The sequence below is a fragment of the Porites lutea genome, chromosome 4 (assembly GCF_958299795.1).
Source record: "Porites lutea chromosome 4, jaPorLute2.1, whole genome shotgun sequence".
In the NCBI taxonomy this organism is placed as follows: Eukaryota; Metazoa; Cnidaria; class Anthozoa; order Scleractinia; family Poritidae; genus Porites; species Porites lutea.
In genome coordinates this window covers 26,911,791-26,982,751 of record NC_133204.1, presented here as the reverse complement: position 1 = coordinate 26,982,751, position 70,961 = coordinate 26,911,791, and the positions used below count along the sequence as shown (strand labels likewise).

The window sequence follows — 70,961 nt, the reverse complement described above, 5'->3', positions numbered from 1 at the left end:
ATACAAAAGGATCAGATTGGATCATTTGTTTACTCCAATTTTCATTGCTCGATGTTCGACTGTGTAGAAGTTTGAATTGAAATTGAAATAGGCCTCGCGCCATTTAATGCACTTGTCGCCTTCGCCATATCGCATTCCTCTATGCATTCCCGCTAAGTCTGTGTAGAGAGTATACCGTAAAAGTCCGAAAATAAGCCCCTTCATGTATAACCCCTCCAAATATAAGCCCCCCAAACTGGTAACGCGAAAAACCCTCCGTTAAATCGCCCCTCCAAATATAAGCCCCCCGGGGGATTTTACGTGGAAAATTGCTCTCAAATACAAAGTAAAATAAAGCAAAAACGGTAAATTTACTTCCAACTATAAGCCTAGCCCAATCGATTTTGAAACGCAAATTTCCCTCCGTAGATAAGCCCCTCCGAATATAAGCCCCTCAAAAAAGACGCCCCTCAAAAAGGGCCTTTGAAAAATATAAGCTCCGGGGCTTATTTTCGGAATTTTACGATATTTTTTCCTGAAATAAGTTTAGCGTACACAATTTGACTTGCTTTTTGTCCGTTTTAATCCAAAAATAATCGAGTTGCTTTTCATTTCTATAATTTTTTATCCGTTTTTAATTTCAAGTTTTTAACTTGAAGGGTGCCTAAACTCCTCCAGGACTCGCTGGCTCCGTCATCTCTACTCATTCAGCTAATTAAATCAAGTCACCTGTCCTGACAGACCGCTTGCGCTAACTTATGTTTAAAGATGAGGACACTATACCTGATTAGCATAGTCAATAGTGTGCATGAAAACATACACAACCCTCGAACGAGAAGGCGCTGTGTAGAAAAAAATCATGGAGGCTAACCTTGAGGTCGCCTTGTTTTGAAAGCTAGTTTACAGTGGAAAACATGAGCTCGAAACTGCATCGGTGTTGGTTCAGTTTCTGGTGAAGTTTCCTTTTTAAGCGAACCTTATAAAAGTGCAACGCTGAGCTCGGAAACAACAATACGAATCCCCCAGGTGAGCGCGGTTGAATGCTAAGAACTACTACAAATTACAGTAGCTTAGCGATATATCTTTTTGCGGGTTTTTGAGTGAGACTTGGATATTTTTTCTTTAATCATTCTTTAAGCAACAAAGGTTTATGTATAAAGGAACCAGTGGGTAAATGTTTTTACTGATTCGCGCTAAAAAGACATTCTTAACATAGTATAAATTCAGGGGTAATTCCTATATTTGACTTCAAGGAAATACGTCATGAACTAGGTAATAGTTTAAAGCTGCAATTTTTTCTTAACACAGCAAATTTGTTTTCACGCGTGCGTTTCTTTGCACGTAATTGAGGAAAGAAAAAAAGAAATCGACATTGTAGGTTGCCATCGTTGCTTTCGAGGTTCTTAATGAAAGCGTCATTTGGTACTAATTTTCAACTATTTTGTGATCTTCAGCTTCCCTGGAACAAGTTTCCATAACATAAAACCTTACTAGAATATTTCTGGAGTTTAAAAGACCAAGCCTCAAGCCTCCCTTAGAACAGCCAGGGGCAAGATTCGATGACTTGACAGACGCCATTATCTGACTGCAGTAACGGACAATGCATCGACAAGCGAGTGTAGAAGATGCATACGATTACTTATTTAAAATCGTTTTGATCGGAGACTCTGGTGTCGGGAAATCCAACCTGTTATCAAGGTACACCAAAAATGAATTTCACCTCGGATCTAAGGCAACGATTGGAGTAGAGCTGGCCCAGAAGAATATTGAAGTAGACGGCAAAAATATTCGCGCACAAATCTGGGATACTGCAGGCAAGTCTATTAATTACTGCTCTTTCTTTGTAAATGTACAAAAATTAAAAATATAAATAGATTGCTTTCAATTGTCCCACCGACAGATCTGCTGTTCTAGAAATATAGGTAGCACTTTTCTAAAACTGAAAGGGGTTTCACCCCGTCATATCCTTAAGGCCCTACACTTTCTAGATCTGATTGTCAACTCAAGAATATTTGGTTTAATTTATTAAACTCTTCCGACACATGAAAAGCGAATAATAGAGATGTAACAAGTAGAAAATTAATGTGATTTTATTGCACTTAAATCGAACTCCCACACAACGTTTCTTAATAAAAATTAGTTTGATGTCTTCAATAAATTGTAAATTAGGTCTCGATACTAAACAGAAATTTCTCGATAATTATCGCTTCCTAGCCATCCGCTTAAACATTATTAGCTTTGAAAATGCGTAAACATGTTTCTTGTATTGGTTTATAATATAGGTGTACCTTTCTTAATCTCTTAACTTTCAGTTGATCCAATATTTCAGTAATAAAACTTCAAATAATTACCCGTACCTGATAGAACAAATAGAATTATTGGTTCATATGTACAACGCAAAATTAAGTTTAGAGTATTATGCGAGTTCGGCATTGAAGTGTATAAAAATCAAGGTCTTCAGAAACCCGTTCTTTTGCTAATCTTTTAAAAATCGCAATATTATATAGATAAAAGTAACGCATGTAGGCTGACATTATTAATGACGTATGTATGTGTGCCGAAACTATGATTTTTGACGCGAAATGTTTTGTTTTCAAAAGGAACCCTTTTCTAAATTTACATAACTATGACAACTATTTCAACTGTAGTCAAAAGACCTGAACAAAACAACTTACTGTAGCTTAACACTTGTCAAACGTGATATTTGCTTGGCTCCTTGTGTGTCCTCGACTTAGTGAGGTCTCTTTTTTGGTGTGCAAGATTGAAATGTAACGATAAATGGTATGCACAATCTATAAGTTCACTGTTTTCCTTGGAATATACTTATCAGTTTGGACATTCATTTAACATTCATTTGACATTCATTTTCTTGTGGTGGAAATTAAAAGTTCAAAAAATAAAAAACAGTGCATAACAGGATTGAGAACTATAAATAACCTTTTATGTAACAGCAAGAGTTTATTTAAGTGACTGTCTAACGCATACAAACTAGTCACGATCCTGGCGGGTATGGTCTTGGAGCCATTTTTTCACCAACACATGGCGGTGTTTTTACGGTCGCCACGGTGTATGGAATCGGAGTTACGTCATCAGACGAAAGTTCCCGATCGTACCACAGACCTTCACAGATTATCTGGAAATCACTGCTTTAGAGAATTTTTGTTTAGGACAGAACTAAACAACAAAAGCGCAATCTTTTATGCGTGTACGTAATCAATAAACTAGCTCGTAGAAAGTTTAGGGTCCGGGAACAAAAAAATTGCTTACGGTTCAAAAAATACAGAGCAAACCACGGCCTACATACTTACAGCTTCAACTTGAAATGATGACTATCCAACTTGCGCATGTTTCCTAAAGAACTAATAGAAAATTTTGGCTAGAGCTGAAAAATGTCCTACAAGAAAAATGATAAATAAATTTTGCATTTCTTTAGAAGAGGAGGACAAAGGAAAGATGAGTGTGCCCTGATACTATTAATACTTTCTCTGATAATCATGTGAAAACGATTGCTATATATATATTGCTATACCAAGTAGATACTTGACATACTTGTCCTTGATAACTTTTCCTGAAAATCTTGTTTTGGACTCTCTCTCTCTGTAGGCCAAGAACGATACCGGGCTATCACAAGCGCTTACTACCGTGGAGCCCTGGGAGCCATTTTGGTATACGATATTGCTAAGGTGACGTCATTTCAGAACCTCGACAAGTGGATTGCTGAACTTAAACAGCATACTGATGCTAACTTGTGTATCATTATAGTTGGCAATAAATCGGACCTCAAGCATCTTAGAATAGTAGAAACAAAGAGAGGCCAGAAATTTGCTACCGATCACGGCGTGTTATTCATGGAGACCTCTGCGCTGGATTCCACGAACGTTAGGGAGGCATTTGAAGACCTCGTCATGGAAATTTACGAAGGAGTTAAGGAACGAGAAAAGGCAAAACCACGAAAAAATACACTGCCACCTCCGCCCGAACAATTAAAGGATGCAATTCAAAATGGAATGAATGGGTCTGTTAATCTAACGAGTGAAGAGGGCGAGAAGGGAAAACATCGGAAAAATAAACTGCCTTGTTGCTCTACTTAACATGTTAATAAGAGCAGTCATCAGTGGTGTCCACGTTTCAGTGAAGTATTGGCCAAAGCGGAAAATGCCATAATATTCTCTAAATTCCTGTCCGGTTATTGCTTCATTGCAATGTCTTTTGTTCTTTTCCATGATTTGCTTGTGCAATGCATCAGCTTCTTATAAATTTGCACACACTGCACCGACGTGTAGATCATGATATGAACAAAAACTAACGCAAAAGTCAGGTTTACACGAAGCACCACCAAATAGACAATGATATTTTCCGCTTTGGCCTTTGGCCTTTGGCCTGATTCTCAGATTAAGGTGATTCGAGTGATAAGCCTTTCCTCCGCTAAGATTTTCTGCCCCCGAAATATCCGAAAAGATAACTTCAGCTGTATTTTCTTGGAAAAAAGTATCCTTTAAAGGAACTGAGATGACACGAAAACTGAACGTATCTACAATGGACCCCAATGTTGACTGCCATTTCTTGAAATTGAAGGAGAACTTTTGTTTTGATTTATATAGACAGATGGAAATTTCGCACGTACACTTTATTCAAGTGACTGATAAATATTGCCCATCAGGTGCCAGTAATATAATTGTGCCTGTATATCTTAGTTAAACGCCCCCCCCCCCCCCCCACCCCCAAATTAAGAAGATAAAGTTGTGTTTCTCTGGAAGAGAAGTAATTAAAAATAAAATGGCTGCTTACATTATATTTCAGCTAAAGAATTGACCATTTTATCTTCGATTGAACTAAGAAGTTTGGAAACTTGCATGAGCAACACAGACCTCAACAAACAGAAAAAAGACTTCACACGTTAATTCATTTGGCAAACGGGGTGGGGGTGGGGAATGAAGGTGGGTAGATTGATTTTTAGAGGGTACTGACTTCAAAACAGTCTAGCGCCAATGAAAACTTGTATTTTATAGTTAAAAAGTATTTTGAAGCGAGAAAATAAACGTTATTAAAATTAAGACGTTCGGGCCACTGAGCATTGGTGAGATTAAACTAAAGCACGCGTAATGTAATTCAAATGTCGTTTGGAGCACGCTCTTAAGCTTAAAATGTAATTCCTAAAGGAGTTGATATACGAGACGATTTGCAAAGACACTATTTTGGGCGACAATGTTGAAACAATTTTGTAACAATTGTAAACAATATCGCAACAATGTTGCAACAATGTGCTGCACTGAAAGTCGTCTTTGCGAATCGTTCCGGAGGGAAAAGTCGCCTCAAGTTCAAGCCGTGCGGCTGAAAAGTTTGGTTTTGAAGAATAAGATGACTTCCCGAACAGCGCTTGCAGAATCCGCCAGCCTGTAGCCTGTTCCAGGCTCTTAGATAGTAGGGATGAAGCGTAAGGTGAAAGGCAAGCGAAAAAAGGTGCGTGTGATCTTGATATCAATATCGTGTTCCCGGTTTTCTCTTCTTTTGATTAATTTTCGTGTTCGAGCATTCTAAAGCGGGCCCGACTATCTCAGAGCCTGGAAAGAGCTACACAATGAGGGACAAAAGTGTTGACACACTTCCGTAAAATGGCCCCTTTTCGCATAGTGGATATACTTATCCCATTTCCCTGTCTACCCTACCCCTTCCCCCCAATTCAATGTTGAATTTTGGACCCTCAAGTCTTTTTTTTTTTTTACTTCAGACAACATTGATTCGGGGGGTAAGAGGATTTACGGCGTTTAAAAGGAATGAATAATAAATGAATTAAATGTTTGTTAAAAGCACACGTTTTAAACAAGTGTGTCAACTACTTTTGTCCCTAATTATAGCCTGCCTCAAGAGAGAATCCTGCCTGAAGACGGGCATGATCATGTCGCCTAACTTACAATCTTCCTAGCAAGATCATAATGCTTAGAATCACTGGCACAACAGAGAAATATTTTTATCTTTTTTCATCCCTTAGTTGTGTAACATCCCTTGTAAAGTATATTTTAAACTTCTCAGGAAGTTTTAGTGGGACTCTCGTTTCAACTCACTGCGAATTCATGCCAGGGGGGAATTAAAATCGTGCTAAGCAAAATCCTCGTGGTTTTCTTAGAACATGCTTTTGCTGCCTATTAAGAGAGGATGCTCGCAAGCTACATGCTTTTGCTATCAAAACTAGGCCTTCTAAAATTGCATGCAGAGGAAACTGAAATTGAATGAAAGATGAGAAACCGTTTCGTGGTTGTCCGTGAATTGATTTTAATACTGAGCAATTTAAAAACCCGACAAGAGAAGTTTATTTCCTCTTTCAAACTAAGACAGCTTATCGGAATGACAAAATGCGTTGTCATCAGTCAACTATACTCACTCTGACATCACTTTATTTCGCAACGAAAGGAACGCCTGTTTTGGTAAATTTTTGCTTTAGTCTTCTTGCAGAAGTTTCGAGCCTCTTTTTACTTTCGTCGAAGGAAAGACAAAGGGGGCTTGTTGAACGCTGAAGATAAAATACGCAAGTACTTATCTAGTGGTTTATAAAAAAAAAATTCAGTCGTCTTTCCCAGTTTTGTTTCTGTCTTAAATTCCCATCTTTCGTACTTCTCTTTACAGTTTCGCCCCAGCAAAGATTAGGGAGCTTGTAAAAGCAATGCTCGCTGTGTTTTTATCAAAAGAGATAAGTTTTTATTAAATGGTTTATTAAGCAATTTCGTGCTGACGTTTTCGAAAGAACTTGCACGTAGCATTTGAACTGATTCGCTGTGAAATTGAAAGCTGACACAGCACTCACGTCAATTCGCTCAGATTGCTTCCGTCCAAAAACGTCAAATGATATCAAACCTTTCAAAGTATACCGTATCATTATTTGGTTTCCCCACACCTGCCTTGTCATGTTCGAAATAACAGTCTAATTTGCCACAGATACTTCCGTGCGCTCGGTGAATAGAAAGAAGTAAGCTTAAGCGCAAGATTAAGACAAGCAGCACAAGACGCGTAGAAATCAGGTAAGGGGCTTTCGTCGTCCTCTTTTTTTTTTCAACTTAAAATATGTGTTAAATTAGAGTTACTGAATTTTCGTGACAAGGAGTTTGTCGTTCGCGTGTATAAATGAATACCGATGAATAATGGGGGTAGTTTGAATTCAGTTCGAATCTTTTCATCTTAAATTTTATAAATGTTTAACTATCATACCTTGATGGAACTAGACTTCTTTCTTTTAAATTCTTTGCTGTCTTTCTTCAGGGTTCTAAAACTGTTAAATATACAAAATAAGCAAAGTAAATTGAATTGACATTGAATTTTTGACTGGTAAGTCAAGATTATTTTACTGATTGAACTGTTTGATTGATAGGTGCAGTAGTGTTCCTCAGTTAGTCTCTCAGCTTCATCTCCTGATAATCCAATATCTAGTGGAAATAGAATTTTTATTACTACTTTGCATTTTCATTAGCTTAAGAGGAAAAGAAAACAAATTCAGTCAAACCCCGTTCATAATACGGACGCTGAGCGGGCCATAGAACCCTTCCGTATTGAAGGACTGTCCGTATTCAGTACTGTTTAAAAAATGAGCAGGATTAAACACTCGAGGCGAAGCCGAGTTATTACACCTGATAGTACACTCCAGCGAGGTTTTTGCGCAACTCATTCTTGCACTAATATTTATATCGAGTATCCAGAAAAGTAAACCGCTCGCAAAGGAAGAGCTCCTCCAGGTTCCTTGACAAGAAAAAGACCAAAATACGATTGCTTTTAGTTTAGAAAGCTTGTAAAGCTCCCAAATCCATAATAATAGCATCAAAGAACTTTGATTGCAGTTTGTGAGATTCAAAAAAGGGCTCGTAACAATTTAGATGTATACCAATGAAGATTTAAGATACAACGGTCAACGCAATGTTGCAGTACGTGATTTAAGAAAGGCCTCCAGGGCTGGTCAAATCTTTCCCATTATCATCCTTATCGTCACGATTGGCGATACAGCGACACTTGTAAAGTTAGCACGTACGAAACAAAGTTTGGAATTCACCTCCTCCAGCTTAGCCTATGTGTAGGCCTCACCCTCCCCCCGACAAAGGAAAAACTGGGGGGGGGGGGGTGCGACTACACGTAGGCTACCTCTAGCTACCTAAGCAAAATTATCGAACTAGCTCGAACTGATCTATTGTTTCACAGATTGACTCCAAGGCACAAGGGCGCAATAAAGGAGGGGGGCTTTACGTAGGACTGTTAACTAACTGTAAGAGGAATAGTTGAAGCCGCAAGTGTATATAAACAGGAGACAAGCCATATACGATAAAAACAAACCTGCTAACAACAATTACAAACAAATCCCCAGCGGGAATAGGGTGTGAAAGCAAAGTATCTTTACTTTATTTCGGCAGTATTTTTCAAACCCAAAATTGTTTCCCTTTTAATCAATGAACTTTAAAATTACCAGTCATGTAAAATCTCAACTCAACACAAGGTCAGCCAGTTGGGACAAAAGGGTAGAATGTGTCTTCCACTAACGTTGATAGTCTATCGTCATTGTATTGATTTTCTTTTCTTTTGTATCATTGTTTTTTTTTTCAAAAATCGGTTTTTCGAAGTGCGTAGTTTGCCAGTCATTAGTCACTCTCCGTTTTTATCCTTGTTCCCGCAGGCTTCCGTTTTACATGTCCGCGTCTTTATGACAACCTACGAAAAAAACGGCTGTTTTAATTGAATGAGGCGGTTTCTTTCACCTTTTTTAAAAAAGAAAAACTCAAGAAACAATTTGAAAATAAATAATAATTATCATTATTATTTCTATGAAAATTGAAAAAAAAGGCAAATCTGAGGGCAATGATGTTAATCGCAAGTGGCTCAACAGCTTGCAAAGATGAAATGGTGTCACGGTGTTGCAGTGGAAAAGTCGATCTCCAACTCATTTTGTTAGAAATTTCATTTTGGAATAAGAGAAAAAACAAAAGACGAAAAGAAAAGAGCAAAGGAAAGCTCACCGAAAGAAATATTCATTGAAGCTCTCGGAACCGGCCTATAACTAACTGTCGATTTATTGCCCAGATCACGGACGGATCCATCATCTTAGGCTTTTTTCTTTCTATCTCAGATTATATCATGTAAGCCAGCTGCTCTGTCTCCACAAACAAACCTATTTCCTTTTATTATTGTTATTATTTTTTTTGGTGAAATGGCACCTTTTTGGGTAGATGGAATGTTCATAGCTGCGTGCGCACTTGTCAATGACTTAAGACCTGCCTCGTACCCAAATGTATCTCTCTCGCTGTAAACTTGCGCCCACAGGAAGGCGGTGAGGAGAAAACGGACGAGACGGCACTCACGTTTCACGCTCGCCTGTAAAAGCTAAGCGCCTGGCAGGAGGCAGGACGCACGAAGACACAAGAATGATCGCTTGTCGCTAGAAAACCTCCGTACTGAAAATGGGAACTAAACTGACATTGGACTTCAGTTTTTCCTCCTTATCACCAACTCTCATTTTACTTACTTTCTGTGTATTTTTCCCCCAACTTTGATCAAAATCAATTCAGTTAGCTTTGTAAATAACCGAAGACGGGAAGTAGATAGCTCTTAGGAAGACAAATTAAAATCCGTCTGAAGTGCTGATGAGCTACAGTAGACTCCCGGTAACTCGAACCCTCTATAACTCGAACTTCCCGCTAACTCGAAGCAATTTTCATTTCCCCTCAGATCATTTTTTATATAATTTTACACTCGATAACTCGAACTTTTTTTATTCCCTTGAAGGTTCGAATTATCGGGAGTCGACTGTACAAAAAAATTAAAAAGTTCACCTAGGTTAATAAATGCTATTTACTAGACTCCTCGGTAAGCGATGGTATTTTTTTTTAAAATTCTGACTTGTCGCGCATTTATCGAAGACTGGTTGCGTTCGTTGTGAAAAACTAAACAAGAAGTTTCAAATAGAAAAAGAAAAGTGGCCATTGATAAATGTCTTTGAACGTCAAGTTGTGTTTCCTGTTGAAAGCAAACAACACCTTTTCTGTATGTTAATGTACTTATGACACACTTAGATCAAAACCAAAACATTTATAAACATGTTTTTAGGCATAATAACCGATATGCTTTGACGAAAATATGTTGAAATATATTGCTGACCAAAACTCAAGGCGCACTTTTGAGCTTTCATAGCTATTATCAGGTAAGCCGCTAATTTCACTCAATTGAGACACCAAAAACAATTTTTAGTTCATCAACAAATATATTAACGCAACAAAAACAGCGGGCGGAAAATCGCGAGGCCTGTGATATCTCTAAACTGGGCGAAGTTTTAAGGAACTCACTTTTTCAGCCAGAAGCATTTTTCCCGATGAACCAGGAAGCTAGAAATGAATACTTTGTTAATCTTCCGTTTAATTCATCAGACGCACTTTATAATACCGACAGACAGACGCGTCTGTCCCCAGACAGACTTTCGCTCGTTAAACCAGGCTAAAAAGAGCACCGAAGGGCCAAAAAACAAATATAGTCGTATTTACGAGCCTTTAATAATGATAGTGATAATTACAACGTGTATTTTCGGTTTACACCGAAGAGTGTGGTCGAGAGAGTTGCCTCGAAACTCGCGCGAGACGAGGTAAATGACTGCATGAAAAAAGGGTTGCGCGATGCTAGGCAACATGGAAGGAGGAAAATGGCGGACAATTCTTTCCCCGTCCAGGCGTCCTTTGTTTATTGTAACACATTCTCACTACCTACAGTACACATGAATATACAATGAGATATGCAGGGGTCAAAATGGTCGTTGTCCACAGGTGTGGACAGCGGTACATTCACATGCATTGAAGGCAGGGCACGGCGTCATACCGTGGGAATCGGCTCCTGTTGGGGCTGGGAGGGTGGGGCGCTGATGCCCCTCTGAGATGTTATTGGACAAATGCACACAATAGGAAGAATGGTGGTAATATATACAACGCCAGGAATTGTGGGATATCTATTGTTATGAAATTATTCTTGCTTTATTTCAGGTACTGAGAATAATTCAAATTTAAGTTACAAACAAAGGAAAAAAATCATACGCTCAACAATTTTCAAACACTTTAATAATAATAATAATAACGCGAATATTTATTCAGGATAAACCTATCAATCAGTTCTAATAAAAAGAACTGTTATCAAAGGGGTCCTGTAATTATCTCATAAATAGCTAAAAAAAATAATAAAATAAAATCGAAAGAGGAAAATAACACTAAGAAATCTAAGATTCAAAAGTCAAAATCTGTAAAAATTATTGACTTATAAGACTAAAAAGAGTTTAACAGGCCATTTCCGAGTTCCCTCACACCTCTGTATCAAAACGAGGTTAAGTGCTCAGCCTTTGATATGGAAATGACTTTTCATTCTCATGCAAATAAAACTCATTTTCACAAGAAAGGTTGTGCACTTGGCCTTATTTTGACAGTGAGGGTTTTTGGAACTCGAAAGTGGGCTATTGCAGTCTGTTTTAATTTCCCTCTCTGTTGTTTAATTCTCCCATGTCCTGCTGTGTTATTTCAACGTTTCTTCTCTGTTTTAAGCAATGTATATTTTTATTTTTCACCCACTGAAAATTTGCGTGGACAATTCTTATTGACTAATTGTTGATTTCTCTTTCGCTCTACAGTATTCAAAGCGACAAACAAACACTACTGATACATGGAAAATTTCACGTTTAATGACACGACTTCAGTCAAGGCATCACGAGTCTCTGGAGAAGTTGGTGTATGGTACTGGGTTTTAAGAGGATTAATTGGCCTGCTAATTTTGGCGGGAAACGGTCCGGTAATTTACCTCATAGTCACGTGTCACAGACTCCACACAATTTCTAACTGGTTCGTTCTCTCCCTTTCTTTGGCTGATCTTTTCGTCGGGGTTTTTCTGATCCCAGTTTCCACTTCTTGCGCCCTGTGGACGAATTGCAACATTTCGGTTATGAAGTTGAACTTTGACCTTTTACTTTTCGTTTCCATAGCCAACATGTGCGCCATAACCGCTGACCGGTACCTCTCTGTGGTACGACCGTTGACCTATTTGCAGAACATGACCAACTCGCGCGTTCGCCTTTGGATAATTGCAGCTTGGTTAATACCAATCGTCTTCACACTCATTCCCTTCACGTGGATGTTTTCATCGTCGCAAAATAAAAAGGAAAATACAAACAGAATCTATGGAACTGTCCAAATAATCACCTTCAACGTTCTTCCTTGCCTCACAATACTCCTTGTCTACGGACACATTTTTCACATTTCTCATAAGCACGCGAGACAGATTCGTGCGTTTACCGTCAAACTCAACAGTGAGGATTCTGACATGTTGACTAGGCGACAAATAAAACAGGAAAAGTCTGCAACAAGAGTTTTTGGAATGGTTGTAATATTTTTTTTGTTCTGTTGGATGTTATCTGCGTATAGACATTTCTGTGATTACTTAAAACTTCCATGTCATATTTCCTCTGGAACAGTGTCGGCATCAAGACTCTTGATGTTGTTAAATTCGGCTATCAATCCATTTATTTACGCTTTTCTAAAGGAGGACATAAAAAAGGAAGTAAAGAGGAGGCTCTTTAGACGCAATTCCTGCGTCAATGATGCCTCTTTCTGTGGCCGCAGACCTGTCATTGCAGACTCCTATACTTGAAAATTAACCTCGACCGGAAGATTCTGAACACATATAATGCGTATTAGAATTTCAGGGGCACCCAACGAGAACATAGTTCAAAACCACTTAAACATAGCATTGTTAAACGTATTTTAGTATTTTAACGGTAGATATAGGCATATTTTTATCTCCTAAAAAGTTTTCATCTGTTCGGATTTCCCAGCTGAAAGACAAGTGATCCGAACTGAATCACAGGGATCAAAACTTACCTTTTTGAAAATTTCAGCCGCAAAAAAAGCTCCCGAAAATTCTAGGTGACCTTTTTGGGGTAAAAATCCGTTAAAAATCGGCAATCATACCATTTTTAGATGTTCGAAAATCTTAGGAGAGGCAGGCAAGCAAGAAATTTTACAACAAATGTTCCGAAAAAATTCTAGATCTCAAATCGTCTTCCGGACAGATATTTTCCGAAAATTGACGTTGGGTAACCCTGGAATTTCTCCACAAAAACTTAAATAGAGAAAAGCATAGAATTTGTACTTATATTTCCTCGGTGGAAGATCTGCTTTGTTAATTCCCAGCCAACAGATTGAACTTGCCTAGGGCATCGGTATCAAACGGCGGGGTTGCAATCGTATGCAGTATGTCAGATCCGCTCGCTTTGGTATTGCCATGAAAGCTGACCGTCCAGATTGTGGGGTTCGCCCAGTATGTGCTTCAGGCTGCATTTTTGGTACAAAAGGACTCTTGGCTAAGGAACTCCAGCAATTTAAGATCGAGAACAAAGAGACAACAAAGCGCTGAGATTAAATAGAGGCTATTACATGTCCTCTCGGAGATACGAAATTTTTGTTGAGTGTTGTAAAATATTTCATAATTGCAGAGCACAGCACGACCGAGAAGGTAATTTTTGGTGTCAATAAGCGGCCATGTAATGATCTACCGTAAAATTCCGAAAATAAGCCCCGGGGCTTATATTTTTCAAAGGCCGTTTTTGAGGGGCTTATTTTTGGAAGATTACGTTTCAAAATCGGCTTGGCTTATACTTGGAGGGAAATTTGGGTCTTAAAAACGATTGGGCTAGCTTACATAGTTGGAGGGAAATTTATGTCAGTAATTTGCAAAAAGTTTTGACTGAAACTTGCCTTGAGGATGTAGCCCTCTAAAACGCAGCCATGCACGTACATTGTCTATATGGACCAAGAAAATCCGTGACAAGAGTGAAGGGGAACTACGGCCTCTAACAGCAATAAACTGTGACACTTTCTAACTGCAATCATTTGGCACGCGTTATAGTTCTTTGGCAAATCAAACATTTATATGTTTTTGCTTTGTTTTATTTAGTATTTGAGGGCAATTTCCAAGTACAAGTACAAGCCTCCCACAGTCGGGTTTAAATATCGGTTTAGCGTAGCGTAAGAACAGCGTAAGAATCTCACGCGCGCGAAGCGCGCGAGCCTACTTTGCCTGTTCGCACGTACTTGAATACGCATTCCATATATGAATAAAAATTGTTTCTCGTTTTCGTGTATCAAATATACTGGAAATGAATTTGTTAAATCCAAATTGGAGCGGAAAGCCAACCCAACAAGATCTTTCTATCCTGGATCTTAACATGGGTACATTTTATCAGTAATGTTTCCGTTAACAGTGTAGTTTTCATTTCGCCGTTAAAATAAGACTCACAAGAAATCTTGTCACCCTTAATTGTTCGCTGGGGGCTATAAACAAGGGAAGCCGTAGAAATTGCATAAAAGAGGCTGAACGTCAAATTTTAATTATGTTGTGAGTTTTAACATTTCTAAATGTCAGTTTTATAAGGATATACCCAGAGCAGAGGATGTAGGCGACGGAAAATTAATGAAAGGCACATGAACATCAACAGGCTACAAGTTTAAAAATTACTAAAATCGAAGCAGCATTGGTTTGGTCTTGATTAAATGTCTATAGAAAGTAATTTCTTATTTGCTACATAAAGTCAGCTGTTTTTAACGCTGTCATAGACCGACTTCCAACATAAATTGAGGAGAACGCAAACACGGGAAATGAGTTCTCATATTTATAAAAAAAAACTACACGAGGATATCAACTAGCGTTCTTTCTGTTCTTAGAAAACAAGCTTTTACGACCTGACTCATCACGTTATCGGTAAGTCCATGCATTTTGATAAAAACTGGAATGTTGAATATAGTAGTTCTGTGAGTAAACAAAACTCTATGGGAGACGTGTTTGATTGACCCTATTCCAAAATAAGAATAAAATAAATAAACCCTAAAAATCACTCGTTTTGACTCTCTTTGCTTTGCAATAGCTAGAGATCTGCTTGAAATAAAATAACCCGGTATATGTAACGTACAAGCGGCCCAATAATCACGGTACAAGAGATTTGCAACAAAATTTTCGCACATTCTTATTCCTGAACACGGTCAATGAAGTACTTGATGAAGCTCAGCCTTATCCTCAATCTGGTATGGAACTGAAACTACCTTACTCGCACTTCATGGTTAAACACGCATAAAAATCCTCCAAATAAAATGCACACTCCAAACAAACACTAGTACTATATGGTAAGAAATTCGAAGAAAAAGAAACTTGAAAAATATGATGAAAGATAACATATTTATGTAAAGCTTATGCATCGACATCACTGACACAGTATTTTTCATTTCCCCCTATCGCAGTCGCGAAAACAAAGCCTCGCGTAATACTCTCCTTCCAAAATCAATAAGTCAGTAACTACTACTATACGAATATGGTATTTCTCCTTTGCCCAATTTTTTGATTGGTATGTTCTTTATACCATTTTGGTGAGTACCTTTTAAGTAACGAGTTGAGAAATGGATAGATCAGTGTTTTTTGATTCCTGTATAACGGTGTTGTACATTTGTTTTCTCAGCCAAATTTGTATGAGGCCCGCTGATTAAAGTTCATTCAGGTTGCTAAAATTTGGTAAAGGAAAGTATTCGTTTAAGTTATCGTGTTCTTGTGCTGCTGCCACAAAATGAAGTACAACTGCTGTCGAGTTTCTTTTTCTTGAATTGCTTATTTGGTTTTTTGACTTAGAAAACCAGAAAAAACTGGAAAAGAAAAGAACAGATTTTGATTTTTCAAGACTGTGTGAAGACTGATTTCTTGCTGAAAGAGTTTGTTGCTGATTTTATGCGAAAGTGGTAGTGTTCAGCAGTACCATGACTATCCAAACTTGTGCCTCGTGGATGGGGAAAGCACGTTAAATAAGACAAAAATTGCTAATGTTAGCTCAATCTATTAAATCCTCAAGCATATAACAAAAGCAACATTTTTGTTAATTCCCAAGGAAACATCTACACATTCACATTGCCTGCACTACAAAATTCATTCGAGAAAGGCAGTGCATAATTTCGTTCAAAGACTAAACAGTTATTTTTTCTTATTTCTCTTTGGGGAAGCAAATTAACCCTTTTATTTTTTAACAGCAAAAACACAAATTCCGCCTTCTCATGACTATCTTTCTAATCTACGCTTTTTGTCTCGTTACTGAAATTGGCAGCTGGTCAAACAGAACGCCGGTTTTCTAATATCTTCGAATTGAATAAAAAACAAATAGTCGTTCAACTACAATCGAAAAATCTCAACGATCGAATTCAGACGGATTTCCTGCTGTCGCTTGAAGGCTTAAAAAGCCGAAGCTCAGGGATTTGACAAGAAGAACATCTAGATGTTTTTAGGTTTGTCTCTTACGTAAAAAAGCATATGAACCCCACTGGATCAACTAAAGATTTTAACGTAAGTTAGTTTGCGTAACTGAAAAAAGGAAACTGATTATTCTTGCTTAATTAAATGAGGAAAGATATCAATCTGAGAAATTAGAAACGTGTCGGTTTTACTTATCCTCTTAAAAGGCACCAGACACGAGACGTAGTAGGTGTTATTCGATCACACCTTTTTTTTCAATCACGGAAAATCTACCTATCGCTACAATCACAACTAATTGATTTTCTTTGCAGATCCTATACCACACAGGGAAGACAGAGTGAATTAAGACCTGAGCAAAAAGTGATGACACTGTTTAATTTAATTTTTTTTTTCTATGTAGTAGCAGGATGAAGTTCCTATGACAGACGTAAATGGAAAACGTTAATATTTCCAATAAAACGGCGCTAACGCCAAAATTCGACGATGGAGTCGGAATATGGTATTGGTTTCTACGAGGGATAATTGGGTTGGTGATTTTGGCGGGAAATGGTCCTGTAATCTACCTCATTGCCACGCGCCACCGGCTTCAAACGACGTCTAACTGGTTTATTCTGTCCCTTTCTGTCGCTGATCTTTTGGTCGGAGTATTTGTGATTCCCGTTTCTACATCTTGCTCTCTTTTAACGAAATGCAACGACGCGGTTATGATCCTCTTCTTTGACCTTTTGCTGTTCGTTTCTATTGGCAATATGTGTGCAATGACCGCTGACCGTTACCTCTCTGTTGTAAAACCGCTGACCTATTTCCAGAACATGACCGACTCGCGTGTTCTTCAGTGGATAGTCGCGGCTTGGATGATTCCAATTTCCTTTTCAGTCATTCCCTTCGCTTGGATTATCTCAAAATCAGCGGAGCGGAAAAAGAGAGCAGAGATGATCTATGGAACAATCCAAATCGTCAGCTTTAACATCCTTCCGTGTGTCGTAATGCTGCTCATCTATGGACACATTTTCGTAGTTTCTCGAAAACATTCTCGGCAAATCCGCGCCCTGTGTGTGGAACAGAACGCAGGGAGATCGAGAGCTTTAAATTCACAACGAATGAAGCAAGAAAGATCGGCAACAAGGGTCTTTAGTCTGGTTTTGCTGATATTTGTGTTGTGTTGGTTGATATCCGCATATCGACATTTCTGCAGTTATTTTAAACTGTCGTGTCCCATTTCTTCTGGAACAGTACTTTCATCCCGTTTGTTAATGGTAGCGAACTCGGCTATTAATCCGTTTATTTATGCATTATTAAAGGAGGACATCAAGAGAGAAGTGAAAAGAAAGCTTTGTAGAAGACGAGGGGAGGTTGAAGCATTTACTTCATCTTTACAAAGTGGAAGTCGCTAAAAATTTGTTTTCAATGCCAGCAGCTAGTAGTACAGCTTCTGGCTAGTAACGGAAGTGGTCACCGTCTGAACGCTCCGGGGAAATGAGCGGGGCGAGGAGATGGCTGATATGTTAGGCTACACACTGCATGTACATAGTCCTAGTTATGCTAAAAAATTAAACTAACGAGTGAGGCTCCTTTAGAAATAGGGTGTCAAGGATGAACCAATCAGTCAGTCAATCAATCAATCAATCAACTTTATTTAAAAAAGAAGGTAAACACATAACAGCAGAAGCTGATAAACCAGTGGCCCTCCAACTAAACTAACCTAAAAATTACAGATATATAGATACAATATTAGTGCTTAAAAATTATTAATATCAATATGAGAATCAGTAAAATAAGTTATCACATAAGGGAAGAAGCTGATAAGACAGTGGCCTTCGACTAAATTAACTAACCTAACAATACAAGATTTATTTACAATAAGGTCTCAAAATTATCGATGTCAATAAAAGAATCTCTAAAATAAGTTAACAAAGTATTCTTAAAAGATGAAAGACTGTTTTTCCATTTAATATCCGAGGCAGACTGTTCCCGCACAACTTTACGCTACTGACGCTAAAAGACCTTCCCGCTTTGGTGATGTGTCAAAACTTTGGGCACACGAAGTTATGTTGGCCTTGTCTCGTCTCTCTACCGTGTAGTGATTTGTTCGTAATTAAAAGATCCTTGATATACATGATCAGGTGATTCGCCTTGCAATGCCTTTTAAAGTAGAACACACTTATTTATCTTAGCGTCATCATAGAACGGTAACCACTTAAGCTTCTTAAAATTATACTACCCTCGTCCTTGAATCTACACCAAGAATTTATCGCGCAGTCCTTTTCTGTAGTCGTAAATTCTCTTGAGGTCATTGTCAGAGCAAGAAGTCCACACCCGCCATGCATTACATTATTGTCGGTTTAATTAGGGCATTGTAGAACAATTCTCCTTCTCTAATTGGTTGGTAGGTACGCATCTTGTTTAAAAGGCCAATCTTGGGGCTAATTTTCTCACAAAGTTGATCAAAATGTTCTTTGAAGGTAAGTTCTATGTCAACTGTAACCCCAAGCAGGTTCTGGTGCATGACTTGTTCAATGGCTACACCACCGGCCTGCAGATCCAGACCAGACCTATTTATTTGTGATTTTAGTCGTTTTCCAGTTACCAGCATTGATTTGGTCTTATTAGTATTAAGAGCCATACGATTTCGTGAAGACCAATCACACAAACTGTCAATGAGCAGTGTGCACAAAACGAAAAGGTCATGAAAAGGTGGTATCATCAGCGTAGATGTCTACTATAAAATTTGGTATCTCTGAGGGCAGTTCATTTATGAAAAGAAAGCCAAGAATGCTTTTCTGAGCAACCCCATTTGTAATATTAAGCAAGGAGCACCTGTAGCCGTTTTTAATAACCTATCGCTTTCATAACTCTGGAATAATCGTAGATTACTATCATCAATATCATATGCTTTCAGTTTAGCTATGAGAAGTTCGTGATTTATCAAGTCAAGGCTTTACTATAATCAAAGCACACGAGACCAGACACGTAATTTTTGTCGAATTAACGCTGTTTCAGTTGAATGCTTTTTTTCAAAAACCAGCCGTAATCCGTTATTCCTGGAAAGGTGCGTGTCAAGTGAATCATAGATATGCCTCTCAAAGGTCTTGTGCGAATCTTTCGCCCCATCCCTCGTTATTTGTGGCGCTCTCTCCAGTTTATCTGTTATGGACGGATTCGACTTTGTCCATCAGAAATCTGAGTAGGAGATTAATTGTGATATGAAGAATCAAGGATACAATACGAAGCGCACTGGTCAAGAGTCGTGCGCTTTAGAATCAAGCAGTAATTAAGCAGTCTCTTTTCAGTTTTTTGCGAAACGCGCGAGACATGCAAATGACAACGCGCGTGACTGAAGGGGCGAGAAGGAAAGAAACCCTCTTTTTTCTTTTACGGCTGCCGCCCTTGTTTCCTGCGTCTCTCGCCCGTGTGCATTCCCCTCACTACATTTGAAGAAAAAGAGGGACTGCTCGCAGTTTAGGCAGGGTCGCCTAACTGTTACAAAAAACCTTTGAATTCAGAGGTCCACTTAACGCGTAAATAAAAGCGACTGGTTCATTCTTGCGGGATCTCTAATGTAGAGATGCTAGAGCTAGACGTCATTGTCTTAATTAAAAACTGAATGTAGCTCTGGCCTGAGGAAGGCTATTTTTGTTACCCAAAATATTAGCCCCAAATAAATCAACGCTCTGCAGTCAGGATTGCGAATTTTGTATTCAGTTTTGTTCTAACTGTTACAATTTCAGCAAGAAAGGTAACCTGAATGCCAGAGTTTTTCCCCTAATTCCTGATGGTATTTTGAGAACAGACCCCTGGAGATCCTGAACAGACCCTCCTAGCGAGATCTGAGAAGACCTTCGCTGAAGTACGACCACCACAATATTAGCCAAAGCATTTTATGTTCGGCTAGACATAACATATCTGGTTTGAGTGATTTTTGTTCCTTCTTTAATCAACACTACTAATGCTACACTGCGCCAATCAGAAAATGCTTTCGTGGGCGAAATCATGATGGGGTTTGCTGGTAAGTGTTATCTTTTCTCCCCTTCCCCTCCCCCTTCACTTCCCATTGTGCCCTCGTGCCAACTTTCTCGACGAACACTCGCGGAAAGGGCAAATGAGTGCAATTGCAAAAACTCTGCTCTCTTTGGTAACTTTTATGGATTAAAAATAAAGTTTGCTTTCGCAGTTAATCGAGACCATAAATCTCGCGGACTAGTTATCAATTTTATAACCGGGGCAATTTAGTTTTTGTGTTTAATTATAACCATAGCAAATTTCCCAAATCTGATTGGCCATAATATTTATCATTTTGTAACATTCTTTGTATTAATATTGTAATTTAAGAATAATGGATACGTTTCTACACTACGTATACCTGCCTCGATTAGCTTCGCTATTTGCAGGTAGTCTGTACTGGTAATATATTGGTTGTCCTGTAAATAAAGTTTTCATTGGTTCATCAACTGTCCTGATTTTAGCAGTAATTGGACCCATCGCGAGGCAATTAAATGGTTTTTATTTACACTTCTAGGGGGAAAAAACCTCTCGGAATATCTTGTGTTTTAAACTTTAGAAAAGCTTGAAATATCACAAAGTTTCTGTAATCCCACCCGTGATTAAACAAATCGGACGATCGCTAACACTATCATGATTACAGACCGAATTGGACTCCACTCCGTCCTATTACCATTCTGAATAAGTCCTACCGGTATTATCCTTTGCTGAGTGTCAAAAATAATAATAACAGGCGAAAATAGTATTCGAAGTCGTAGTACTCCTCCTGGACTGGCACAGTGTATTGAGAGTCTATTCCAGTTGTTATCAAAAACCACTCAATTCAGAGACTTTAGAGAGAAGTCTGGCACTGGTTGCTGTATACCAAAGTGGGCTGCCTGTGCCATGCTTTTCCTTGCGAGCTAAGATGGCGGCTGGAATGGGCAATCTTCGTCGCTTGCCCGTTGTGGTAATTCTGGGCTCCACGGGAACAGGAAAATCGAAATTGGCTATCGAAATTGGGAAACGATTTGGTGGTGAAATCCTTAGCGCCGACTCCATGCAAGTTTACAAAGGTCTGGACATTTTAACAAACAAAGTTAGCGCTGAAGAGCTTTTGGAGTGTCCACACCACTTGATCGATTTCGTGTCGGCGCCGAAGGAATTTTCAGTTGTAGAATTCAGAAACATGGCCATACCATTGATCGATGACATCAGGAAGAGAGGGAAAATTCCTATAATGGCAGGAGGCACAAATTATTACATTGAATCTGTTTTGTGGGATATGTTGATTGACGATGCATGCAATCAACCTGATGGTACTTCTGGTAGCTCAAGTAGCGATGAGGATGAATCAGAGGGGCCTAGAACAGCAATCAAAAGGCGAAAGGATATTCAAATTTTGGAAGGTGCATCTTCTGTTCGGGTGATTTGTGAGAAAGGAATGTGCAATGAAGGCAAGAAATCCAGCCAGCCTGATCAAATGTCTTGCCATGATGAGGCAATAGGACAAATTTTTAATTGTAAGAGCAAAAGTTATGAACCCAGTCTCTATGAAAGACTCAGGGAGGTTGATCCTGTTATGGCAGATCGTCTCCACCCAAGGGATTCCAGAAAAATTGCTCGCAGTCTTCAGGTTTATGAACAGCATGGCAAACAGCACAGTCAGCTTCTGAGAGAGCAGCAGCAGAGAAACGGAGGCAGTGCTTATGGTGGACCATTGAGATACGATGACATATGCGTGTTCTGGTTACAGTGTGAGAGAGATGTTTTAAATAAACGATTAGATGAAAGAGTTGATGAAATGCTGGAAAGAGGCTTGATTAATGAGCTGTTAAATTTCCACAGGGAATATAACTCTGTTTTTGGGAAAAAAGAAACCACAGTGAGATACACAGAAGGCATTTTTCAGTCAATTGGCCTTAGAGATTTCCATGAGTTTCTTGTCAAGCAGGAGGGAAAGATGTTTGATGAATCTAAAGCCTCTGACAGAGATAAAGCTCTTTTATCTCTATGTGTTGAAAGCATGAAATCTACTACCTGCAGATATGCTAAAAAGCAAATGACATGGGTGAAAAACCGATTTTTGGCACGCCCGCAGTCCTCTGCTCCTAATGTGTATGGTCTTGATGTCACTGATCTTGAAAACTGGGAGAGCAATGTTCTTAAAAATGCATTAGATGTTTTGGATAAGTTAATGAAAGGGGAAAAACCTTTATATGAACCTCTTTCGAGGGTGATTGTTACAGATGACAGGCATGCAAGGCACGTATGTGAGATCTGTGATAACCGTGTTATTCTTGGGGAAGAGAACTGGAGCAGACATGTGAGATCAAAGAAACATAAATGGCATTTGAAAAGAGAGCTCAGAAACAGAAAATCAGATCTTGATGTAGCTTAGATTTAAAATGAGGTGTGTTGAGAGTATAAAGTGACCGCTGTTTGTTTAATGGGCCTTTTGCTGCTAGACAGTCATGGGTACAAAAACACCTTGCTAGGACGCTAACAATGCAATGGGGCAAGAAAAACCAAGGAGTTGCTTAATTAAAAATGGTAATTCCTTTCTTTTGGAGGTCCCACTGCATTTTTTTGCCTCCCATCACGGTGTTTGTGTACCATATGAATTTTAAGCTACAAAGATCCATTGGCCTACACCTTGCTATGATGCTGCATTTGCCTCGCTTGGCACATAAGGTGCCTGTTATGCAGGCTACTCTCTTTAAACTTAGCTAGTTCTTTTTCAGAACTACCTTGGAAAATTCACAGAACATTTCATTGGTTTCTTATAAATATTATATACAGTATTTGCACTCACATACACTGTTGCTGCAAAGAAAATCCAAGGAGCTTTTCTTCAGATTCACGTATTATTTTTCACTTAAGTATGCACATAAGACTTATTGCTTAGCTTAAATTTTGTTAGCCATGTACTATTATTTTAATAGATGTAACAGAAAATTTTTAGAGCTAAGTGTTTATCTGTGTTATGTTCTGAAATAGTAAAAAATTAACATTCCTTTTGTTTATAAATAAATAAAAAATGATAATATTGATAATAATAATAATAAACAAAACAAACATAACAAAAGAAATAACTAACAATTTCTGGACGAGGTTGAGCAAAATGTCGTGATTTGTGAGTGGCGAGTAGATGATCTGCGTGACACTGACAAATCATGGTACTTTGCAATAACCCAGTTCAATAATAATTGTTTAATCACTTGGTCACCGAGTTTGTTTTTTAATTGATATCTTCAGGAAGCAAAGCGATCTGCCATTTTCACGCAAAAAGGAGAAAAGCGTGGTTTCATTTACAAATGAACAGAATATTAGTTGTAACTGTCGTGGTTCAATTTTATCCTTGGTTTAGTTTTTCTTTTATTTTGTTTTTGGGTATGGTAATGTCTGACAATGAAATTAAAACAAAAGAAGATTAAAATTTAAACCAAGGATAAAATTGAACCACAACAAAGACAAACACAGTTGGATGACATTGCACATGAGCAGACCATTATTTGAAGGCAGTTATTTGTAGGTCACATGGTGGGCTCTCGGCCAATGAGAGGAAGAAAAGTTTGCATTGGATATGTACCACTAGTCATTGTCAGGAATGGCAATATCTGTGCCATTTCTCTCAGATTATCCAGGAGTCTCCGAGATATGGCACCAATCTTCCACTTTATTGAACATGTGACCATATCTCCCAGATAAAATTGACCTCTAGGCTTTTGTGTTCTTTAGCTTGGAATATGGCCCATTTTTCTCAGAATTCAATTTTTTTTATTCTTAGGAGGTTTCTGGGGCATTTTTGCAGAAATTTCATCAGTGAGAAAGATTATTTTGTCATTACCAGATTATATAGCCTGTGTTGCAGACATAATCTCATCCTGATTTGCAACGTTGATATCCTTGCTCAGGGCCCCCAATGGACTCAATGAATTACTGGAAATCCTTTTTGAATTTCCTGTCAACCTGATTGGCAAATTATTGAAGATATTTTTAACACACCAATCATGGCACAGACTCAAATCCTGGTACACACACACAGATGATCTTAACTAGAAGTTAAGTTTCATCAGTGGAGCAGGCTGCAGATTACAATGATAAAAGTGACTTCTCATGGCATGTACCTCATGTGAAACTTCATATAATGTCTTTACGCTTTAAGTCCCATGAGTGACGGACATGAATTTTCTCCTAACAATGTCCTTACATCATCAAAAGAAAAGTGTATGAGAATTTAGAAAATGGTCACCAAGGGCAAAATACTTTTATTATTTTTTTTAAAATTCCCTCACGATCTGTAAGGAAATATAAAATGGAGATTAAAAGTCTGGAGAATTTCAGTTTCATTTTTTTTTTTCGTTTTTTCCCCAAACCATAGGAGATGATAATACAGAATGAGGTATTAAGTGAAAAAGTAAGTAACAAGCAATATTAACAAAGGAAAGAAACGTGTACAATACAAAATTACAGCACTTAAATTAAATCACATTGTATATAGGAAGGATAGGAGAGGGGCACATCTAGATAAACTAATATTGTGCCCCTTAAGTTATGTATTACAAAAAACTTGTAATTTTTAATAAAAAAGTGGAGACTTTGTATGTGGATATACAATAATTGGGGGGGGGGGGCTCCCATCAGTATTCTAGGTGGGCGTTAAAGCAAAAGAGAGGGTCTCCAGTTTTTAGATCTGCAGAAGTACGTTGGCATATGCGTATAAGAATAATATACTAGAAGATTTAAGTCTTAAAACAGAGTTGAAATAGCACCCTTTCTTCTTCTTCAAAGTCCAAAATATATATCCCAACATCCCCTACCATGATTCCTTGCTTCCCTCTCTGTTTTTAGTCCTACATTTTCATTGTTAACATGTATGGTATGAAAGAAAATCGGGAAAAATCCACAGCGTGGTTACCCTGGGTACCAGAGGTTTTCTCTCGCCTCTTGCATGCGACGTGGGGCTTAGCACATGAAAAGCCTCTGGGACTGGCCCCGGGTCTGGCACCCCAGCGTGGTTACATTACTTGTGCCATCCTTGGGTTGGTCAGCGGCATCGTTTTTGTGATGAAATTTAAAATGGCGGCGGCAGCAGTGAAATTTGCTTGGTTAGAAACGATTCGTAACGCGAGAAAAACAAGCCTTGTTCAAGACGGTAAGAAGTGAATAGTTCATTTTTATGTTCACATACTTAAACAGATGCTTTGCTTGGTATAAGCTAGCAGAACTACAATAGTTTATAAGACAAAGTACACCTACAGCTGCAAGTAAGCTTATATCCCTCCCTCTCGGGTCCCTGCGTGCATTGTTTTGAATATTCAGCTGCTTTATTTGCATCGCAGTTTGCAGGCGTAGCAGTATTCACGAATTCAGTTGAGTGCGATGTTTAGTAACGTCTTGTTGAATGTATACATTGCAACAATGTTTTCTATAATACTATAAAAAAGTAGTGTTACTGTTTTCTTGATCAAGAATTGAGTTGGCACGGTATATGTAGCTGTTTTTATCTCTTTTTATACGTACTAGGCCGTCGGAAAGTACATTACACTTTCCCTGATGAAGCAGAGATGGTTGAAGAGTATGATGTATCCTCTGGAGAACTTTTAGGTCAGAAAATTAGAAATAAGCTGGCGCTGGTAGCTTTTACAGGTCTTTTGGGATTGAATTACTGTGCAATGACTTTTCTCAACATCTGCAGCTACATCAATAAATTGCAAGATCGCTAAGGAGACATGTCACAAGAATAAATAAAAAAATAAATAATCAATCAAAACTCACAGCTAAAAGACAGTGGGTTTGCAATCAGCCAGATTAAGTCAAAAAGCACTTGTGGCAAGCTTAAAATTGTCAGTCGAATCAATGTCTAAATAATTATTAGGTGGTAGAGGGTTCCAGTCATTAATTGTCCTTAGCCAGAAACTTAATTTGTAAGCATCACATGAAGTTTGGATAGGGATGAATTTAAGCGGATGAAAATTTCGAGTTGTCGAGCTGGACTTGTTTTGAACTTGGGTTAGAATGGTGATTGGACTTCTTTTATGCACAGGCAACCCAAGCTCAGTTTAGTATACAACAGGCCCCAGTTGTTCAAAAGGTGGATAGCGCTATCCAGCGGATAAAACACTATCCAGTGGATAACGCAATTGGTTTCCCTAATACTTATCCACTGGATAGTAATTTATCTGTTGGATAGCGCTATCCAACTTTTGAACAACCAGGACCTGGTGATTATAAACAATTGTGAGGTAATGTGTTACAAAGTTGTTCAATGGAAGGATTGTATGGGCTTGCAAGAATATGTGAGATGTTGTGTTACAACGGTGGGTTCGAAGAATATTATCGTAAAGGTTTGCACGGGATCGCAACTGATTTAATTTTTAAAAGAAACAAAATTAATAATGTTAATTTTTGAATAAAAGTTAACTTACATTCTTTCGGTGTTGCATTCCTCATCTTTTATTCACATTTAATCTCCATTTCTGCCAATCTCGATGATTTACTGTTGACAGAGTTTTCACTGCTATTTCTTTTTTTAAAACATTAAATCAGTCGCGATCCCATACAAACCTTTATAATCTTTGAACTGACCATTGTAACACAACACCTCACACATGTTGTTATGTTTATAATCGTCTATTGTACACTTAAGTGAGCTTCGGCTGGCTATGCGTTATGTACAGCTTTCTAAACCAAAAGTTGTCACTGATTGTTGTTGTAAACCACAGTTGTCATTGATTTGAATCGCTGCTCAGAATATCACATAATTCGCATAAACAAAAACACATCATTTTTTGAGAGGTTGTCATATTGTGCATGTTTACAAAAGGTTACCAAGGTTACAAATCAAATCTCAGATCTTAGAAACATTACTGCAAATTAAATAAAGTTGCTGCAACCGCAAAAACCACATTGAGAGTCCGTTCAGGTCTGTCTTTGACTTTCGTACAACTATACTGAGTCCTCCTCTTCCCATCAGTGCATGCGCATACTTTCCTGTCACTTAATTTGCAGCAACTGCTTTTATTTGCAGGAACTATTTTTTATTTACTACAATAATTTTATATTTGCAGCAGCAACTTTTATTTAAATTACAACAATTGCTTTTTATTTGCAGCAACTTTTTTATTTGCAGCGTGTCCCCTGTGGGCCACCATAGTAAGACTACCTCTTCAGTACAATTTATGAATGATGTACATGTACATATTGAATTACTATGTGTGTCATCCAATTTTTTTTCCTTTGTTTCAGTGAGAAAATGGAAAAGTAAATCTGGACTTGGAAAAGAGGGGAAATGGGAATTTGAGATAGGTGAAGACATGAGACCAGTCAACCTTGATTTGGAGAATATTACAGAGAGCAGAGGAAATGTGAGTGGGAGCTTGACCTAACCTGAAGGCTGTTGGTCATGGATGCATTTTTGTGTCAGATATACCAATTTTTTACTGTCGGAGGATTAAAACTTGTTCATTTGTAAAGTTGCTGTTGTTCTTAACATGTGGCTTTTGTAATTAATTATTATCAATTAGCCTACTCTGATTTTATGTAATGGACCATTCTCGTTGCATAACTATTATTATGATAAGTGTACACTTAGAAGAGTAAATGTTATTGTCTGTAATTTTTACCCTGTATTTGATAAATTTGTGACCAGCTTAGAGGATTTGGCAGTAGCAGTGGATTGCATTCAAACCTTTAGGCAGACCTGCATTAAGTAGTCACATTCTTATTAGTTCCGAAAATCATTTCCCTTATACACTGTAAAAGTGACCTGTATTAAGGTGGCTCGACTGGATTTTTTTAGGGGGATACCTCCCAAGTTTGAGCATTAACTACGTCGGCATGAGTAAAGATATGGAAAAAAAAGTTACCACAACTGTATTATATAAAGATGAAAATTTCTTATGATCTGGGTTTTATTGCAATCGGAGTCGCCATGGCAACGAAATGACGCCATTATGTTTTTCATTTATCTTTGTGTTTCTCTGTACTAGGAGTTTTTTGAAGAAATCGCTTAAGGGAGTATGTATCTGACATAATTGCCTCCATTATGGCAAAGTTTAAAGAAATTCTATGAGAGCGTTTTCGAAATATTTTGAAATGCAGTTTTAAGAATCATAAGAACAGTGAAATAGCATGCTAGCCGCATAATTCGCTAATATTTTAAGAAAATGATAAGCTTTGGGAACGCGGCTTCTTCTCATAGTGGTTTGATTCCACTGAAAACTGCATACAAAAAAAGAGGGGAATTGCTCTGGGCGATCGCGAGTAAGAAGGATTTTATTAACTTGCATTCAGCTGCTTTTGATACAGTTTTTGGACGTAATTTGGTCCATGCCTAAAAATTTCGCATTTTTCCAAAAACCGCTCGATAAATTTTTTTATAAATTCGACAATTCTGCGATCAATCGTCAAGAAATATTCCCTGCAAGTTTCAAGAACATTGAAAACAGGGAAGGCTTTTAAATTGGGCCTCAAATATAGCCAATTTTCCCCCCAGATTTTGTGTTTACAAGCGAGCGTCCTCATTATTCACTGGCAGGTACATACTCCCTTAAGCGATTTCTTCAAAAAACTCCTGGTACGGAGAAACACAAAGATGAATGAAAAACGTAATGGCATCATTACATTGCCATGGCGACTCCGATTGCAATAAAACCCAGATCATAAGAAATTTTCATCTTTATATAATACAGTTGTGGTAACTTTTTTTCCATATCTTTATTCATGCCGACGTAGTTAATGCTCAAACTTGGGAGGTATCAACCCCAAAAAATCCAGTCAAGCCACCTTAAAGGAGTGGTCACCCTTTCCATGGTCCCACAAGTTATTTCTTATGGTCTTCACTTTTATTACATATAAATGGACAAGAATGTGATGTCAAGATGTGTCATAAAAGAGCAATTAACACATTGTACATAGCATTCAGTGGTCTTGTACAGCTATACTTCTTTTCTTTTGGCACAAGAAGTCAGTTGCGTCTAGAAACACTTTGAGGTCACTTTGTCATGTGATGGATATTTTGCTTTGCCACCATCTTTTTCTTCTTGGTAAGGTTTTTCAAACCTGTATTAAAATAATGGTCAACCTGTGTTAAGCAGTCAGTTATGGCCATTCCCCAAAGGTGAATGCTTAATGCAGGTTTGACTGTAATAAAGGTGTGAATACAACCATAAGAATCAATAATAGTGGAGCTCCCTGTGCACGCTTTGCTAAGAAAATTTTGTTATCTATCCACCCAAGAAACTTTGGTAGCCACCTGACCGTACATCCGCACCACAGGGAAACCAATGTAAAATGTCACGCTTTTCAGCAAGTCTGAGAGCCTGGACCTGATATTGCATATCCACGTTGTGGTCAATTGACAGCTGTCAAAAAAGGTTATCTGCTGACCAGTATCACATGACTGTTAGTATATCGCGAACTCTTAAGTCGACCCATTGAAGTTAACAGGTTTTTTTTTTTACATAATGTAATTCTCCGATGACTAGTTATCAGTTGCTAACTGATAGCAGGCTCATCTCCAAGTGGATTTCTTTGCAATGGTTACAATTTTATTGTTTGAGGTCAATTATGAATTAATTAATGGGAGATTTGCCCCAAGCCTTGGTTAAATCTATAAAGGTATATTAGATAAATGCCATCATTTAAAGACAGTGGCGTGGCAACTCAGTTGCCTTGGCTGCGCATGATGAGAAAATATTAAAATATACCAGCAAACAGTGTACGCTAGTCATGATGATGTGGAAAGGTGATAATCTGCTGAGGTGATAATTAATTGCTCTCTTATGTAACTTCTCAGCCAATCTTTACAAGAAAGGACAGCACTAAAGCATTTCAATGGAGAATAAGAAACCTTCCATATCCACTGAATGTGTACAGTGTGACGGTAAATGAAGATGAGAACTCCATCACTGTCAGAACAAGCAATAAAAAGTAGGTAAAGTAGTCATGCAGAGCTAAATGATATTAAAATGTTTGTAATGTACTGGTATAATGTAACTAATTGAAAATTATATTTGCTTAATAATATTGTAAATCCTGTTACGTAACCATTTCAAAGAATTATAACCTCTTTGGTTGCCTGCAAGAGCCAAATAAAAGCTGAAAAAAGTTGTCTTCCGTCTAATGCACCTTAAAGAAGCTGAAGCCTGTTTCAAACATAGAACTTGTGGCAGCTGAATGATGCTAATGAGTGAGAGGAATACTAGCCTGCCACACAGGCTAGAGGAATACATGTACATGAATTCTGCAACTCTTCCTTATTAGCATTAAATTTGGTTTATGTACTCTGTACATGTAATGTTCAACATTTGAATTGTGCATTAGGTCAATGTTGAACTTCAAACTTCACATAAGACGAACAGATACTAATAAGGAAAATGTTGGATTTTTTTCTCATTAGCTGTAGAAATGAGCTATAAAGAGCACCCTTTTTGTTGTGTATGTTGCAGTTAATTTTTTATTTCAGGTAATTTTTGTTTTTCCTTTGTTTCAAATTCATTAGCATACAATACCATACCTAAAAACAATGGAAAAATAAACTGAAATAAAAAATTAACTGCAAGATATACATGTGCCATTTTCTGTCTGTATAGAAAGCAACAATGGTACAGTTTTATGTCCCAAAAAATTAATACATTTTGTATTTCTCTCAATCTTTTCTATTTAATTCAAGTAATCAGCCATCTAGGAATTAAATAAATAATTTTATTTTATACTTAATCTTTTTTTTTTCTAAAAGGAAAACTGTTTGTCTTTTTTTTGCAGATATTTTAAAAGATTTAACATTCCAGATATGGGTAGAGCAAAGCTGAAGTTAGAACAAAGTGCAATTTCTGCAACTCATGCAAATAACACTCTTATCATAACGGTAAGTCTACTTAAAGCATTTTGATAAATGAATAATCCTCATTTCTAAACTCTTGTTTATTGTGCATTGTTCGTACAGTTTCCTTTGACCACAAAGTTTGTACTTGTACACAGAATATGCTCCTGTCTCCAACCGAATTGTGCAATTTATATCACTAGCCAAATTATAATAGGTACCTTATTATAAAATAGAATTGAACCCGTATCAGCAATAAATAAGCGTGGGGAATGGTGTCTGACAAAGGTGGAGCCAATAAACAAACCCAGCCCAACGGGTGGGGTAAATTTGTATTAAAAACTTAAGCTCTCTAGATGAGCCCTTTAGGCTCTTAGAGCAAATTTCATAATAAATATTGTTTATAAAAACATTAAAAAATAATTGAAAAAATCTTTTGAATGCGCTTGTTATACAACGAAGTCATTTCAACCTTCTTAAGTAAGGTCGTGCAGTTGAAGTGTAATGAGTTAAAATAAATCAAAGTATGCATTTATTAAGTCCTTCCAGCTTTTCACTGCTGTGTGTGCCACAAAATGCCATACTGAAGTGTAATAATTTTTACTAAACAATTAGGATGGTTAAGGATTTAAAACAGATTAAATCTCCAGAACAGAACCGCACAACATGGCCTAAACTCACACATTAATAACTATGCACGCATGCCTAGGGAAATACCGCTGATCATTAAAACTTTCCCCTATAAAGAAAAATAAGCAACGATACAAACCACAGGAAGAAAAAGGGTTTCTTAAGAGAACAATCAAGCATCCAATAAATGCTATGTGCGAAAACGGAAACAGTTAATGTTCACAAATTCTTGTCCTCGAATCATAATGGTCTCCGTAAGAAGTGAGAACGGTTGATGTTCAGTGTTCACAAATGTTAAACATAGTCGTTATAAAATCGTGATGGCCTGCGTATGACCCTTCCACTCCTATTCTTTTATTGCTCTGACGTCTACACAGAGCCATCGCCTGAATGCTTTCTCTCTTGCTCTTGGGACGCTGAGACAGGTTCCTCTGCTACTAGGTTTGCTTAACTGACTTGTTCCTTGCAAGGTGAACTTCCATTTACACTTCCTGTTGATACAAGACCACAGAATGGCAGTTTCATCAACACCTTCCTATTTCTGTGGTTTTCTCCACCATTATCTCTTTGCACTCTATAGGACCTTGTAGGTGTTTCTGCATGGTGCACTACCACCCCTGGTTCCCAGCGCTTTTCCATGCCTACCCTGATCTGCTCGCCTTTTTCTAAACGGGGTAGCTGTTTGGTGTGCTGATCAAAATAGTATTTTTGCTTCTCTTGCTTCAGCCTTATACCTTCCTTTACTCTGTTTGGATCCAGGACTCTGGGTTGCAGTTGAGCTTCAGTCGTGGTGATAATTGATCTGAGTCGTCTACTCATGTGAACTTGGGCTGGTGAACCGACCTCATCAATAGGTGTGTTCCTGTATTCTAATAATCCTAGATATGGATCACGGTTGTCTTGCTTTGCTTTGGTTAGGAGATATTTTACCGTTTGAACTGATTTTTCAACGAGCCCATTTCCTTGTTGGAAGAGAGGACTGGTGGTAGTGTGTTTGAATTCCCAATGTTTCGTGAATGACTCAAATTCCTTGGATGAGTACTGAGTACCATTGTCGCTGATTACCTCACATGGTATTCCGTGATACGCAAAAGCAGATTTGCTGTGGGCGGAGAGCGTGTTACTTTTGGTGTCTGGCAGTTTGGCTACTTCAAAAAATCACGGGTGGTAATCTACAGTAATGAGGTATTCTGATTTATCCCAGGTGAACAGGGCTGTTGCTACCTTTTCCCAAGGCTTGCTTGGTAATTGGGAGGGAATCATTGGCTCCTTTGCATTTTGCTTCTGGTGTTGTTGGCATATACTGTGCACCTTGCAATCTTTACCTGAATTCCAGAACCCATCTTAAGCCAGTATAACACTTCTCATGCTCGTTGCTTGGATTTCTCTATGCCCATGTGGCCTTGATGAATTCTTTCTAACATTTCCTTTCGCATTGAGGTGGGGATAAAAAATCTTCCACCTCTTAGAATGACACTGTTCAGTTCGGTCAGTTCATCTCTTACGTCCCAAAACATGCAGGTACTCTTCCAGAGACAGGCCTTTGTTTCTGGCCATCCATGTTTGATAATTTCACTGAGGTCTTTCAGTGACTCGTCTTTGGTTATTTCCTCACGTATTTCTTCAAGTTTGGGTTTTGAGACCGGCAGGCCTGACTGTATCAGATGAACGTGCAGTGCAATTTCCGGTTCCATGGTGTTAATATCTGTTGTCTCAGGACAGCATGGTGCCCAGGACAGCATGTCTGGGAGTACTAACTCCCTTCCAGGCTTATATTCTAGTCTGTAGTCATACGTTTGCATTCTCATCAGAATTTTTTGTAGGCTAGGCTGTGCTGTCGCTAAGGGCTTCTTCACAATTATTTCTAGGGGTCTGTGATCTGATTCCACGTGCACTTTCTTTCCGTAAGTTTATTGGTTGAATCGCTCAAGGCTGAACTGAGCTGCCAAGACTTCCTTTTCTACTTGAGCGTATCTTGATTTGACCTCGGTTAACGATCTTGCTGCGTAAGCCATGGGACAATTGTCTTGCAGTAAGACTCCGCCAAGGCCTGTAGGTAAGGCATCGCAGCTGATGGTTACTGGTTTTGTACATTAGAAAACCTGAGAACGGGACCTCTATTCTCAGTTAAGACAGTCTTAATTTCTTGAAAGTCTTTGCCTTGCTCATGTGAGCACTGAAATTCAATGTCCTTTCGCAGAAGCACCCTAATGGGTTCATTGAGGGATGCCAGATTGGGAATGAATTTTCCGAGGTAGTTGACTGTACCGAGTAATCTTTCAACTCCTTTCTTGTCAGTTGGTGCTGGCATGTCCTTAATGGCACGAACTTTTCATCATCGGGTTTGGTCGCCTCTTGTGTAAGTTTGTGACTTCCTTGACTTTGAAGACACATCTTTTCTCGTTTAGTTTCAAGTTAATCTTCTTACATCGATTCAGGTATTTCTTTTGACGGCAATCATGTTTCATTTCCGTGCCAGAGTGTACAATAATGTTAGTTTCAACACCTTCCAAGTCAACAAAGTGTTGACTCATTCGCTTCTGAAAAACTTCTTGAAAAGATTGAATGCCAAATGTGGTAACTTGTTAGCAAAACCTTCCAAATGGCGTACTGAAGGTGGAAAGAAGTTGACTCCTTTCATCTAGTGGTATCTGCCAATTACCTCGATTTGCATCAAACTTGGTAAATCATTTTGCATTTGCCAGGCAGGTTGTGATATTTTCAGTGGAGGGTAGCTGACAATGTTCCCTTTTTATGGCCTTGTACAGGTGTCTTGAATCTAAAGAAATGCGCAAACTACCATCAGGCTTTTCAACTAAGGCAAATGAATTAACCCAGTCAGTGGGTTCTTCGACTTTGCGTATTACTCCTCGCTTCCCCGTGTCATCCAACTCTGGTTTCACTCTCTCTTGAAGTGCGGCTGGTATTGTTCTAAGAGGATTGATAACTGTTGAAACCGTTGGATGTATTTCAATGTGGTAAGGTTTCTCTCAACGTCCCAGTCCATGTGCATATTTCTGTTAGACCTCTTTCAATTCTTGAGATGTCCTTGTAGTTGGGATGCTATCATCGGTGGTGGTTTCTTCCCTCTCTGTATTTGCTGTCATGACAACTTTAATTAGGCCCAAGTTTTGTGAGGAGCGAAGTCCCAGTAATTCCGGCTGATTTGTTTCCACTACATGGAATGTTGGCTCTAGTTCAACATCTGACTTGGATTTCACGGGTAATTTTATGATTCCTAGAACCTTGAGATTATTTTCTGAATAACTAACCAGTTTTTAGTTGCACAGATCCTTTTAGGGGTTATCCCGTTCAATCTTCTTGAGTTCCTTACATGGTATTATGTTCACTTGCGAACCAGTGTCCACTTTAAGTCGCATGAGATGTCCCTGTGCTGGTAAAGTCCCGTAGCACTCGTCATTCTGAATCTGAACTTCTGTAGTGACTGCTCCTACAAACAGTGGAGACTCACTGTCATTCTCCTCTTCTTCTTCTGCCATTAGCCCTTGGACTGTCTTTTATGACCAGCACGTGCTCTGGAAATGATGCTGTTTCTTGCAATTGTGACATGTCTTGCCATATGCTGGGCATTCTCTTACACCATGCCTTGTGGCACAATTTCTCCAATCAAATATCTTGCTTGAGCTGGATCTATCTTCATTGGCTGAGGATGTCTTTCTGTATGGTGGTTTTTTCTTCGTCACTCCAATTCCATGTACGGCTGAGTCGTTTTCCTTGTGTCTTAGTTGTATCTCTGTTGTCTCTGCGGATCGAACCATATCTATGGCCTTTTCCAGGGTTAGGTCTGAAATCCTAAACAATCTCTCTCTTGTCTTAGGGTCACTGCTGCCAAGTACAATTCTATCTTTGATAAGTGAATTTTTCAATGTACTGAGTTCACATGATTCACTCAGCTTCCTTAACACAGTAACATATTGATCAATGGTTTCGCTACTTTTCTGGGCTCTTGAAAAGAACTTGTATCTCTCGTAACTGATGTTTTTCCTCGGTTCACAGAATTCCTCAAGTTTCTCTATTATTTTATCAATCTTTTTGTCATCACCTCTGCATCCCATGGCAAAGTGTTAAAAACATCAATAGCATCGTTGGCAATGACTGTTAGCAGCGTAGCTACTCTGGTTGCACTTTCCTTGGTGTTTATGCCAGTTGCAATTTCGTGATTTGTGTACTTTTGTTTGAACTTCTTCAAGTTTTCTGAGACATTTCCGCAGATCGAGTGGTTCTGGGGAAGGGAGGCCTAAATGGAACGCCATTTCTTGTGTAGTCGCGAGATTGTCTTGATCTGTATTTCCGGCATTTCCTTGAGTTGTATTTCCGTTATTTAATTGAGGTCAGGTTTACCTCCGGAGTGGTTCCTTTTTCTTCAGGTGCGTTTGCTTCCTCTATCTAGCCAAGATTTCCTGCTCCAGTTACAGTTTCCTGGGACATGTAGTTTTCCAGATCGCCGATGCCAACGTTCTGTCTTCGTTCCACAACTTCACCCTACCGTCGCAGAATTTTCTTCTCGTGCTTCACTCCTGACACCTTGTAATAATCTTTACTAAACAACTAGGATGGTTGAGGATTCAAAACAGAATTAATCTCCAGAACAGAACTGCACAACATGGCTGAAATTCACACATTAAAAACTGTGCACGCATGCCTAGGAAAATACCGCAGATCATTACATGAAGAACATTGATAAACTTAAGTGCGGCAGAATTTATACCTTGTATAGTTTTAAGCAATGTATCCTTAGAGATGATGTTGCGTAACCGTTAACATAAACAATAAACTGATTATCAATTTTTCTTGCAAACAGTATTCTATCAAAGTTAGTCTAACACTGATCTATACCCATTCCGAACATACAGTATGCACTCTCATTTCATTGGAAAAGAAAACTGATGGTCGGTATGACCAGCAACTAACGTCTGATGCTTCTTTGCGTCAAAGATCATGCCATTTTGGCTGTACCTTGGGTTTGCATTTTCCACGTCATTACTAATGTACCTATCTAGAACAAGTGGGTCCACATCAGAGTGGTAGCAGATCTGGTGATCAGGTCGGCGTAAGAGTTCAAAATAGTTTGCTTAACGTGGAAAAATAGATCGTTTATATGAGTAAAAAGGTCTCGAGTGACTTTAAGCGTCTTCTTTTGCCGGTCCTCGGTTACTACAGATGTCCCCTGAAAGCTTGAGAAGTTCAAAGAATTGAGTTATAGCTGTGGAATTGTGACAATAAACAATTCTCCGCCTGAAGAACGCTTTTGCTCTTGGTCTTTTATAGTGAAACCTGTTTTAAGCGGACACCCTCGGGGAATGCTGTAGTGTCCGCTTAATACAGGGTGTCCGCCTAATACAGGTTTCGATAGTTAACGTCATTTGAGGCGTCAAATGCCATTCAAATGAACAGTGGAAACGTTAGAATACTCCCATAGACTGTGACGATAGAAGTTTGCATTAATTTCTTTATCAAAGTGAACCAATTGATCAAAGTACCATAAACATTGATTGCAACTCAAATTTGAAGAAATCATATGAGTGAAAAAAGCGTTATACAAACAAAACGAAATAGAAAACAATACAGTACGGTGAAACTAATCAAATAAGTTCGTCAAGTCAAGTTTTTAAAAGTAAAAATCGAAAAATTTGTGGGTGGCGATTCGAGCCAATCTTTCACATTTCCGGTGACTGGCATGTTGGGTCGTGGAATTTAATTACAAGTGTCCGTTTAATACAGGTTGGCAACAATAGAAATTACCATTTCAGGTACTTTTCAGGTGTCCGCGTCCGCTTAATAAAGGTTTCATTTAAAGTAAATAAGGGAAACAAATTTTGGGACTTCGGCTACTGTTCGCTTAATAGAGGGTGTCCGCTTAATACAGGTTTCACTGTATTTGAATGTAATTCCATTTTCGATGGATACACACGTAGTATATACCATTTCAATTCGGAAATAGTTAAAACAGATTCCCAGTGATTTCTGGTAGCTAAATTGGCTTTAGAGCCTAAACTGCCGAGAAAATATGCGAGTATGTAGCAGAGCGCCAAGAACGAGCGTCCGTCCATGTCGACAGGCTTTGCCTCGAAACTAGGTACGGTCATACGTCACAGTCTAAACTAAAAAACCTTACCACATACTTTCCCTGCCAAGAGGGATGGGTGGCCCGGGGTAAAAACAGCGAGAACTTCCCAGAAGCGCGTAAAAGAACGCAGAATGACTTCACACTTGAACCCGAGCTGTAAAATGCAACGCTCCTGCACAAACCCCCAGCCATCTCCTTTCTTTTTACCACGTTAAATGCCATGGGCAGTTTTTTTCTTCTTTTTGCCGTATTTGTTGTAGTTCAATTTTATTCATGATTGGTTCAAATTTTATATTCCTTTGTTTTGGGCTATGGTACTATATGATAATGGTTTCAATCTAAGGAAAATAAATTTTGAACCAACGATAAAGTTGAACCACAACATATTCATGGATATTTCCCTTGGTAAGTTTATCTCGCGAAATTGCGGTCACACGCACCAAACCGATTTCGCACGGTAAAAAAGTCATTTTCCACGTTGAAAGTGTCTCGTGTAACCGCACCTGTTGTATCGTGTTTGACTTAGCCTAAATTACTTTGAGCCACATGAAAAATACTACCCAGCCAAGAGAGAAGTCACGAAATTTGTACACACTGATTTATGCAATGGTCGTATTTTTTTTCTTAGTAACGTTATTTGTGCTGTGATATTGCGGTTTACAGGCATACAGGGGATAGGCATCTTTGTTGTTCCTCCCCCTCGGTTGCGAGATCATTTCGTAGTCATAAACAAAGGTGCTCTACAATTCTGAATACAGAGTGGCTTATAATCCCAATTACGTTTTTGTTGAATTTGATGCAGCACACTGTGGTAAAAAAAGCGATGCTTAGTCATTGCAATACATTGAAATGTATGTAACAGGAGTTTAAGTCACAACTGCGGAAGGATATTTCAAATAAAATCACTCGACTTCAGAGCAAGGTTTGGAGGAAGAATGGCACGATTGCCTATCGGCTTGGTTTTCATGATTATAGCAGGCGCTAACTTGTCCCGAAAATTCGAATTGGCGGCTCGTTCTGCCTAAGAGCAATTCGTTTCTGAAATTTTAAAGAAAAAATTCAGAGCTGAATTGTGATTAAATTCTTATTCAACGATTTGTCATAAAATTTTTGTCAATAAAAGCTGATACCAGAAATTCACTCCCAACAATCAGCAAAATTTTTAACTTGGCACGAGTTTCTTTGAAAAGTAGGGCCCACTTAATCGCTAACTTCCTCAAAAATATTTACCACTAGTAGTATCGGATTGTTTCATGTTATTATTGCTAAATAATAGATGTAGATCTTCTCAAAGTTTCGTAGCCGTCGCATTAAAAACGAGCCACCGGGAGAACCGTCGGGGAAAGTCTTTTTTTTTTAGCGTTCAAACGCACCCAGTAGTGGGGTTCCATTGCCTAAATGTACAGTCAACTCTCTCGTAACAGACCACCCTTGGTGTAAGACAGAATGGTCATGGTCAATCAAGAAAATAAGCCTAAACTGAACTGATTAACATAATCACATAAAGTTTTTACCTTAAAAGCTAAAACTTAGGCAAATAGACAACTAGCAATAATCCTATACATCGAATAGCGCTTGAAGATGTTGAAACTATGTATGGACATAACATTTTGCATCATCATTTATAGAGATCGTATTACCGCCGCCTTCCGTGTAACTCTACTGCTATAATCTCTTAGCAAGCTTGGTCAGTAATATCAAAAACTGAACTTTTGTGACATTCAGGCAATGGTTTTCTTACACTCATGCCGGGTGGTCGCTTACGGGATACAGAAAACGAAAGAATATGTAAAAATTTTGGGCTAAAAAGTGGTCGCGGTCGTTACGGAATTTAAGTAGTGTTCGCTTACGAGAGAGTTTTTGACACAGTATTTGAGTGAGAAACAAAACGGTTATTTTCAAAGTGGTCGCTTACGGGAGGTGGCTGCTCGTGAGAAGTGGTCGCTATGAGAGAGTTGACTGTAGTATCTGTGCAGCTCTAATGTGTTAAAAAAACGCCAACTATAACTGAAATATACACTTGAGTCATGTTTTTGTCCCTGTTTACAACGTTTTAATTCTTAGCACAGACTTGCATACAATTCTCTCGTGGTATCTTTTGACGGCAATAAGTTAATCATTAAAAACAATTTTACTGGTAGTTTTTGCCGCTGGCAATACATATACTAGCCGAACCCTAGCATGTTACACATTAACAACTGTGACTAAGAACTTGCCATGTTTGTCACAGCATCGAAACATTCCTTTGTCACATCCACCAGCACAGTTATCTATTGACCACTTGTTGTTTCTCCATGCGATGGCAATTGTATGTTGGTGACCAGCTCCAGGTGAGGTGATAACGTTGTCAATACGTTGTCTTTTTTTAGCAAGCTCCACCTCCTCTGGTGTCAAAGTGACTTCGTGGGTGTGTGGTCCTGGTGGTGTGGCTGCTGCATCCTCCATCTTCAGCGTCAGGGATCTCTTTGCAGGTTCCGTGGGTGGAACATTACCGTTTCCTATCAGTGGTTCCCTATAGATGCAGCTGTAAGTATTGGATTTCATCAGGATATCTTTAGTCGCCTCAAGTTCCTTCCAAACAGCACTTCCTTCTCCATGAACAGGCATAATTGGATATCGCTGTCGACAGATTCCTATGCCACTAATGAGTGGAAGAAAGATTCGTGTTCCGCTGGCGCGGGTGATCCTAACATCAATTCCATTCCGATCCAAAACTCCAACGCTATTCTTGGTGGTGTCTGCAGCGTCGCTGCTAACCTCCTTTCCTGAAAAGAAGGCCGATGGAGTTAGATAGTACTTCTTGCTATTGGTACCATTGTAGGCCCTTTCTGGAGTTCTTCCTCCATAGCGACCACCAAAATACACGGTTTTTCCGTAGGGCGTCTTCTCATCTCCTTTGTACTCAAGGCCAAACGGGTTCCATTTGTTTAGGGGTGTCATGTATATTATTTCGAGAGGAATGGCATACGAAAACTTCTGAGAAACTGTCTTGCACCGAGGCCAGCGTCTTGAACCCTTGCAGGTCTTGAGTGTCATACCAGCCACTTTAGGTTGGGTGGTCATGGCCATGAACAGGTTTTCATCGGCATAGCCGCGACGCCTTAAGGATTCGCCCATAGCGTCTTTTTCCAAAACCTTGAACCAGCGATGGTAGTAACCGGCATTTATTTTTCCGCTCTTTTTTGGGTCAATGGTGTGAGCTGGCAGCTCAAATGCTTCATCCGTTAGATTAGCTTGATAGTTGTCTTTTCCAGGAATCTCGCTCATTAGCTCATCTAGCAGTGTGAACCTGGGATTGTTGTATTTTTCGGTCCACGTGTCTGAGTCTTGAGGGTTGAGTTGGAATCTTGCTGCACGGAAATTTTTCTGTTCCTCGTATTTTCTTCGTGCAGGAAGCCTTGCGTGGAACTCGTCAACCACACGAAATCTATTCAAGGGAATGTCACGGCTCACTGGGTGGCACAAAATGCGGTAATTCCATTGTGCAAAGACAGGAATCGTTTCGTTTATAATGTCAATGATGGTGGTCGGAAGGAAGGAGAAGTTTTCGAGATTGTCCTTCCTGCCAGTGTAAGAAGTAAAGCGAATTTTTTCTTGTAGGTCGAACCATGTTTGGGCGTCAATAAAATGTCTGTCACTTTCAAACGGCTCGTCGATGTCTTTTGTTGCTGTGGTCCAGGCGCCCTCTAGAAAGCACAGTACGGGCTTGAAATACTTCCTGTAATCTCTAACTGTGTGATTTTGTGATTTCCATGCCCTGAACCATTCGCGCATCTCCACGATTTGTTCATCCACGGTAGACTTGTTTTTCACCTCTGGTGGTACTTCTGGAAAAGGAATTGGTTCCGTTGCGTGGTATTCTTTGCTGGTTTGGCTTGGCATGTAGAGTCGGTAGTCGTTGTGTCTTGTCCTAAATTCTACCCCATTAAGGACGCCAATGAACTCCCCCAGGCCCACCGTGCGGATGTTGTTTGCGTGTTCATGAATAGCCAAGAGTCTTCTAGAGTTGCCGTGGGTATCTGAAAAGTAGTTACGTGTTCCAGTGTTACTGAGGCGCACTTGCTTCACACCCGAATCACCATCAGATCTGATGCGTTCTTCAACAAACATCTGCTGCAGCATGACTTGTCGGGACAGGGCCCCGATAATTTGGCGCAGTGACTGCATTTCTGCTGAAAGCTTTTGGTCAGCATTTTCAAAAGCATCTGTTATCCCTCCTAGGAACTCGCCTCTGATTGCACCAGCTGTAAGCACAATCCAAAGAGACAGAACTTGGATGACTGTAGCCATTTCCTTAAAGGAAGAGATAGAGAAAAAATGTTAGCTCTGAATTGAAGAAGGCTTAATTAATGAAATGGAGGAACCGGAGCCCTCTCTGAGAATAGTTATGAGTCATTTTTCCCTTTGTCGTGAACCCTAGCATTGACTATCAAATAGTCTGCAAACTGCCAGTCCGCTATCATTGAAAGGGCACCGACAGATGCCAAGAGCGTTGCTTATTATATGGCTTATTTCGCGAGCAGGCAAGATGAAGCCAATCTTTCGCTCTGATTGGCTACCCGAGCGGGCAAGATAAGACATTCTTAATAGCCTCTTGGCATTTCCCGCTTTGGACCCGCAAGGAAAAAATATTTTATCAGGCGTGTAATAAATTCTTTATTGACCAAACTTGTTTTGTCAAGATTGCTGGACATTGTCCTCGTTCTCTTTTCACGTTTCTACTGACCTTGGCCTTAGACAGATTAAGCATCACGTTTACGTCAAACGGCAAACGCGAATTTTTACCACGTGACCAAGTTTCCCCATAACTTGTCGTTTACTGTTTATTATTTCCACAGATAAATTAGTAGTTGCACCTAATTTTTTTATCCATAAGAATTGTTTTGAGCTGTTTTTATCTGCTCATTTTCTATTTTGAGAAATTCGCAACTTGAATATGACGTTTGCCGTTTACGTGAAGCTTAACTCTCTCTTGTCTCATAACAAAAATGCCATAAAATAACATGGCGAGTATCCAGCCATCTTGGCCCCACGCTTGGTCAATAACGCGTATAAACAAATATGCCTATAAATGCCTCTTTTCCATCTGCCTTTAAAAGGCCAAATGGTCAAGTGAAATAAAGAAGAGGAAACCTTCCTCGGCTCAAACGGACAAATACTCGTAAAAGATCTATTATCATGGACATACAATGTTACCTACAGTTATTTACATTTGAAACCTTTTTCAGCTTTCTATTGGAGAGAAGATAAGAGGAATTAACACACTTGAAAAATAAGCATATTTAAGCGTAAAAAAGTTATACAAAAAGATTTTTTTCTCTCTTAGAGGAGATTAGTAAAGCTTATGATTTAAAGAACCTTATAATCCTTCTTGTAGAAAAGGTAACTGTAATAGTCGCTCAAATTATTCGCGAAAGTTATTGCGAAACAATCATCCTTTGTTCAAAAATATCAAACGTGGTATATGGCACGTACGATTTATCTCGTCCGTTCAAAGCCGCTTTTTACAGCTAATTTTATGTCGTGCGAAAACTGCAAATGTTTGCTAAATGAACCGGTTTGGGCGCATAATGATATTAAGTCTGTGGACATTATTTTGACAATATCCTCTTTTTTCATCAATTAGCTTCAGTTGTAAGAAGGCCTTATTACTGTCAGAGTTTCAGAAACGAATTATCGTTTAGCCAAACTTTCCTTGCTATTTCTTTTTATAATATATTGGTGTTTAGAGAAGTTACAGTCAGGAGAACAGATCGATCGCGTCGGAACCTCGAGTGTGTCCCTTCACTTATATTTTGATACATTTAATACAGGTTATGATTGTTTAGTAAAACACTTGATTACCGAAACAAATGCTGTTCAATTTTAGAATGGTTTAGTCAGTGTGATCAGCATGGTTTTCAAGCCCAAAAATACTAATCGTAATTTTTAGGAGGCCGTACATTGCATCTTGGTGTCTCGTTAAAGATGTATCTTTTATACATCTTGTTGTAAAAAATGCTGCCTAAGCACTGCATCTGTTGAAAAAAGTAGCTCCTTTCAGATTGCGCTTATTTGCTCTATGCCTGCAACCAAACCAAAAACTCGAACCATTGTTCTCTCCTCCTATAAGAACAGACCACATTTTGCCCGTTTTAAAGTACATTGTTTTGCTTCCAGATAAAGGAAAAACAGAACTTTTCAAAATGTGTATTCTCACTGTCCCAGGCTATCTCAGTTCAAGATTCGGGAGAAGTAGGGGGGGGGGGGGGGGGGGGGTGGGGGTGGGGAGGGGATCTTTGCGGTATTCTTTTTTAACTCTTACCCTGTTTTGTACTGAAGTATGTGATTGCTCTCCCCACCTCCTTCAAACCGACTGCTATTCTTAAGGTGCAATTACCATATTCCAGACCTTACCCGTTAGTGCTGCTCCTACCTAGCTGTAAAGCTTTTAAGTACTCTCCCCCTAGGTTGTGTGTGCGTTGTAGGGGCAGACAACCTGCCTGTCTTTAAAGAAAAGGAACTGAACCTTGATTAAATCTCTTTCGCTGTTATCTTCAGTGTTGAATATTTTAAGAATTTTTCCAAAAATCGTTCCAAGCATCCTATCAGTACTAATAATAGTAAGTGAAAATTTGTCGGTATATTATATATTTTTTCGTTTGATGCTGATTTTACTGAAGTTCATGTTCTGTATAATTGTACTAGTCTGTGTCAATATCCCCAAATGTTGAGTTTAAAAAGAAAACCGCATTGCTAAGAAGTGTAACAAAAATCTAAGTGATTTATTAAGTAGTAGAGTAAAGGTACGTTATCGTAAAACTATTATGAATGGGCTGGTCTATGGTCGTAAAAATGTGCAACTTCTCATAGGCTGTAAGCAAATACCGCGCCAAACGGCGTTGTTTCTCGCCGATAATACGAAAAATGTAATACAGTCAACTATTTTGTTCGTTCGTTTCCTTTTTTGGTTTCTTTTTCTCCGTTTCTTTGCGTTATGTAAATCTTTTCGAAACAATTGTTGATTTTTGTCATATGAAAAACATTTTACAGGACTGTGCTCATACAAGGATTAATAATCCTTTCCTTTCAAGTCCATCTCAGACTTGACATCAATCCTTTGCTAAGATTTGGATCTTTCACAGAGCAAGTTGGTAATTGAAATTCTTACAGGAAGGCATACTTTGAAAGTATTACGTGAGTAGGTTTCTTTTGATGTTAAATCAGTCATAACAATCCCTGATGTACTGCACGCTAGCCTCTTCTTTTGGCTCGTTGCTTGTAGCACGCCTCGGTGATTTAATTTACCCCGGTGGATATCTTTCTCTCTACTTAACATAGCAACAGTTTGTATGGCAATAATGCTGTATGTCGATAATTTTGCTGTGTTATTCTAAAGTAAAAAGTCGGTTCATTTAACCGGGAATCAAAGAAGCAAAAGCAATAATCGTTTGCCTTGCACTGGTCTTTGTTCTTTAAGGGAGAGAGTTGAATGTACGCAAATACTACTTAGGAGTATATTATATCCTGAAGTGTTTTTGTGTCCAATTGGCTTTCACGTCTTTCCATCACCTTGAAATCTTTGAAGGTGATTTTTCTTTGTTTCCTAATTTTAAACATACATGGTCGGTTATTTAAATGAAGTCTAACTTAGAACGCGGTTTAGGAAATCTTTGGACTTCGAGATCTCGTCCATAGTGGATTATTTTAATGAGAGAAATGCTTTTCTAATCTGCGCCATATGTTTTCGTGAAACTGTTCACGATAAATGGTGTTTATATAAAAACGTTCGGCAAGACTGAAAATGGCTTAGAACGCGGTTTTGTTAAACACTGGCTAAACTCCGTTTAAATAACTGGCTCACAGAATTTTTGTTATTGTTAAAAATCATGATAAAAGTATTATTGGTCCTAAGATTCTCAAACATTTAAAAAAGCAGCTATAGGGAGTTCTAACAGTCCAACCTAATTAAGGCATTTTTAGCTGGAATGATATCTCGGCTGCATTTAAAAAGAAAACTAAAGGCCAGTTGTTTAAACGAAGTTTAGCCCTTGTTTAACAAACCGCGTTCTGGGCCATTTTCAGTTTTCCAAACGCTTCTATGTAAACGTCATTTATCGTGAAAAATTTCAATAAAGCATGTAGTGTAGACTGGAAAGCGCTTATCTTCTTAAATTAACCCACTAAGAAAGAGATCTGGAGGTCCAATGATTCCTTAACCTGCGGCCTAAGTTATAGACTTCGTTTAAATAACCCACCCTAAAATATCTCAAAGCAACCAAGTCATTTGACCGTCGGGGTGTCTATTTTAAATTATTCTTTGTTTGCTTTTTTCAATCACCCAAGGACCGACGGAATTGCTCCAGAATGATGCATGGTTTTTGGGACGTTTGCCATGTGCCTAGTTAGTTAATCGGATCATGCCAATACCAGTCTGAAACCTACATAAAAATGGAGGGGAACCTTGCTTTAAATTTCTGCTATAAGCGATGTAATGTAACAGCATGATTGAACTGTCTACTGAAAGTTTACTTTTAAAAAAAACTAGTCATTGTATATTTCCTCAACTCAGTGCATAAGTTGTGATTTTTTACCTGCCGTCAATTTAAAATGTGATCCCTGCGATATAGTGTCCTGTTAACTAAGCTGCGCTTGGAAGATACTTCCTATCTCTCAACAAGAGACAAAGTGTTTCAGTTATTCTGTTGAAGAACCTTATATCATGATAAAAGTCTGACGTCACAACCAAAACAAAGGGCTGACGAGTGCCTATATGCACGACAGTCGGATTCAATGCTAGACAGATTGCTGCCGAAATACTCATCTGATATTCAGTTAAATGTCGATCATTTTCATTTTTTCACATGATAGTCAACTACTCTCGCAGACTGCTAGTTTTGACATATTTTAGTACAACGAATTATTTAGCCTTACAATGAAATGTTAGTCTACATGCCTTTTCGGCCAAATGTAGTGAATCGAAGCGTGTCTCAGAAAAAAAGCGTGGCTCCGTTCTTATAAATATAATCTCTTCACTCATTCACCCCTGAGCCGCCCGAATCCATCCGTGCGGATCCTTGTGCCGGCTACTGCTTATGAAGTCATAGACAACTTTGACACCTAACTTATGCAAGGGAAAGAGTTCCTTTAAAATGGACTATTTGCAAATGAGCACGATTTTAAAAAGGCCAGGGAAAAAGCGCAGGCAAACATGAATTTGTACAACGCGACCAAGTTCTCCCTTTATTGCAGTTTACTGTTTATTTCTTCTACAAAGAAGATAAGTGGTTTCACGTTAGTTTTACCCTTAAGAATTATTTTTGATTTTTTTTTATCTGCTTGTTTTCTATTTTGAGAATTTCTCAACTTCCGTTTGCCGCAAACCTGACTCTAAATCGCTCTAATTTTTTATTGTGTGTCACTTGTACACTTCACCCAGACCTGAAAAGTGTTTGTTTTTAACATTTTTTTGGCGGTGGACAGGAGGAGCATTAGAGACGTCTGGACTGTTGAAAAAGTGGTTCTTGGGGATATAATTTGCTTATTTGATGTGTTTTCAATGTAAGAGGAAGGTTTTCAATAACTGTCCCAAGGATTTTTGGCCTCTGCTGTAGATTAAAGAAAGTGCATTTCTAGGGAAGCAGTAGAGCAGCAGGGTTTTGAGGCTGATTAAATTTGGGAGAGTGGAGCGAGTGTTTTGAGTTTTGTAATACGAAATGAAAAGTGATCACAAAATTATTTTACAGGTGTCGAGGAAAAAAAGAAACCCTTCCTGAATTAGTTAGTTGGGAATTACATTATGTGTGCAGTAAGTTTATTTTTAAAGCTTCAGTCGCACAGAATATGGAGTCAGTGTCAAATAACTAAAAAAAATATCGTTTTTATTTGTTTCATAGTACCAAAAGCCTGCCCTCATTCTAGAACAGGAAAAACTAATTCGACAGGAACTGGCCAAGATGAAATCAAGCAGGGATGGAGATGTTGAATGCAAACCTAGTTGACAAGAGTTAGTCGTCCGATTATCTGTAAGTTTTCTTATGTACATTTGTTGGAGAATCCGTGGAGGTCCTACTTGTCTTATGTGCAGTGAGTGGTGGTATTTCAGAGCACAGGTTTTATCAGTCTGATCGCGTTATTAAATCGTCCATAATTAAACGTTGCTTGTGCAATAGACGATTTTATGAAAAGGAATGCCTCAAAGTAATGCCGAGTAGAATGCATTACTTATACAAAAACGGAAAGGAAGACTAACTCAGACTGCTGAAAGTTGACAGCTTGAAAATCTTGAGTGGAGTTTATACTACTACGCAATATGGAATATTCTTCGTAGCTACTATACATGGCTGAAAAGCCACCTTCCAGTAGAGGAAATTTTGATTGACAACTGGAGGGAGATCATTTAAACTTCTGCGTATTCTTTGTGCGTGTCAGTGGAACATGTGGATATCTCAGATCTGTCTCTAATGTTGGAGACTAACTTAGCTGGCTTCTTGTTTTGTCGTAGTGACTCTTATTCGTCAATGGTTATCTGAGATAGAGACCTTTGGTGTAATTCACACAGACTTGTGCTTGTCAAAAGGCTATTTCAAACTCGTAGAAAGTATCGGACGAACAGATGTAACATGCGGTCACTTGGGGAAAAGTGGTTTTCTGGGGAGAGCGTTTCTAAATCATATGATCTTCTGACATTTCCAATACGTGATAATCTGGAGGAGACTAAACGTAAATGAGGAACAGTGGAAAGACAATAAAGAGAACTTTACTAAGGCACTGCAATCTTACTCCCTCTACTTTTGATTAGGTATTGGTGTAGCTCAGCCAGTGTGCCGAAGATGATAGCCCTTGAATAATCCCCTTTAACCACTAACTATAGTCGATTTTACCGTCTCAAAACGCGGCACCACCCCTTTTTTATCTCCACACATCGTGGTTAACTGACTTGCCTAACATTTCTCTGTCCTGGGGTCTGGAATGAATCCCCCCTCTCCCCTCCTCCCCAAGTAATCTGCCCATCTCCCTTATTGTTTTCCTTTTTAAAACAGCTGACCATTGCGTAGTCTCCCTCGCAACAGTTTTAGTGTCCTCCCCACAAACGGCGTTTGTCGGGAGAAGCGTTACGTGACCACACTAAAAACGGCTGCAAGGGAGACAAACCATTGCGATGCTTGTGCTCTACATGAATTTCACTGCCTCAACTACAACAAGCATCAAGTAAAATTGAGCGACTCTAGCATTGGAAGTGCGCCCACATCCTTGCCTTTGTTGTCTGCGGATCGTTTCAAATTATCTGGTATCCAACAAATCATAAAATGGAACACCCACAATTGCAGACCAGGATTGCCGATTTATGTTAAGCAAAACAGAAATATGCGTGTTATCTTTAATAGAAAAGAGGATTGTTTAAGCGGAAATAGTAATGTTTGATTCCTCATTAAGGGAAAGGTGATAAGATCGGTGAGCATTTAAGGTGCTATGCTATTTAATATTTAATGGTACGGCGGAAACTGACAACAGATTTCAGTGTTAAAAATTTATTGTTTTTTTATTCTAAATCATCATGAGAATGTTCTTTCAATTGTAACCAACAGATTATAAGCTCCTGTGCAGACGACAAATCTTAGTAAGTCTTTCCCCCCTTCATTATCTTACAAAAATAACAAGTCAAAAAAATTGTAGGCTAGAGGAGCGACGTATTCCTGAAGTTGTCTGCCCACTCTCGTTGGTGAATATCCAGTTTAGAGCTACTGCAAACTTAAGTTAAATGATCGTTTCGGCAGTCAGGTTGTAACTAAGCACATATTAAGCTGACAATCTGTGACAAATGATCTCGGAAATGATACATTACTGAATACCCATAGTTCTTATGTAAGACTATATTCTGGTTTTCCCTGTCTCTCTCTTCCCCGTCGCTACCCGAAACCACTTGTTTCTAGGGCACTTGCCTTTAGATCTTCGGCTTACTGAGGAGAGACCTTTTTTCGCTTTTGTCGAATCGATCGCTACGACTTCCTCTTTGAGACTTTTCTGGCGCTGTCCAATTTTCTGAGGATTATATCACCGTTGACTCGTGCATTATCTGGTGATTCGTTATTTCCACTATAGTAACAGTCGGCGCTCGAAAAAGATTCTTCAGGACCGTCATCCGATATTATGAATGCACCGCGTGAAGCTGTTGGAGAAGACCTTGTACTGGCTGGGTTTAAACTACCAGAGGTCTGTTCATCGCCAAGGAATCCAGCATTGTCCGGTTCGCTCTCTGTCACACGCTCTTCGGGAGCATAAAAACGCTGCCTATTGATCGTCTTTGCGAGCTGTTTTCTTGAACCGCTAATTTGTTTCGTGTTCACTAGCCTTTCCTTAATTTGGTTCACTTGCTCGTTCTTCCTCAGGCTTTCTTCAGCCATTTGCTCGTTAGCTTTGATCATTGTTAAATACACTTCCTTCCAGGGAGAAGGGCGTGGTGGGGGCCCAGAGTACCTGAAACGGCAAACATTTGCAGACGGAACAGACCTGACTCCCTTGGAAGCCAAATTTATTTCACTCTTTTTGTTCATCTGCAACTGGCGACCTTTCTTCGAACGTAAAAAGAATTTTTTCTTTCGAGACTTCAGTCCCTCTACTTTACGGACACAAACCTCCCCGGCCTCTTGCCTTGGCTGCCATGCCTTTCCGCAAATTACCAAAGCCTCCAGCTCTTCTTGTGGCAAGCAAACATCACTCCCGGCTTCTGAAAAAGTTGAAGTTGACGTCGAACTTGACACCGAACCATCCGAAGACTCGATGTCCATTATTTCCACGCTTGTGGAGACTTTTGGCGTGTTAGCCGAGTGCTTCAGTCTCATTTCGTTCCTTTTCTTTTGTGTTTCAACTAAGTTGTTTTCATTCAGCTCCTTGCGCTTTGTGTCCGAAGTAAAAACCGAGTTACAGATCCCCATGACTGTCGTAACTTTGCTGGAAAAAACGTGTCTGTTTGTTAGTTTTAATTGTGACGTTGCATTTTTTCCGTGTCTGGTCGCGCGCGTGCAAACCATTCCATTAACTTTTCTTCCTTGTGATTGGCTAGGAGGCCATTTAAAAATTGAATGACTTGGTTTCCGTTATCATCAGTGCTTAGTTAGAGCGATTTTCGTATGACCTTGAAAAATGGTTTCGGTAAGTGTTTCTTATTTGTTTCATCAGCCAATGGATGAATAGGTCAAAACATGGCCTCTTCGTTTTCCCGCCAAAGAAAACCCAAACGTGAAAAGGCATTGTTCGATTGGCCAGTCACGTCGCAGTATGACGTCAAAGCGAAGCATCGGTTGATTTCTAGAAAGTTCTGAGGCGTGAAGTTTTTTCACCCGAGCGTTCGCTCAACCAACCAAAAGCCACGCGCGTTTGTATCTGTTCGATAAACCAATCAAATCGCTCTATTTCCGTTCGTTTGTTGTTCCTGTTTTGTTAGCGCGTTTTCATTTCGAGGTCATACGAAAATCGCTCTAATGCACTCACTCGCCTCTGTCATCCTGCAAACGCAAACTCCTTTCGCCTCAACTCATCCCTTATTCTGTACTTTTCTCTTAGGCTGTCTGCGCGCGCACATGTTCACACCTTACTCACGGACGCATTTTTATCTCCATTTCCACTGATGAAGAGTTAGAAACATTGAGACGTGTAGTTAAGTCTTTGAAGACATGTTAAATAAGCGTCGTAAGGCGGAGAGAAATGGCGGAAACAAGGGCGCGTTGATGAACTCAGGCAATTAATCAAGGTGGCTCCGTTATTACTAGTAATACAGGCGCATTGAGCTTTGACAAACGTTTTGTCATAATTTTTTTTAGTTTTATGAGAACTTTAAGAACTACATGCAGATGTCTTTCGGCAATAATATGAAAGAATCCGATTCTACTTGTGGAAGCTATTTTTTTGTCACGAAATTAGCACTTAAGGGGACCCACTCTTCAAAGAAAATCGCGTCTAGTATAAAAGTTTGCTGATACTTTCTACCACCAGTAAAATCGAATTAACTTATATTACTGCCGAATGATATATAATTTCTTTAAAGTTTCGTAGCCATCCCGTTAAAACAAAAAAGTTATGACGAAAGGATCGCACTCAATTCCTTTTTTTTCGTAGGTTGAACGAATATGTGCAAGCGGACGTGTGTCGTTTGGTTGGTGTTGAAAACTAAAGAGTAGGTGCTTCACTATTGACTTAGTTTTTCAACAAATTAGTTCGAAAATTGTTTGTATGATTTAAGAAGCGTAAGAATTTGTAGCTTCGATTTTGTTGCTGTTGTCTTGAACTCACAGCGTCTACTTCACGGTATTTCCTATACTTGCCAGCTTGAAAGAAGTTGTGTCACGAAACTTTTCCCAAATTTAGACAGGGGAACGGCAACAAAAGTGAGTGGAACACTAAATGAACTGCTCAAAACATTAAAGGAAGGTATAAAAAGCAGCAAATGTAAACAAGGCATAAATGTGCAAATTTGAAGAGACATTTTTGTCTTAACGATAAAGCTTTGATGTGGTCATGTGCAATTAATTTCCTCGCTAACCTAAAAGTTCTATTGCAAATGAGGACAGAATTCTGATCATCTCTGACGTTAACGACACCGACAAAGGTACTCAAATGAATGCTAATCTATCCTAGAACGATAATAAAGAACAATTCTCTCTCTTTTCTTCCAAGAACGTGAAAACCCTCATCTTCACGTTGTTAACGGCCAGCAACAAAGGAAAAAAAAGGCTACTTGGTCGCCTCTGCTGTTTGCAGGAAACAGTTGGTGCGGTCATGTCTAATCGACTTTACCGACATTATAAATTGCAGATGTAGATGAATGTTACCATGAAAAGTTACGTGAAAGAGGTTTCATTTGAATGGTATTTTAGCAATATAGGATTTTAAAGTTAGAGTAATAAATAATCTTGGTCTAGGAGTAAAAATCACAGCCACGTGAAGACGAAATGTAATTACCGACACTTTCAACGAAGAAGAGATAAACTTGAAAAAGGCGGGCGATTGTTTATTTTTGTTGTTGTTTCCCTAATGGCAATCCGTTATATCCTCTCCAATATCTGTCCATCCGTGTCCACTTTTGGCTTTTCTTGATATTTCGTTCATGTTCATGGCCATTTTTTAAACCCTTGAAACTTTGATATTGCCTAAAATGCGTTATCGACCCCTTTTTTAAAATACATGTACGTTTTATTGTCTCTAAAATCTGGTAACCGCGGTAGATATTACGAAATCTAAAAATTTCTCATGAGACTTTGGAAAGGAAGTTCCCGCATCCAAAACTGCCATCTGTGTTTAAACAAGCGCATTTAATTTTCAGCCCTGTGCTATTCGTGTTCCCACGAAAACCAGTTGACAGCTGAAGTTACTGAACAGTTTAAGGTCATTGATTCGACAGGTGACGTATTGTGTTTTAAAAATAGGGACAAGATTCTCATAATAAGAGCTCCTGCGATTTGTTAAGTGCTCTTTCTTAATCCGTCTACATGATAAAATGGGCTTGTAATCGCATGCAGGTTGTAATATTTGGATTTACCATGTCTTTAATTTTCTTGTAGTCTTTTAAATAATGTTTATGGTAAGCTTTTGGTCGTAATAAAGGGAACTTGAAGTCTTTTTCTCTACAAATGAATGCTTAGATCACGATTAATCACGTTTCAGATTCTGCGGTTCATAAATAAAAAGAAACTATAAAAGCTGACACCTGGTTTATGACTCATTATTAAAATCATGCCTACGGGTCAAAGCCCTCTTCTATGAGAATTTTTTAAGTAATAGTTTATTTGAAATGGCTCCTTAATTTTTAAGTAAAATTTTGGCGCAGGAAATTACTCGAATTTTGCGGTTTAATTCGAGCAAAAAGAAAAAAAACTATAAAAACTTAACCTGGGTTATGACCTGTTAGAGTTTTTTAAGGTGTAGTTTATTTCAAAAGTTCAATTGATTTTTTTACCTTGAATTTTCTCGAAGTTATTTGTTTGATTTAAGGGTCCATTTGGTCCATTATTAAGATAAAGGCTATATGGGTCATTAGGCCCTTTAAGATGCGAATTTTGTTAGGAATACTGATTTTGGCTTTTATTGTTTATGTTATTGTTTTAATGCTGGATTTACTTTGTAGGCGACTCCAAGCACACAAATAGCTAAATTGAACTGATATTGAACCGTCGTGATATTGCAGAATGTCGTTCCGCTTTCAGTGTTTCAACAACTTATCTTGCTCTTTGGTAACGTTAAAGTTCATTGGAAGTTGCAGACATGCTCGTTCGTTTACTGAACACTAAGTATTCAAGAATTCCCTTTCTGTAAAATCTTTGAAAATTATTAGAAAGATCAGTGAACGAAAAACGTCATCCAAAAAGACATCTCGCTCTTAACCGTTGTGCCCCAAATCGCCTGCAATATCCAACTAACCTCTTTAATATCTGTGTCAAAAAAAGTGTATCAGCCAAAAACAGGCATTGATTGAACGGAAGTTGGATCTTATCTCAACTTGCAGAGAAATACGATTTATTATACTCGGGAATTAACTTTCTTAGTAAGCAATTTTGGTACTGAATGACTTTTACTTTACTCCTTACTGTTCGGTGTTTTCCAAGGCGGCCTTTACGGTCGTGCACTCGGTGACGTATAGGCGAGACGAACGGTCACACATTTGCTCAGATCACGTGAACCGAAATGGGTAAATGAATAAGCCGCGTTGAATGATAAGGCCTAGGTACTAGCCGTGCAGGCCTACGGGGGGAGGGGGTAAGCAGAGGGGCTTGATTGCAGTCTTGCACTTAATTAAAAGATACCTTGTAAACACCATTGTAATTCACGTCACTTTTCCTATAATTTAGCACAGTGTAAATAGTCGTAAAGATCGCCGTAATAATTGTATATCGCAGTTAGCAAACTATTTGTTGCCAAATATGTAGACTTAGAAACGTCGCGGGCCTTATTTGTTAAAATTTTGTATTTGGATGACTTTTTCTTTATATATACTCCAGGACGCAAATTTTCCTGGTCGAACACCTCCTATAAAACATGTCGTGTTCATTCCTGGTCGCAACTTAAACCGGCATTCAAAAAGACAGTAAAGAAAAAAAAAAGGGAGGGAACTATATCCGGCTGGGTACGGTTGACTGCCGCGTTAAACTATTCATTTTTATATGAACAGTTTGACGGTTGGAGATTTGAAAGTTCTTATTTTGCATACACAAGCTCATGAGCTAGCATTCGCTCAAAGAAACTGGGGAAAACAGTGACATTGTTTTGAATATTGAATAAAAGTGCGGGCTTTCTTAACGAAATGAATGTGTCATTGCTTAAACGAAGACGGGCGTGCACCGAAACTGGGCATTTTGCCCTGAAAACTCCTGTATTCTCGAACCGTCAATACTATCAGTACAAGCTTGTTAGTGCTGAGATCGATTAGGGATAATTTCTGCATTTGTCAAGGGGCGACGATTTTTTAAATATTAGTTTGTAAATTTGGATGTATATCAAGAAAACGCTGTTAATTAGTGAAAATAATAATGATTTCGCCCTTTCTTGTCACCTTGTTTGCAGCATTGTTCAAGAGTTCACGTAAGGGATAATTTAAAAAAGAACCTTTTCCTATAAAAATAGGATGCTTATTTTATATTTGTACTGCAGATAAAAACTCTTAACTTTACGGTGGTTATACTTTTTTTCTCCCCAGCCAATGGCTTAGGACTGAGAGAAAATTCATTTAGTGAGATTGTTTATTTTACCTTCGTCATAATTTCAATCATTCGCAGCAAAACATACAGAAATAAGCAAATATCAGTTGTGCATTTAAAGAAGTAGTTGCCAAAAACAGTTTTATTGTTAGTTTTTCATTCCCAACATAATTACAATAACGTGTATCGGACAGTACATGTCATCTGTATTTCATGCCATAACGTCATATAGGGGTATAGAATGGTAAAATCGAGTGCGAGACTTGAGTGTTTTATCAATTCCGAGCTCGAGATTCTAATCGCCTAAAATTTCGTACCAGTAAAGCTAAATAAGAAGACCGAAAACGCCAATAGAAGCTAGCGGAAGCCCACCAATAAACTGCTTTGTCTTGTTTTACTGTCTTAATCTATACTATCTCAGTTCTACTCATGAACGCTTCCAAGATTTCGAGATTGGGCCAAAATTTTCCAAGACCCACGTTTTTCGATCGAGTCACCATTCTATACCCTTTCATCTCGTTAACACACGCTCGCTTACACTCTGATTAGGCTTTTGCCTGCGGCTAATATCGTGATAACCCTTTTTTTGACACGCTGTTACTTCTCACTGAAATTTTAGGCTAATTTGTGCCTCCAGGTCGTTGATTCATATGTAAAGGACGGTGAGATCTTTTTTCAAATAATATATTAAATGATCGGTGTGGGTAATATTCGTGTACAGCAGTTGGCCTTCAATGCTCAACACTTCTAAAACTCGAAGACAGTTTTGTCTTTTTTTGGCACGAACTATAGACAGTTAGCTGGCTTTCGACGCTCATAACTTAAACAAATTCTATAAATCGCGTCATGTTTTTACTTATTCGTCTTTTCGCATTTTGCTTCCTGTTTTCGTGGCTTACCCTATAAATGCCACTAAGGTGTGTTGCTGAATAGTTTGCAAAACACGCGTGACTAGATAAGCGTTTTGTGTTGTTATTGACCAGGTGGTCTTCCTACGCACCGACTAGATTAACTGCCAAAACATTTTAATGAAATTCTTTAAGGCATGTCAGGCACAAGAAAGAAAGGCAACGTTTTTAGATACACGTAGGATTGATTTTAACCCAAGTGAATTTTTTTTGGAATATTTGCAAGGGAGTTTATGACCTTGCACGCCCCTGTCTAATGAAAATGAAATGTTTAAATGTTGCGCATGCTTCTGCTGAAAGGAAAACTTTTATCTTTACAATAGATAGTTGAAAAACTTACTACGAAACTTTTTCATCAGGAAAATAGTATAATTATACATTACCCTGATAATGATGTCACACCATTTAAAGTTTATCTTTTCCTTCGAAACATCAGACAACGGATTCAATGCCCTAATCGCTAAACATTTTTGCCGTTATTGTTGTGTGTAATGTTCTAATATCCTTTTCCTGGATCAAGCTTGTCTTTAAAAAGCGCAAGCACCTGAAATTGGTTTCTTGCCGTTACAACTTCGCTGTTTTATTTCTGTTACAGTTTCATGTAATTTGCAAATAGTTATTTTGTGGATCGGCCCCAATCTGAAGGTCGCGTTTCGTTTAGAAAAAGAATAACAAGGAGAATAAATTTAAACCATTTATTACTTCACAAGGAATGATACTCATTTGATTCAAGAAGTGGTGGCTCGCTTCTCGTATCGGTACAGAATATGTTCATTAACAATGATTGCGCTTTTTATTAACTAAAACAAGTAGCCACCTGTTCGCCAAACCGGCTACCGTACACGTGATATTCCGTTTAGATAAATACCTTATTCTCTAGAATTTTTAGAACAACCTTAGTATTTTCTTTGTTAACATTCTAAAAAATAGTAATTCACTCGATTTCATAAAATAAATCCATACTTATACACATATTTCAGACTCTGTTAGCTGCTCTTATAATTTCTTGTACATCTTTGAATATCAAAAGTTACTCTTACATTGTCTTATATAAATACGCCCTTTTTATGTATACTAGCTCTGCCTAATAAAGAATATTTCTCTGAAGTGTTCTTTACACGAATTAGACCAATTTATAGACTTTTTATCAAATCTTAAACATGCTGCTCTGTAACACAAAGCGTATTTTAAACAACGATGCTCTATTTGTCAGTGTTTTAAAGCTGGGTTACGAACGCACGAACATTTCTAAAACTCTGATGGTGGAATACTGAATATGTTACATTGAGCATGACGCGTGCGTTTACAGTTAATAATATACTTGTTCTCTCTGAGATTCTATTAGGTTTTTGAAAGGCATATTTTCCCTCATTTGTTCTGTAACAGTATCAGGAACAAGCCTGTTGTTTAAGCCCTGCTGCTCAGGTTGTTGGGCGGCGTTAGGTTTCTCCAAGTAGTAGGCATGGTGTATGCGAATGTGCGTGCGAAGATTACTGGAGCTGATAAACTTCCAGTTGCAGATATTACACTTGTACGGCTTCTCGCCCGTGTGGGTGAGGATGTGGGACTGCAGATTGCCAGACGTTGTGAAAGCCTTGGAACACTGCTTGCACTTGTACGGCCTTTCCCCGGTGTGGATTCGAACGTGCCTTCGTAGGTCGCTTGAACTCACGAAAGCTTTAGGGCAATACTGGCACTTGTGTGGTTTCTCGCCCGTGTGCGTCAAGATGTGGCGCTGTAAGTTGGTCAACTGGGCAAACCCTCGGCAGCAGATATTACACGTGTATGGTTTTTCACCTGTGTGGATTCGGTTATGAATCTTCAGATGCGCCGCAAGAGCGAAGGCTTTTGGACATTTTTGACATTTGTAAGGCTTCTGACCGGTGTGAATAAGAACATGCCGTTGGAAGTTCCATGAGCGCGTGAATACTTTACTACAGTGCTGACAGGTGTAGGGCTTCTCCGTTCCACTGGAATCCACATCTTTTTCTTCTTTCATCGACGAAAAATCCGCTAAACGCTCTGGATCAGAGCCACCTTCCTCTCTGTTCCAAGTACTGACTCGGCTTTGTTCTTTCTCGGCATGAAAACCAGTTTGTCCTTTAAGCTCTCTACTCGCAGAGATAATATGAGGCTCTGCATTTGTGAAAACCAATGGCTGGGAGAAAGGTGAGGTTATGCGATAGAATTCAGCTTGAGTAGACGCCACTGTTGGGGGAGTATCTTCGGTATTATCTGCAATTCAAAAAAATCACAATTTGTTATCCTTTTTTTCATCAGCACGTTTACTCAAGTGACAATCAAATACTGCACTACTATACTGTTTCCTCCACAAAATGAACCGCAACAAACAAAACTTGTTACATATTTCATCACTTTATCATACGCAAAGTACGCCAATACAGCTTGGAATCATGGCGCTTGTAGCTGGCGCGTAAGCCAAGTGGTTTTAATGCCGAGTGGTGGTGTTAGTGGGCTTAACATAGATTTTAATAGCGACGCATTTTGGAGTGAAGCTGCTAATAACCTGAATTCTGTTAACACTTTCTTTTACATTGTACTGAAGGTGGTAATTAAATTTCTCCACCACAGTAAATATGTCGTACTTTCTTTATTTTATATATCTGAATGCTTTATTTGAGACTAGCGTTCGTTTTTGCATGTCGCAATTGTATTGTCTTCCTTGAACAAAATCTGAACTGAAGTTTTGCAGCTTTTTTGTAACTTACTGCCGAAAACGGATATATCTTGAAAATATTAGGCTCGTCAATTCAATCTTGAACACGTACTGTTCTAAAGATTCAATAAATCTTTAATGGCTCAAAATACCATTTTATAAAAGTCATCAAAAACCACCAAATTCTTCCTTGACGCTTTTAAACAGCAGTTTAAATCCGACGGCTTTTCAGCAAGCCGCAAAACTGTGCTGAAAACAATTCTCGTCAGCGTAAACCTTTAGAGAAGCGACAATCTCGCCTGGAGAAAATGTTTTACCGAGTTAACGAAGAACAAAAGCTCACTCGCTTCGTTGCATGTTTGGTCCCAAATAGATAACTGCCTCCCACGTTAGCCAATGGCATATTCTCTGAATAACTTTGAAACATCGAAGGAATTAAATCCCTAAAAGTCCACCTTTATTGAGAAAATGCGTTTTACCTCGCCAAAGCGTAGAAAGGAAGAAAATCTCATCGCTGTTTGTACACCTCGTATTAATAATTCAGGTCCAGCAAGGAGCTACTCGGTAGTCGCAAAACAAGACTAATTGACGGATTTGTTTTTTCCTTTGCGGTTTTCCTTTACCTAATTTTGGTTTTTTTTCTCTATGTCGACTCTTTGTAAACGTTCGTTGCATCATAAAACTTTTTAAAGGCACGTTTATCCCTGTTGCCGAAAATGATTGAGTTTTAATATCCTCTGAAAGACCCTCCAGGTAGTTTACGGGTTGCAAGATCGTATTTAAAATCCACAACAAAGAAAAGAAGAATTCTCGAAAAAAAAAATTGGGGCTGTAAATTGAGTGTAAGGACTTCATAGTGTCGTCTCTATTGTAAATTCTGATGAAAGGGTGCAAAAAAGCGAGAAAATCTCGAACAAGCCATCAGATATTACTTGTATTTAACCTGATAAATTGTCAGTTCTAATAAAGTGAAATGGGCAATTAGGAAATATTTGAGTGTATTTTTCACTAGCCTGCTTTCTGGAATAAATACTTCTTTTACAGTCTTCAAAATCTTTTTTGCAAGAACTCTTACCTTTCTCCCCTTCACTAAAACCAACAAAAACTGTAAGCGCTAACAACTAGAACGCACTTCATAAATATGGTTTTGAAAAATAGAAATATTACCAAAAAATTGAGAACTTACCGAAGTATGTGCTGTTGGCTTTCTTGAATTCCTTCTTTTTGATTAAAAATGAGCGAGGCATTTTTGATAAGTGAGTTTAAGGCTGATAGGCTTGCTATGTACTTCTTTGAGGATGGTAGACAGTCAGTCCGAACTCAAAATGCTTGGAGTATGATAACTCGATCGCTAACTTTGCTTCAAATGAAATGAAGAATCTTGCACTGGTTATTATAGGCGCTGATTAGGCCAGACAGGTGCAACGAGGATTTTGCAGCGGTCGTAAACAATTTCCCACTTGCTAGCTTGACACGAACTTTCATACATGGAAACTGAATGCCCTTGATCATCTCACGACAAAAGAATAACACAATCTGTTATTTAAAACAACAGCCTCTCCGTCATGCTAGGCCTAGGTATTTATTTATTAAAACCCGCCCAAGACCTATCAAGAATTCAATGCGTTACAGGTTGCGCAAGGCAGAAAATGGCTAAACGACTAATTCCACTTGACAATGGGCCGCTCTCAGCCAATCTAAACTCGCATATCTCATTGCGCATGCATGGTAGAATAGTTTGTTTAAAATCTTGAGAGGCTTGTTCGCTGCTAGTGGAATACTCTCTTGGCCAATCAGCGAACGCACTGCCAAATAATTTTAGCATGAGCAAAACGGTGAGCGAGAACAACTCTACCGATTAAAAAATCCGTCTAAACAAGTCAAAAGACTTATATTTCGCAAAGAAAATATTCAGGACCCCTTTTATGACATTTTTTAGCAATGCATTCCGTAGCGGCGCGGAAGAGTTTTGTTATAATGACTATTATTTCTTTACACTTCTGAAGAGAATCTAAGAAAGGCTCTCTGTTAAGTCAAAGCGATGTTCTTTTGTGCTTCGCGTTATGAAATTTTAATTTGGAAATATTTGGAAGTATATTATTTGCCACTGAACCATGCGGTGTCAATTATTCATACAAAAGAAAAATTATCTTTTGTTCCCGATCCACTTCTAAATGAATCCTCCACATATATACAACTTCGTTTTGAGCGCCATTTAAATTTAAATCCCCGTCGGCGAACTACGTGATTTATTACCGGGGCGCTCTATTTGATTTTTGCGATTCTTAATTTGGTGCGAACGATTTTACCAGGGTATTCCAAACAAGATAGACAAATTTCACATTAGCTAATTACTTCTCATAACATGCCTTTGTTTGAGTTTGGCCACTGCTAGCGTTGTGCACTTAGCAACGCCACCCGTCCAACTCGCCTGTGCCACTTGTTGATTCGGCGAAGGCACGTGCATCAATAACAGGTGCGATTCGACCCCTGTGCGTTGCGAACAAAGACAATACGACGTTCTCACAGCGAAGATTTCAGGAAGTGAGCAATGTCTCTTTAACAGAGTTCACACAAAAAAGCGGCGCTCTAAAATTTCTTCGAAAATAAAGCGAGCATGGCAGAGATCGCGGGAATGCCTTTGACAGTGTTTCTGAACTATCCTGAGCAAAACAATGCACATAGATATTTGAGACTGTAACCTGCTTCGATTTGTCCTGTAAAGGCATGGATAGCCATTGTCAAATGTATCATGAAAAGCAAATTAGAGTCTTTAGTGGTTTTAATGATATCCGTCTGAAAGGCTTTGCCTTAAACGTGAAGAAAAAAAATCGATTGATTCATTGCTGTCTGCTTAGGGGGGAGACGGAAAAAACGGGGGTTTTATTTCTGATTTGCGGTTTGCTCTATTGAAACTAACGTGAGCACATAAGTAGTCGCACGAAACCTGTCATAACCATACCAGAACCATCACAAGATGTTTTAGTGGTCATGACACATTCATTTTAAAGAATACAAAAGTGACGTTAAAAAATCGTCAAAAGACTCCCTCGAATGATATAATATATATCATATAAAACAAATTCGAACTACATTTCATCCATAAAGAAAATGTATCGAAGTGCCTTTTAAAAAAGTTTCATGATATTGACTCCCGATGAAGGAATGCTTGAACAATAGAGTTTCTTCTTTTGAGCCAAGTCTTACACGTGCCTAGGAATGTATATACATTAATGTGAGATTTAATGAGCTGTTAAATGAATCCATTCAAACACTGGAAAGTGATTCGCACTTTGTAGGTTTGATTTTCGAATAATACAAATGAAAAACTCACGCTTTTCGAGGACAAACTAACTTCCCATGAAGCGAGCAGCGAAGAAATCGGAAAAAGATTTGTAGCATGCTCTGACGCAGAAGTAGAACTGATTTCTGCCGTCGAGTTTTGACGCATAATTGATAATGAGGCACTTGCTACTTAAGGGACAATTTAAATCCGATTTAAAGCCCATAAGACAATAACACTGCCTACTTTAAAAATTGCTGCTATTGAAAGTAGTTGCCGAGCCATTCTGCCCAAAGATGGGTGGGAAGTCAGAATTAGTATATGTAAAAATGAAGTGAAGGTGTCATTTCCTTGAAATAAACTTCCAAAGGGGGCCATTTTTTGGCCGGGGTCACCAGCTCTGTGACAGAACTTGCAGGTAGACGAAACAAAGAGCCGTATTAGAGCAAGATATATTCAGTATACATGCGTATTGCCCAATACATGCAAGGCGAAAAGTCGACTAAATTTTTTCTAAGTAGCAACATCTTTGTGAATAAATCGGCGCGGAAGAAAAGGCAGCTTCGAAGCATGAAGCACGTGCTTTGCGGGGATCTTCGCGTCAACGGATGCGAGATTTCCTAGCACTTCTCGTAACAACACAACCCTTAGTTTGTGGTCACGAGGACAAGAAGACATAAGATAAACCAACATTTTAATTCAGAAGTACCCACGCCTCTGTTTGTAGAATCACAAGTTGAGTTCTTTGTTGAAGCAGATGGCAATTTATGGCTCGTGTCGCAAATTGGTCTATTACTTCACTTTAATGTAGCAAAGCAAGAGTGAAGCAAATTTTAAACCAAGTGAGCGAAACGAAAATCTCCTTTTCAGCTCTGTTGGCCGCGAATATAGTGTGATACCATGCGAGTCAGCGACAAGAACCATCGACAAATTCGACTTGCGGAATTGGTTTGCTCTATCGTAATTTAGGAAACTACATTTCGAAGAATTCGTCAAATTTCATTTGTTTAGTACCCCTGGTTAGGTAAAGGCTTAGAGCTTAACCCCATTGTGTGTTAAAGGTTGTTAAAAACCATTTTTCCATAGTTGTACTCTACCTGTTTTGTAAAGTAAAAGTAATCCCTAGATCTTGGTAAGATATTGTACTACAAATTCAGTTTCGAATAGACAAGTGGAATATTCATATGCCTGAATATTCTCGCCGAATGTTAAAACGCTGAATAGTATTACTCTTTACCAACCCAAAATATCCTAAGCAAAAAACAGGCAAAAGCTGACGTCTACGTATTTCTTTTTGATGACTGCACCTAAGGATTTCATCCACGCCGGACCCAAATGTATAGGAATCTTACATTGTGAACGAGTCTAATACCTCAAAAATTAGGAATACTGAATGCACGATGATCGTTGCTGTTAGCCCAATTTGACCATATGAACAGTTTACTTAATCAAGTAACACATTTTACGTTGGTAATATAATGTACGTAATACGTTCTTGACCAAACTTTGCCCAAGCTTCACTGGTATAAACATAAACCCGAATTTGTTGAAGTTGTTTACTTTTGAGATGAAAATTGTTATTCAAATATTAACATGTGCAATTTTTTTCGCTTCGTTTTTGAACGTTCAAAAATCTACAGTTCTCGATAACTATAAAAGCTTGGGTCGTTCAAAAAGAAAGGGCTGGATTTTATGTTAATATATTTTCTTCTCTGTTAGTTCGTAAGTTCGCGCTAAAGCAATGAGCACTCGCCTCTGTGATACTTTGAGTCAATAAAACATAAACTGAAAAGAGATATAACACCCCCCAAAAAAATTCACAAACTGCCAATTCGAAGAAAAAAGACGTTTCTCTTTCTTGTTAAACGTAAAAGGGGAATTTACAGCTTGTCTTACTAGACCATCTTTAACTATTATTATTCGTATGAGCAAACCACGATTTTATCTGTTTTGTTTTGGTTTGGTTTGGTTTGGTTTTCTATAAGTCAAACTATAATATTCTCTGCCTGGCGCAATTCACTAAAATTTTGGTTGTGATTACTTGGAAAAAATATTCTTCGTTTCTGTGATGGAACAGCTTGCCGAATGAATGTAAAGACTCGGAATCAGTCGGTTGTTTCTTCGAACTTCGGAGTCTTATCGGAAACTTAATAAGCCCAATAAGCCTAGTGTAAACAATAATCCGAACAATAGCGAAGATTAACGCCATCTGGTGCTCAAGAGTATCGAAAAGAACAAAAGGCCTAAACATAAACTTTTACCAGAGACTGTCATATTTAGAGTTGATTGAAGCACAAAAAAGTTTCCCATGTAGGTAGAAGAAAGTTCCCCAAAATGTGATGGAGTTAAAACTTGTAGAACACAAATCAAAAAGGACCGGCAAACGGTTCTTTCAATCCTTTAGTTTTCATGCTAACCGGCTTAACTTTGGAAATAAGAATTATTTAAGATGTGTAAATTAACTACAAGGAACCTTTTGCTTTGGCTTATTTTTGCCGTGTCAATTTTTGATTGTCAATTGATAGTAGTCATTATCTCTGCGAAATCAAACAGCAAAGCTTTTATTTCAACACATTCTGTCGTTCGAGTTTCGAACTTTCGTGATAGGCTTTTCCGTGAAAAAAAAGGCAACAATCAACGTAGCCAAGCAGAAAATCACGTTTAAACAAGGAATTCAATTTCGAACATATTAATGATTTTCTGCTCTACGAAACTGCATGGTCAGCTCTGTCAAACTCAAACAAAGAGCTTTGAGACCAGTAATGAACGATTTTGATAGACTCATACTTGTACAGACGATCTTCATATTTTACCAACAATGCTGTCGCGATTTTATCGCATGCTATTTATAAAGCCAGCACTACACTACATTTATTCTGCCAAATGGTCTCGGCAAGTCTCTTGTCCCCAGCTAGCAGATGTTAAACATGATCCCACATTATCGTCTTGTTTTCACCTCAGGTAACAGGTATACCTGCTATTGATTATGAACAATTCTGCCGTTTGAAATTTCTTTTCTCGACTCCTCGACCGAATAGCTAGAAAAAAAGGGGGGTTTTTTGAAGGAATGAATTCATTCTATCTTACTGTAAAAATTTCACTACAAGGAACGTTTTTGGTATAATTTGTAAGGAAAGGCCATAGAAGTGAGAGAGAAAGAATTTGTCGAGTCTGATGGCTGTGATTTGTGAATAGTCATTCATTTTACAGTAAAAGCGGAAGATTTAAACAAGAAACGTACGTATCTCTTTGATGGTTCTTTCTTTCTTCTTTAATGAAGATTATTTTTGTCCTTATTAGATCAACGGCTTTAAAACGTCATGTTTTTGACGTGACCATTAGTTAACTAGTTAATGAATGAAATACTTAATATACAGGCCCGTAGGGAGGGGGGTTGCGACGGGTGCGCTTGCACCCCCCCCCCCACCCCCCACAGGCGCCAGAGGTCCACTTTTTTATTGATCAGCGACTTAAAACAAAGTGAAGTAGGAGCTTTGTTCTATTCTAATTTACTGATTGTGTAGTGAAATTGAAAATGCTGTAAAAGCGGTCACAAACCTGACTCACTACATCTACCCTGTGTGCCTACAAGACATTTTTTTTATTCCTTAATAAAATTCCCTTTGCGGTTTGTTTACCATAGTTTAATTTTCTGCAAAGTGTTGGATCTGAATTGTTTATTTTAACAGTCCGCGAGTATGAGAATTCCCGTCAGCTTTGACATGCTGGACCCAGCGCTTTGTGTTGCTTGGACGAAATTAAAACTCCTATTTAATTAAAGCTACACAACTCTTGTTACTGTTAGCTTGGAGCTTGATTCAGGGACCACGCAGATGAAGGGGCTGAAAGCCTCCCCACTTTTCCACAGTAAAAGCAAGTAATACTGAAAAAAATACGAAGTTACTTTTCTAGTTAACGTTTTACCGAAAAACTGATTATTCACAGCGGGCAAAGGTTGTTAATTATATAAATTTTATTACCAGTATCCCGGCTCGACATTGAAGGACGAGATATAGATTTTTGTTCGCTAAGCGGACCTCAGAGGAAAATGGCTAAATTCATGATTGATGAGTTTCGATCCGAACCCATTAGCGGGTTTGGTATATTAGATGTTTCACAGCACAAATCTTACTTTTGAGAGCTCGAGTTCAGTGGCTGTGAAAGTATCATTATTTTATATTCTATCCTAACTTTACAGCACTGAAAGTGAAGATACTGTTTCTTTTTTTTACCCTTTTGCATCAGCTGCTTTAAAATCGCAGAGAGCATTTTGTTGAACGGAGAGGTCGATATTCAGCCAATATATCTAATTCGTATGACTTTCTAGTCTATAAAGACATACTCTTCCTTAGCAGTTTTATTGAAGGAAATATATAAGGAGCAAATTCCACTGATTCCTTGTGATGAGATTCCATTTTTTTGTGTGGTGCAAGATAACTCTAAAATTGTTGCCACGGTCATACTCTCAAATTCAATATAAGGAGCCTTCGGGGAAATATAAGTGACCATGACGTAAAACGTATGTCAGCCAATTCTTTTGTCGACTTCTGCTGCACATTATAACCACGTTCACACGCCCCCCCATTCCCCCACGGACGAATTGTCGACCGGTTGAAACTTCGAGCGTATTATAGGTGTTCCGTTCAAAATTTAGGCTTCTAGGCCTTCGAAGTTGCGTGTAAACAGAGCGAAAATATTGAAGTATCCGTTCAAATTTTTCAACCGGTCGCAAAAAATTGCCCGGTGAAGTGTCAACTTAACCTATAACAACGATTTTTTTTTCGCGCATGCATCAGACAGGTTGTTCTTGACAATGCGATGATACAAATTCTTACTAGAAGTGTTGGGTTGATATTTTATTCTGAACCTTTGCATTTCATTGTCTTTTAAGGGGCTTTTTCTTGCAGTCTTGACCGGAGGTCAAAGTTAAAAGCGTATTTAAGGAATTTGAAGCGAAAAATCCATTGTTTGATCAAAGAGTAAAATGAAAACTATACAAAACCGATTGCAATGCGCACACTGAAATAGGGAAAAATAGAGACCGTGTATATGCTTAATCAATCTTTAAAAGCGATTTGCAGCTACTTAATTCAAATTTGTTTTAAAATTTGAATCCTTTGCCGTAGGCTATACTTTAGTACCATTTTTGAGGTGAAGAAACAACTGCATATGTGGTCCCGTTTTCTTCGGCAGTCATGTTGTTAACAGTCAATTTTAATTCAGATTTGAACAGCATTCATTAGAGGTACCAGCGAACCTGCCCGCGTGAACAATTGAACCAAATCTTATACCTGAATACAGTCTTGATTTATTCAAGTATCCAACTTTTTAACGACGTTTCTATGATGTATTTTTTCTCTGATTTTATTTTTTCATACCGAATAAACAACCACGTTTTTTAGTGGTTTAGGTTGACTTGACGTTTGTCGAAGTTGATTGCCTAAAAAACTCTTAAAACCGTTTATTTAGAAATTCAAAAAGCTTATAAACTGAAGAACAATATATAATTAATGATACTCGTTCCCTTCTTTCTTTTGTTCTCGTCGTTAAGCAGATTTGAACTATAAAATTGGGCTTTTCGTTCGTGCCAAAAATCTCCCCGATGCTGTTAATGAAAATTTAATTTTAGTGCTGGAGAAATTAATTAATACAGGTGAACCTCTCCACAAGGGCTTCCCCGAGGACAGAAGAAAGTTTGCCGTTATGGAGAGATGGCAATTGTAAAGAGGCTTAATCAAGATTCAATATATGGAATGTCTGCTCCAAAATATGACCGTTGTAGAGGTTCGACTGCAATCGATACACCGTTCGACAGAATTCACGTTTTTCTTGATTGAGAGAATAAGAAAAACTGGCGATCTTCATAACTGGGCCAGCAAAAAAGTCTCAGTCTGCAGAGATCAACTCAGCTTGTTTGAACTATGAAGGTTTTTTTTTTCTTCAAAACAAGTATTAATTTAAGTGTGGGTTGAACGGTTTTCATTAGATCGTGGTTTTCACTAGCGACGGAATACAATGAAGTGCAACCATAAGCGCAAGTGTAAGAGTCTTGTGTCAATTGAAAACGAACGCCGACGCAAACACAAGCATAAGGACATTGAAGAAGCTACTTTCTAATCACTACCGAAGAAAAAAAATTTCATTTTTTTTCAGCCAGATCAATACAAGGACCTTAGCGAAAGCAGTTGCCACGAAAATGTTCCGCGCTGCGGTAGAGCAAATGTCAATTTGTTTTGTAAGTCGTTATTTACAACCCGCTCCGTTCCGACAATTTTTTAATGCCAAGGTCAGTGTTAATACTACTCTGCCATTTAATGGTTCGCCCAATTTAAGGTAATCTGGATACCGGAATCAGATCCGGGAAAGTTTTGCGTGTGGACTGATCCGGACATCCGGGATAATTTTTGCTGAGTAGAATCAGGAATCCTGGGCTTTGGAGTCCGGAATCCAGTAGCTGGATTCCGGGTTCCACTGCGACGAATTCAGAATCCAAGAATGTACATGAGGCGAAATGTTTCTTTTCGAAACTTTGTACAAAATTGATCATCGAAGCTTCAACCGATTCATCCATTTGGATTTGTTTGTTTTGTGCCTTAATGACGAAATCGGACCTTTACACAAGTGGATTTACATCCACTGTCTGGGACAAAAGTCCTTGGGACTGGGGCAATATTTGTAAAATAGCCATTTGGTACTCTGGCCACCTTTTCTGAGGTCCCAACCAGTAATTTTTTGTTGTCCTCAGCACTATTAAACAGTGTGTTTGTCGAGAAGTACCATACTATTGCAATAAATACACTGTGCATGACATTTAGTGGTCTTTTACTTCCTTTCCATTGTTGTGTGATGGATATTTCGTTTTGTCACCATCTTCATTTTCTTAATTAACTCTCAGGTTTGTCAAACCTGTATTAAGTGGTCAGTTTGTCATTCCCCCTAGGATGATTGCTTGTTACAGGTTTGACCATATACAGTCTGGCTAAACAGGTAACCATCCAAGTAAAGTTCTATTGAAATATCTATCACATTTTCCCTGTAGCAACTAGATCTTAGTAGCATCCGTGATAGCTTCTAGCTGTCTCTTGTCTCTTGCTTTCAGTGATTCTAGAGTGCCAGCACCCATTTGAGGATCACACTGCGCCTCTTCTGTGGTACTCTCTGCCACGCCTTGTTCCCCAACTGATAAGTCTTTATTCTGCTCATTCTCTGCCATGTTTTCACTTGTCTTACTTGGTTGTTCCTTTTTAAGAACCGTTTCACCTCAAAAGAATTTGCCTATAATATTTATTTTCAGTTGCAATACTGAAAACTAAACAACATCACGCGATAAAACTGCAATAGAGGTTTCAGTTGAATGGTCAACCCACATGACTTTGACCTTGACCTTTACTTTTGAAAACTAGAACTTTTTTACATATCATGCAACAATTAACCAAGTGAGGAAAAGAGTGATTTTAACAGGATTTTTCGTTATTAGCCTGTGATCAAGACTTGCTTTTAAAAAGATCTTTTGGGGGCGGGGGGGGGGGGGGGGGCAAGGAAGAAAGTAAGGTCCTTATAAGTCCAAAGTCCATTATAACACAGTCGACTCTTTGTGCTACCGCCTCTCATAAATGACTACCTCCCAAAAGTCACCACCATCCAAAATGCTGGCAAAATTTTCCTAAGCAACGCTTTATAACTAAAACCTCACATCGACAACCAGATCTCGTCAGCGACCGGACCACTTGTGTTTTTGCTGACAGCCTTATGACTTTCTTTGTGTTTAACCTCTTTTGAACGACAACTGGTTAAAGAATCTGATCTCTTCGTTTGCAGTACGTATAAGGTCACTCACTTTAAACAAAGAACTTTCAGTGACAACATGAAACTACAGAAATGTAACTAAAAAGCCTACTCAATCAATTTATATAAACAAGTCTGATCCGTAACTACACAACAAAGATCAGCCTCTAAAGAATCTTTCACGAGAATGGTACTCAAATTTGGAACTTCATTCCTTATCCTTAAGCTCAGGCGATTGTCTTCTTGGAAAAGATTATTTTGTTAGGTATCTTCCAGTCAGAAAACGATTATGATGAACTCCTCGGTCTTATTTAGTTGTTCTATGCATTATCTCTTCTTATTATATGGCTACAATAGCACGCGCGCTCTAATAGAGTACTAAAGTGTGACGTCATAAAAATGAAATTTCCGAAATTATGGGATTTGTCAGGATATTCTGAAAGAACAATGTCCAAGAGGCCTACTTGCCAAAAATGAGCATTTGGGGGCAAATTGTTGCTGAGATCGTAGCCCAGTTATGCTTACAAAACTCCATACAAACCCTTCTAAATTTTTTTTGGGTCGACCCAAAAAAAAATTAGAAGGGTTTGTATGGAGATTTCTGAGTATAACTGGGCTACGATCTCGGAGACAATTTGCCCCAAAATGCTCATTTTTGGCAAGTAGGCCTCTTGGACATTGTTCTTTCAGAATATCTTGACAAATCCCATAATTTCAGAAATTTCATTTTTATGACGTCATCACTTTAGTACTCTATTGGTTGTTTTCTTGTAATGACCGGCCATTACTAGCTAGGTGTCCAAGGCAATCTGTGTTTAAGTTGGTAGTGGACATCTTTATGGACTTGCATGTTATGTTCAA

The 70,961-nt window shown here is 38.6% G+C and overlaps 7 protein-coding genes across 8 annotated transcripts; 5 read left to right on the top strand and 2 right to left on the bottom strand.

Moving 5' to 3' along the window:
* Positions 1 to 783: 783 nt before the first annotated feature.
* On the top strand, positions 784 to 4,930 carry LOC140933143 (ras-related protein Rab-11A-like). 2 transcript variants are annotated; one of them, XM_073382657.1, is made up of 3 exons: positions 784 to 1,005; positions 1,434 to 1,793; positions 3,583 to 4,929. In XM_073382657.1, exons 2-3 carry the CDS (start codon positions 1,580 to 1,582, stop codon positions 4,068 to 4,070), a joined length of 702 nt encoding a protein of 233 aa, XP_073238758.1. In that variant the 5' UTR covers positions 784 to 1,005; positions 1,434 to 1,579; the 3' UTR covers positions 4,071 to 4,929. The 2 variants fall into 2 exon arrangements, with proteins under 2 accessions (XP_073238758.1, XP_073238759.1); XM_073382658.1 differs by lacking the exon at positions 784 to 1,005 and adding an exon at positions 1,248 to 1,353 and having other exon boundaries at positions 3,583 to 4,930.
* Positions 4,931 to 11,630: 6,700 nt separating this feature from the next.
* Positions 11,631 to 12,775, top strand: LOC140935209 (beta-3 adrenergic receptor-like). The gene has a single exon (XM_073384747.1). It carries the CDS (start codon positions 11,641 to 11,643, stop codon positions 12,619 to 12,621), a length of 981 nt encoding a protein of 326 aa, XP_073240848.1. The 5' UTR covers positions 11,631 to 11,640; the 3' UTR covers positions 12,622 to 12,775.
* Positions 12,776 to 16,670: 3,895 nt separating this feature from the next.
* LOC140935511 (beta-3 adrenergic receptor-like) lies at positions 16,671 to 17,673 on the top strand. The gene has a single exon (XM_073385067.1). It carries the CDS (start codon positions 16,689 to 16,691, stop codon positions 17,649 to 17,651), a length of 963 nt encoding a protein of 320 aa, XP_073241168.1. The 5' UTR covers positions 16,671 to 16,688; the 3' UTR covers positions 17,652 to 17,673.
* A 3,476-nt stretch (positions 17,674 to 21,149) lies between these two features.
* LOC140935207 (tRNA dimethylallyltransferase-like) lies at positions 21,150 to 22,990 on the top strand. The gene has a single exon (XM_073384746.1). The coding sequence runs from the start codon at positions 21,164 to 21,166 to the stop codon at positions 22,634 to 22,636; it is 1,473 nt and encodes a 490-aa protein (XP_073240847.1). The 5' UTR covers positions 21,150 to 21,163; the 3' UTR covers positions 22,637 to 22,990.
* Positions 22,991 to 25,302: 2,312 nt separating this feature from the next.
* Positions 25,303 to 48,651, top strand: LOC140935206 (protein DPCD-like). The gene is made up of 6 exons (XM_073384745.1): positions 25,303 to 25,393; positions 25,765 to 25,845; positions 27,487 to 27,605; positions 30,038 to 30,171; positions 31,006 to 31,108; positions 47,657 to 48,651. The coding sequence occupies exons 1-6, from the start codon at positions 25,306 to 25,308 to the stop codon at positions 47,759 to 47,761; spliced, it is 630 nt and encodes a 209-aa protein (XP_073240846.1). The 5' UTR covers positions 25,303 to 25,305; the 3' UTR covers positions 47,762 to 48,651.
* On the bottom strand, positions 39,812 to 42,152 carry LOC140935205 (uncharacterized). The gene has a single exon (XM_073384744.1). The coding sequence runs from the start codon at positions 42,069 to 42,071 to the stop codon at positions 39,966 to 39,968; it is 2,106 nt and encodes a 701-aa protein (XP_073240845.1). The 5' UTR covers positions 42,072 to 42,152; the 3' UTR covers positions 39,812 to 39,965.
* An 8,245-nt stretch (positions 48,652 to 56,896) lies between the features above and the next one.
* LOC140935204 (uncharacterized) lies at positions 56,897 to 60,627 on the bottom strand. The gene is made up of 2 exons (XM_073384743.1): positions 60,219 to 60,627; positions 56,897 to 58,590 (listed from the first exon to the last, which is right to left on the bottom strand). Exons 1-2 carry the CDS (start codon positions 60,277 to 60,279, stop codon positions 57,665 to 57,667), a joined length of 987 nt encoding a protein of 328 aa, XP_073240844.1. The 5' UTR covers positions 60,280 to 60,627; the 3' UTR covers positions 56,897 to 57,664.
* Positions 60,628 to 70,961: the final 10,334 nt, after the last annotated feature.

Coding starts and splice junctions, on each gene's coding strand:
- LOC140933143 (XM_073382658.1), top strand. CDS start 1,580: ATGCATCGACAAGCGAGTGTAGAAGATGCATACGATTACTTATTTAAA. Junction 1,794..3,582: donor ACAAATCTGGGATACTGCAG/GCAAGTCTATTA, acceptor CTCTCTCTGTAG/GCCAAGAACGATACCGGGCT.
- LOC140935209 (XM_073384747.1), top strand. CDS start 11,641: ATGGAAAATTTCACGTTTAATGACACGACTTCAGTCAAGGCATCACGA.
- LOC140935511 (XM_073385067.1), top strand. CDS start 16,689: ATGGAAAACGTTAATATTTCCAATAAAACGGCGCTAACGCCAAAATTC.
- LOC140935207 (XM_073384746.1), top strand. CDS start 21,164: ATGGCGGCTGGAATGGGCAATCTTCGTCGCTTGCCCGTTGTGGTAATT.
- LOC140935206 (XM_073384745.1), top strand. CDS start 25,306: ATGAAATTTAAAATGGCGGCGGCAGCAGTGAAATTTGCTTGGTTAGAA. Junction 25,846..27,486: donor ATCCTCTGGAGAACTTTTAG/GTCAGAAAATTA, acceptor CCTTTGTTTCAG/TGAGAAAATGGAAAAGTAAA. Junction 30,172..31,005: donor GTCAGAACAAGCAATAAAAA/GTAGGTAAAGTA, acceptor TTTTTTTTGCAG/ATATTTTAAAAGATTTAACA.
- LOC140935205 (XM_073384744.1), bottom strand. CDS start 42,071: ATGGCTACAGTCATCCAAGTTCTGTCTCTTTGGATTGTGCTTACAGCT.
- LOC140935204 (XM_073384743.1), bottom strand. CDS start 60,279: ATGCCTCGCTCATTTTTAATCAAAAAGAAGGAATTCAAGAAAGCCAAC. Junction 58,591..60,218: donor AGCCAACAGCACATACTTCG/GTAAGTTCTCAA, acceptor TTTGAATTGCAG/ATAATACCGAAGATACTCCC.